General features: G+C 41.7%; 2 protein-coding genes and 1 long non-coding RNA gene across 12 annotated transcripts in view; 2 read left to right on the forward strand and 1 right to left on the reverse strand.

Moving 5' to 3' along the window:
- Positions 1–26,492: 26,492 nt before the first annotated feature.
- piwil1 (piwi-like RNA-mediated gene silencing 1) lies at positions 26,493–53,228 on the forward strand. Its single transcript, XM_059654872.1, has 19 exons — positions 26,493–26,709; positions 27,477–27,605; positions 30,024–30,238; positions 31,450–31,571; positions 32,350–32,430; positions 32,851–33,048; positions 34,305–34,416; positions 34,576–34,699; positions 35,784–35,901; positions 36,823–36,937; positions 37,728–37,915; positions 40,278–40,350; positions 41,043–41,243; positions 42,554–42,657; positions 46,676–46,746; positions 48,096–48,246; positions 48,326–48,451; positions 48,555–48,702; positions 49,857–53,228. Exons 2-19 carry the CDS (start codon positions 27,509–27,511, stop codon positions 49,971–49,973), a joined length of 2,361 nt encoding a protein of 786 aa, XP_059510855.1. The 5' UTR covers positions 26,493–26,709; positions 27,477–27,508; the 3' UTR covers positions 49,974–53,228.
- Positions 53,229–63,822: 10,594 nt separating this feature from the next.
- rimbp2b (RIMS binding protein 2b) overlaps positions 63,823–72,089 on the reverse strand; it is a 352,244-nt gene continuing 343,977 nt past the window's right edge. For 9 of the 10 annotated variants that reach the window (XM_059654875.1, XM_059654876.1, XM_059654877.1 and 6 more), the window contains one exon: positions 71,346–72,089. This exon is cut by the window's right edge and continues 528 nt beyond it. Coding sequence is in view for 1 of the 10 variants with exons in the window: in XM_059654874.1 (XP_059510857.1) it covers positions 70,133–70,150 (18 nt within the window). In the remaining 9 variants the exon portion in view is untranslated. Of the gene's footprint in view, positions 70,151–71,345 lie in introns of those variants that run through there. The other variant, XM_059654874.1, reaches the window with a different exon arrangement.
- LOC132210987 (uncharacterized) overlaps positions 66,301–72,089 on the forward strand; it is a 7,995-nt gene continuing 2,206 nt past the window's right edge. The window contains exon 1 of the long non-coding RNA XR_009447253.1: positions 66,301–66,458. This is a non-coding gene — a long non-coding RNA (uncharacterized LOC132210987). The remainder of the gene's footprint in view (positions 66,459–72,089) is intronic.

The raw sequence follows: 72,089 nt of genomic DNA on the forward strand, positions 1-72,089 counted from the left end.
GAATAGGGGAATGCTATTTCTAAAACACAAACTGCGTTGGCTATTGTGATTCAGCCTTATTTAAAAATGCAGCATATTTAACTAGAAGAATAGACTCCAATGCTAAATTAATGGTAGAAATAAAAAATGAAGTATAGATTAAAATAATGAGCACTGAAAATATGCACCTGTGTGTAGTATTTTTGCCTAGATTTTGTTACATATTTAATATGTAAGAATTTTTGAACTTGATCACAAATCATTTACACCAAAAGTTGTGCATTACAGCCTGCTCTTTTCCAGCACTACCTTGAATACTATGTTACTCAGGTTTACAACGCATTTTAATCCCATAATTAACTTCAATGCCAATAGGCTACATAGGAAAGAAAGGTCAGATTCCTCTGTTTCACTTAACTGAAAATCTATCTAGAAGTGAGCTGATGGAACAGCAGATCACAGAATCCCTACAGTATGGAAACAGGCCATTCAGCCCAACAAGTCCACACCAACTCTCCAAAGACCATCCTACCCAGACTCACCGTCCTACTCTATCCCCTGTTTCCCATGACTAATCCACCTAACCTACACATCTCTGCACACTATGGGCAATTTAGCATGGCCAATCCACCTAATCTGCACATCTTTGGGCTGTGGGAAGAAACTGGACCACCAGAAAGAAACACACACGGACACGGGGGTAATGTGCGAACTCCACAAAGACCGTCGCCCAAGGCTGGAATTGAACCCAAGTCCGGAATTGAACCCAAGTCCCTGGTGCTGTGAGGTAACTGTATTAACCACTGAGCCACCATGCTGCCTTAAGTAAACAAATACAGTGAAACATTGAAATCAGCATTAAAACTTTAAAAGAATCAACTGCTATCTAAATGCTTTCTTTCTTAAGCTTAATATTATTTCTATTGCTTAACATAACTGTGTTGAGTCATTGAATTTTGTTTTCCAGACATGATTCAAGGTCTCAAAGACATCAAGGAGCAGCCAAAAGGTAATGCATCAGCATTTAAACAGAGGAGGAAATTTTACTAAAAATTGCTGATGCGTCAATTTCAGGAGAGTTTCATGGAAGGTTGCTGGCTCTTCTCTCTCCCTCTCCCTCAATGTTGCACTGCTCACCTCTTTTGGATCATGGCTACTCCAACAACTTTCCATTTGTTTCAGGCAGGTGTTAAAGATTACATTTGAAATTGCTGACATGTCAATTTCAGGGGAACTACTCACTTATTTTGGACCATGCTCACACTATTAGATTAGATTCCCTGCAGTGTGGAAACAGGCCCTTTAGCCCAACAAGTCCACACCGCCTCTTGGAGCATCCCACCCACACCCATCCCCCTATAACCTACACACCCCTGAACACTATGGGCAATTTAGCACGGCCAATCCACCTAGCCTGCATGTCTTTGGGCTGTGGGAGGAAACCAGAGCACCCGGAGAAAACCCAAGCAGGCACAGGGAGAATATGCAAACTCCACACAGGCAGTTACCCGAGGCTGGAATCGGACCCGGGTGCCTGGCGCTGTGAGGTTGCAGTGCTAACCACTGAGCCACCATGACGCCACTATCATGCAGTACTCACCATTGCTGGGATTTCCAGTGGCAGAACTCTAATTAAAGACCAACTGTCACTTCATTGCAAACACAAGGTCAGATGCATAAATGTATTGCCTCTCTGCAGCATCACTTGTCGGACAAACTGTCATTATAACTGCAACTATGGGAATGAAGCTACACAGACGAGGAAGAATTTTGGAAAATATAATTGTTATGCGTCCTTTGTGTCCCTAATCCTGCTTTTTCTGTAGATCCGATTTTCTATAACATGTTGCTGCGCTGGAATGCAACTACCACATTACAGCAGAACCCTCTGTACTGAAAATCAAGATTCATTATCCCACAATATGAAAATGACCAGTTTAATTACCAGAGTGGGTATTTGCCTGATTTCATTATCTAAAAACAAAACCTCACATCAGGTTTCATTAATTAACAAGAAAACAAGAATGTATTTACTAGTAAAAAAAATACTGTGTCAAGTGGCAGAAGTGGATATTAACTTACTAACATGTGAACTAAAAATGCATCTCTAAGTCAAAACACACACATTCACACACAACGAAGCTGGTTGAGTACTGGTACTATTACTCGTCTAGTAATCCAGAACCCCAAGGCAAACAAATGTTCAAATCCTACCAGGGCAGATGGTGAAATTTCAATCAGGAAAAATGAGGCAGTATCTCAGCAGTAGACTAGGAAAGGTGGCAGTAATAGAGGTAATGGGAACTGCAGATGCTGGAGAATCCAAGATAACAAAGTGTGAAGCTGGATGAACACAGCAGGCCAAGCGGCATCTTAGGAGCACAAAAGCTGAAGTTTAGGGCCTAGACCCTTCATCAATAAAGGGGGATGGGGAAAGGATTCTGAAAAAAATAGGGAGAGAGGGGGAGATGGACCGAGGATGGTTAGAGGAGAAGATAGGTGGAGAGGAGAGTATAGGTGGGGAGGTAGGGAAGGGATAGGTCAGTCCGGGTAAGACGGACAGGTCAAGGGGGCGGGATGAGGTTAGTAGGTAGGAAATGGAGGTGCAGCTTGAGGTGGGAGGAGGGAATAGGTGAGAGGAAGAACAGGTTAGGGAGGCAGGGACAAGCTGGGCTGGTTTTGGGATGCAGTGGGGGGAGGGGAGATTTTGAAGCTTGTGAAATCCACATTGATAATATTGGGCTGTAGGGTTCCCAAGCGGAATATGAGTTGCTGTTCCTGCAACCTTCGGGTGTCATCATTATGGCACTGCAGGAGGCCCAGGATGGACATGTCATCTAAGGAATGGGAGGGGGAGTTAAAATGGCAGTAATGCTTCATTTAGTTCTAACCGCCCACTTTAATTGCAACTTCCCCTCCAGTGACAACCTGAAAATTGTGGCCACTTTTATTTTTAAATTTTGAAAAATCTTCAGAAGGTACCTCGATCTGGAGATATCATTTCATCCAATCTACTTCAACAGTGAGAGTGGATTACTAATCTTTCAGCCTGATTTTGGGCCTCCAATCTCAGGAGCCCATCTACCAGCCTTAACCATACTGGGGCCCTGGACAGGGTCACTTCATTTATTACTGCTTCTAAAATCTTTCTGTGGGTTCTTCTGCTGGCATTTCCTGGTTCTTGGCCCACTGAGAATGAAAATTTGGCTCAGCATCAACAAGACGCAAAATACTGGAAGCACACAGCAGCTCAGTCAGCACCCAAGTGTGGAAAAGACCATTAATGTTTTGGGATACAGCCTTAAATAAACATTTAGGATAACTTTATGATTTGCATTAATTTGAGAATCAGTAGACCTTCATCACCTTTTCCTCTCAGTCACAACATTTCCATTGATAAACAGGTCTGATTAATTTCATTCCGATGGCCACTTTAGTTTTCAAAACCCTGCCATTACAATAGAAGTAAACTGAACAAAGCTGACTATTAGCCATCCTGACATGGCATGGCAAGGCATTCAGTTGTAAAAATCCACCAAAATGCTTCATAAAAGCAATGGAACTATACAATTCACCTGGCATTCAACACGCACCAGAAATGACAACAACAAACTCAACCCTGTCAAACCTTCAAATTCCTGCTTACCAATATTAGAGCTAGTGTCACAAAGTCTCATCTTCACAAAGAGGATATATTTCAATCAGATCAAGCATCCCAAAAGTGGCCATTCATGAGGCGATGTGGACCAGCAGATACACCAAAAATTGTATTCAAACAAAATCAAAACATCATGGCCCTGCATTTCCCAACTCCACCAGTAGCACGAAACTCAGGATCAACCCTGATTCAATGAAAGGTGCAGCAGCAGCACCAGCATACCTAAAAAAGCATCTACACAGATTACTTACATGCCAAGCAGTAAGTGATAGATAGGGATGTGATTCCACAACCAATAGATCAGTCCTACCAGAGTTAGTTGCGAATGGTTTGGGACAATTAATTAACTCACTAGAGGGTGTGAAACCACAAACACCCTCATCGACAACGACAGGGAGGCCAGCACATTCTTGGAAGGCTCACGTATTTGCTACAACTTTCAGCCAAAGCTGAAATGGACATCCATTTCGCCCCAAGATCATATGCGCCAGTCTTCAGCTAATTCAATGCACTGCATGTGATATCAAGAAACAGCTGAAGGGTCTGGACACTGCATTAGTCTGAAGACTACTGAAAATGGCCAGTGGCTTTGACCTCCAGAATCATGAAATGCTTTAAAAGGTTAGTTAGAGCTCACATTAGCTCTAGCCGCCCAGCCCACCCTGATCCCTTGCAATTCGCCTACCACTGCAATAGGTCAATAGTAGACACCATCTTCCTGGCCCTACACTCATCCCTGGAACATGTGGATAACAAGAATATCTGTGTCAGGCTCCAACTTATTGACCACAGCTCTGCCCTCAAACCAAACTAATCTCCAAACTCTGAGACTTAGGGCATTGCTCCACCCTCTGCAACTGGATGCTCAACTTCCTGAGCAACAGACCACAGTGACAATAGGCAACAACACCTCTTCCATAATAATCCTCAACACGAGCACCCAGCAAGGCTGCATATTCAGCTCCTTATTATACTTCCCATACACATGACTGGGTGGCCAAATTTTAATCCAACTCCATCTACAAGTTGATTGATAATGTCACCTTTGTAGGCTGGATCTCAAACAACGAGCAGAAAGAATACAGGAAAGTAGATAGAGTGCTCTGTGGCATGGTGTACAGATAACAATCTCTTCCTCAACATCAGCAAAACAAAAAAGCTGGTCATTGATTTCAGGAAGCAAGATGGAGGGCATACACCTGTCTACCTCAATGGTGCTGAGGTAGAAATGGTCAACAGCATCACGTTCCTAGACATGATGATCACCAACAATCTGTCCTGATCCACCCATGTTGATGCTACAGTCAAGAAAGCACACCTCTACTTCCTCAGGAGGCTAAGGAAATTTGGCATGTCCATAAAGAGTCTTACCAATTTTTATAGTTGCACCACAGAAAGCATCCTATCCATGGCTTGGCATGGCAACTGCTCTGCTCAAAACCTTAAGAAACTACAGATATTGTGAGCATAGCCCAGTCCATCATGCTAGCCAACGTACCACGAGTGACTCCATCTATACTTATCGCTGCCTCAGGAAGGCAGCCAACACCATATCTCTGATGAAGGGTCTAGGCCCGAAACGTCAGCTTTTGTGCTCCTGAGATGCTGCTTGGCCTGCTGTGTTCATCCAGCCTCACATTTTATTACCATATCATTCCCACCCCAGTTATAATCTCTTCCAACTTCGTCTTTTCAGGCAGAAGATACAAAAGCTTAAAACGCATGTAGCAACAGATTCAAGAACAGCTTCTTGCCTGCTGTTATTAAACTTCTGAACAGATGTCTCAAATTTTAAATTTAATGTTGATCTCACCCTTTATGCACTTTCTCTGCTACTGTAGCACTGCATTCTTCGCTCTGTTCCATTACCCTAAAGTACTTTGCATGGTATGAACTGCCTGTACTGCATGCAAACAAAAACTTTTCATTGTACCTACATACATGTGATAATAATAAATCAAATCAATACACTTGTGCTCTAAAACTTGCCATTCCCTTAGAATAAACTATTCAAATGCAGCTATAACAGTGATGTTTATTCAATGTGGAAAAATTGCCTAGGAATATCCCTTACACAAAAAGCAGGACAAATTGAACCTGGTCAGTTACCACCCTGTCAGGCTATTAGTGATCATCAAGTGATGGAAGGTGTAATCAACAGTGTTATTAGTAACAGTTGCTCAGCAGTACATTGGTCCCTGATACCCAGCTAATTATTTCATTACAGGGTTGGGTTCATTCATGGACAAAAGAAAACTGAATTCCAGGTGTGAGGCGAGTCTGGCATCAAGGCTGCTTTTGACCAAGAGTGCTGTCAAGGAGCCCTAGCAAAACTAGATTTTGATGAAGAATAAGCATAAACACCTAATGCAGACATACTTTAATCAACTATCATTTCAACACAGTAAGGGAGCAACTAAGGAATTCTCTGAATGGACAATTAATAATTGGATTCATGTTTTGTGATTGATCAATATCAATGTGTACACTTTAAGAGTTTCATTTTACATATATGTGAGCTTAGAGCTATTTGCTTTTGAAATTTCCTTTGGAACTTTCATACACCTCAAATCTTGTCAGCCAGGATCATTAACATAAGCCTACAAGGCATTACTGGTGACGTGTGCAGATGAACACACACCTGTATTAGCCTTTAAATGGGCAACAGCTCTTAGACTGTGCCATGTGAATCTGCTAACTACCCTTGCTTGATTTTGCTGATAGTAATTTTCAGATTATAATTGTTTGAATCATAGAGATCTCCAACAGAGAAAAGGGCTTTTGGTCCTTTCAGCCTGAGCTGGTCAAAATTAAGCACCTGAATATTCTAACCCCATTTACCAGCATTGGGCTATAATATTGTCTCTTGTCAACAATGTCAGTTGTGATGCCAAGGCATACAATCTGATGAGAATGATGCCAAAGCAACCTTTACTGATTACAAAGTTTGACTCCCCACATCTATCCTAACTCTTCTAGTTTTGCTGATGAGCTTGTTTACATTGCACAGTGGGGAGGTGGTGGCATTGAGATAATGTCACTGAACTAAAAATCGAGAATTCCAGGCTAATGTTTTGGGGATGTGGATTTGAAGCCCACCACAAAAGATTGTGAAATTTAAATTCAATAAAAATATGGAATTAAATGCCGGTCTAATAATGACTACATTATCCTCATCAACAATAGTCCCACCATCATAAAATCAGATTGTATGCTGGTGTTTTCAAAATGTCGAGCACCGTCTGAGATGATTTACTGGAGCAGCTCAAGTCCATATACAGCAGGACCTGGAAAGCATCCAGGATTTGGCTGATAAGTAACATTCGTGCCACACAAGTATCTGGATGTTGGCCATTTGCAACTTCATGTTAGAACAGCACTGCCATTAACTTTATAAGTAGGGAAAGGCAAGAAAGAATGGGGACTTGGGAGTCCACGTCAATGAATCATTGAGTCACTCTCAATATCACAAGTATTCTGCCTCTTTTATCCCAGAAATCTCCATTTACTCTGTTTCCCATCAAAACTCACAGCACATTATCAGTGTTAACAAGGTGTAAGCTGGATGAACACAGCAGGCCAAGCAGCATCAGAGGAGCAGGAAAGCTGATGTTTCGAGCCTAGACCCTTCTTCAGAAATGGGGGAGGGGAAGAGGATTCTGAAATAAAGAGAGAGAGGGGGAGGCAGATAGAAGATGAATAGAGGAGAAGATGGGTGAAGAGGAGACAGACAGGTCAAAGGGGCAGGGGTGGAGCCAGTAAATGTGAGCGTTTCTGGGGAGGTAGGGAGGAGATAGGTAGGTTCAGGGAGGATGGACAGGTCAAGGGGGCGGGATGAGGTTAGTAGGTCGGTGATGGGGGTGGGGCTTGAGGTGGGAGGAAGGACAGGTTAGGGACGCGGGGACGAGCTGGGCTGGTTTTGGGATGCGGTAGGAGGAGGGGAGATTTTGAAGCTTGTGAAGTCCACATTGACACCATTGAACTGCAGGGTTCCCAAGCGGAAAATGAGTTGCTGTTCCTGCAACCTTTGGGTAGCATCGTTGTGGCATTGCAGGAGGCCCAGGATAGACGTGTCATCTGAGGATTAGCTGGCAGGCGGGTGGGGGAGGCGCTGTTGTTTAGTGCGAACCAAGCATAGGTGTTCTGCAGAGCAGTCCCCAAGCCTCAGCTTGGTTTCCCCAATGTGGAGGAGGCCACGACGGGAACAGCAAATGCAGTATATTCCATTGGCAGATGTGCAGGTGAACATCTGCTTGATGTGTAAAGTCGTCTTGGGGCCTGGGATGGGGGTGATGTAGCACAGGGAAAAGTGCCAGGTGTACTGGGGCTGAAGTGGAGTGTGGAGCAGACAAGGGAGTCACAGAGAGATGGTCCCTCTGGAAAGCAGATAAGGTTGGGGAGGGAAAGATGTCTTTGGTGGTGGGGTCGGATTGCAGATGGTGGAAGTGTCGGAGGATGATGTGTTAGATCCGGAGGTTGGTGGGGTGGTAAGAGGACGAGGGGGATTCTGTTTTGGTTGTTATTGCAGGGAGGGGGCATGAGAGATGAGTTGCGGGAAATGTGGGAGACACAGTCAAGGGCGTTCTTGACGGCGGTGGCGGGGTGGGGGTGGTGTTGCGGTCCTTGAAAATCAAGGACATCTGAGATGTATGGGAGTGGGATGTCTCATCCCGGGAGTAGATGCGGTGGAGACAAAGGAATTGGGAAGAGGGGATGGCATTTTTGCAGGAAGGTGGGTGGGAGGAGGTGTATTCTAGGTAGCTGTGAGAGTCTGTGTGCTTGAAATGGATATCAGTTTCCAGGTGGTGGCCAGAAATGGAGGCAGAGGGGTCCAGGAAGGAGAGAGGTATTAGAAATAGTTCAGGTGAACTTGAGGTTGGGGTGGAAGGTGTTGGTGAAGTGGATGAACTGTTCAAGCTCCTCGTGGGAGCATGAGGCAGCACCGATACAATCATCAGTGTAACCGACAAAGACGTAGGGTTTAGGCCTAGTGTAGGTATGGAAGAGAAATTGTTCCACATAACCTACAAAGAGGGCTCCACCCACACATCAAAGAATACAGGACATGGAGCAGTTTTCCCACCGCCTCTGCCTCCACGCTTACTTCTTCAACCGTGAGCCTAACCCTCTATCTACTGACACCTTCTCCTACCTCCAACACACCCCCTTCTCCTGGACACCACCCCAAAGCCTCCTACCCTCCCTCAACCTCTTCGTCTTCAACTGCTGTTGAGACACCAATCGCATCAACCTCTCCACCCCTCTCACCCACTCCAAACTCTTCCCCCATCGAACATGCAGGCCTCCGCTCCAATCCCAACCTCACTATAAAACTTGCAGACAAGGGAGGCGCAGTTGTAGTATGGCACGCTGACCTCTACATCGCCGAGGCCAGGCACCAACTCTCTGACACCACCTCCTACAGCTCCCTTGATCATGACCCCAGTTATCTCAAATTCTCCAGCATCTGCAGTTCCTACTATCTCTGAAACATTATCAGTTTCCCAGCTAATAATGGTACAGCACATACAGGATTCAAAGTAAAGCTTGCCTTAAACTGTCCTCATCTAAAACTCCCAGAGCAGGTCAAGAATAGAGTCAGATACTGAGGAATGCTCCCTCTGCAGTGTTTGTATCTCACACACCCAGGACACGGACAGCCGAGGGAATTCTCTCAATGATGTCGCTGTCAAATACTGGAAGGACAGGCATCATCCAAGTAGAAATGCAGAGTTAAATTCAGTCTAAACTGTCTTCCCCAAAACACAGACATATAAAGACACAATCCTGTACTCTTGACTGTGATACAACAGGGAGCATATTTCTAATATGGGAGTTGAAGGATTTAAGTGACGCAATTTTTTTTCAACAGTCTTGAGTGTGTGAAATCAACTGCCAGAGGAAGGAGTAGATGCAGGTACAGTTACATTTAAAATATGCTTGGATAAAAACATGAATGAGAAATGTTTGGAGAGAGATGGACCAACTGCAGGCAGGTGAGACTATTTCAGTTTAGGAAACTTGGTCAGCATGGGCGAGTTGGACTAAAGGGTCTGTTACTGTGCTGTATGACTCTATAAAAGAGAATTTAACAATTTCCCTTCGACATTGAATGGCATCACCGTCACTGAATTCCTCATGATCCAAATCCCAGGTGTTACATTGAAAGGAGGTTGGGAATTCTGCAAAAACAAACTCCCCTATTAACTGTACAAAACTTGTTTAGCATCTCCAAGGCACAAGTCAGGAATGTAATGGAATATTCCCTACAAGCTTGGATGGGTACAGTTCCAACACTCAAGCTTGACACCATCTAGTATAAAGCAACCTGCTTAATTAGCACCACATCCAACACCTTCAACATTCACCTTCTCCACAACTAACACTCAGGCCCAGCAGCAGTGCACACCATTGATGAGATGAGAAGTAACTTACCGAAGCTTCAACATATCCCTCCAAACATGCAATCCTTGGTACCCGGAAGGAAAAGGGCAGCAAATACATGGGAACACCAACCCCTGCAAGTTCCTCTCCAAACCACTCACCATCCTGACTTTAAACGGTGACCTATTTCATTCACTGTTGCTGGGTCAAATTCCTGGAACTCCCTCCTTTAGGATGTTACGGGTCAATCCACAACACACAGACTGCAGTGGTTCCGCGCCACCTCAAAGGGCAACTAAGGACAGGCAATAAAAGCTGGCCAGCTAGTGATGCCAAACGGCCCGTGAAAGAATTTTTAAAAATTGCCGTTATTATTTCGCCAAATAGATGGGAAACTGTTGATGTTTTAAAAAAATACACATTATTTAAAGGGCCTCACATGCAAATCTGGTTGGGCAATAGTTAGCCTCCGAGCAACAGACAGCTGAGGAAACCATTTCTTCTCAGAGAAATAAGACTGAGACAACACAAACAAGAAGTTATTTTAAAAAAAACTTCTCCCACTTAAATCTCCTCAATATCGTGACTTCTTACTTCCACGCGCTGAAACCTAAGCGCCTCTTCCCGCCTAATAATACGCACGCACGCGCACTACCCACGAAACCGCGCTCCTATGTCTCTACACCAAAATCCTTCCACTGATCACGTGTCAAATAGATCCAGATCGGAGTAGAATAGTTAATCAACTACTCATGCTTGGTGCTACCGGTGTGTGCAAAGGGAATGGATTTGGGCATGTGTTAAGACTACAGAAGTTATTTGAAGGGTTAGAGTTGAGAGCTGTGCGGAGTGATAGGGGTGAAGGGGCAGTGATGCGGTAGTAGCGCGTGCCTGTGTTGGATGGTTCACGGTGAAGGCGGTTAGTAGCCGCGCGGGGCGGTGTTATCGTTGCGGGTTCACGTTGATGTCGATGAACGGTATCTTGTTTTTCGTGGTAACTTCGCGGGAAAGGATTATTGGCTGTAATTTCTTGCAAGTTTAAGGTCTGCAGTCATGAAATTGTTGCGGCCGAGGAGTCCTCTAGGTTTCCATTGCAAGCAAGCCTCGTGTTTACCCATCTCCTTATAAACTGGACTTTGCTGTCTCCTTCCCCTCTTCCCCCACACAAGCTGACCCTTTGATTCTTCTTCCATTACGCCCAAAATCTTTTCCAAGTGCCTCCCCACCTTCCCAGATGGACCTCTGTTTGGCTTCTCTCTCTTTCTTCTCCCCCTCCCCAAGTGCCAGACCCTCTTGTCTGAATTTCCTTTCCTCAGTACCCCTGAGCTTAGTTTTGCTCCTTCCCCACCTCCAAAACATTAACTGGCCCCTTCTGAAAAAACAGCCTTCCTGGCCCCTTCTCCCCACAGTGTTACTTGATTTATTTATTGTGGAGTAAATACTAGAACTGGACATCTTGTGCCATGGATGCTGACCAGCCCATGTTTTCCAAGAAAATTGTGACTGCTGTTAATATGTATCTTGTGATCTTTGACACCTTAATGCTGATGTGAGGATTTTGTACATGATTATGGCCTGAGTTTGCATGACTCTTCACTCCTCAGACAGAAAAACCGGCGCATTGAATTTACAAAAATGAGTGGAAGAGCACGTTCTCGGGCCCGAGGGCGGGCCCGGGTCCCTGAAGCAAGTGCCCAGCCTGTTGCTCCGAGGCTAGTAAGTAAATTTTCTCTGCGTTTTACTTTTTGCATAACGGTTCTGTACTTTATATCACATGGGTTTTGCAAAACTGTTCATGGGAGGCTGTCATTTGTTTCTAGGAAAACTGATCTTTGAAAAATGTGAAGTTTTGAAACTCTCAGGCTTGGATTTTGCAGTCAGTAATAGTGTTAACACTCACCACAAACAGTTGATGAAAATTATGCACAAAAAGCCAATGACCGGGTATGAGGACTCCTCCTTTCCCAGTGTCAGGTTTTATTCTCCTGATGTGGAGGTGCCATGTTGGACGAGGGTGGACAAAGTCAGAAGTCGCACGATACCAGGTTTATTTGAAATTACAAGTTTTTGGACTGCTACTCTTCCTTCCTGATCTGACAACTATAACCTGGTGTTGTATGACTTGTAATTTTGTTCTAATGAAAGATCTCTGGCTTCCTGCAACATGCAGGCTAAATAGCTAATTACGTTGAAAAATTGTTACAGCAACACGGAAATGAGAAGTGTTGATTGTCCATGTTCATGTCACTATGTTTTAAGGGCATAAATATTGCAATTATGGAAGTCAAAAAAAAGTTCAACAAATGTCAGTATGTCATTTAAAAACTCAGTTGCATCTTATTCAACAAATTAACTTTAAAAAGTTTTCCAATGAGACTGATAGTGCTTCAGAACTTTATTTTGTAATAAAATAGCTTTCATCCCCCAGTAATTTGGTAAGAAGGTTGTCCCCATTTCACTGCTGTATTTTTTTGACTTAATGATTTGTCAGTTTTTTTAATATATAGTGAAAGTTTATTTTTATTCCCACTAGAATTGTATATTTGTGCTTTACCGTATAGTTTTCTTTTGCCCTCCTGGTGAATGGATGTGGCCTGATGGGTTCTGTTTCTCAACAGTTAGTCTTGGAGCTGTGATACCAGAAAGTCAAAAGTGAATGTAACTTTTTAGTCCTTTGTGATCAGTGTTAATGAACCTGAAGCCTTTGCTTGCGCTTTGTCCACTACAGCCTGGTCTGCTGAGTATTAAATAACTTATTTCAGATCTCCAACATCTGCAGTATTTTTCTTTTCCTGTCTTAGCATTTTTACGTCTAATTGCCAGACTTTTGTATTTGAGGTACTTGGGTTATATGCACATTTTACTATATTGTAAGGTTTTGTTAACAATAGAATTAAATGCCCTTTAGTTCAAGGAGCTATTGTTTAATTTTTGCCATTGTATTGCCTGTTAATTTAGTCGGCTTTACTAACATTACATTACCTACCTGATTTTGGTGAAGTTGCAGCTTGAAGGCAGCATATTGTCAAAAACAAAATACTGGGAGATGTAAATCTGAATTAAAACCAGAAAGTGCCCAGGCAACTCTGGCCTGGCAGAATCTGGAGAGTGAGAAAGTGTTTCAAAATCAGTGTGAACCCTCTTGGTGCGGAAGTACTTGGGGTTCTACAGGAACAAATTACTGCAGATGCTTTATTGTGCAGTGAAAACAAAAATCACTGGAAAACACAGCCGCCCAGGCATCTATAGAGAGACAGCATGCTAACGTTTCAAGTCTAGATGACTGATATGAAGTTTGGCGGGGGCAGCATTTATGCAGTAGTGCTGGGGAGGAAAGGATGTTAACAGTGCGTGTTAAGTGATCAGAATTTGAGAGTGGCAGAACAATGGGTCTAACTGCCAAACTGGTAAGAACAGATGGCCTCAGACATAGTAGGAACTGCAGATGCTGCAGAATCTGAGAAAGCAAGGTGTAGAGCTGGATTTTTCTATTTTTCTGAAGAAGGGTCTAGGCCCGAAACGTCAGCCTTCCTCCTGCTCCTCTGCTGCTAAGCCTGCTGTGTTCATCCAGCTCTATAGCTTGTTATCTCAGAACAGATGGTCTCACTGGAGTGCAGAGAGGGGACATGGTGACAGAGAATGAAACAAATAAATCTAAAAGAAAGGGAAGAAAAGGGAGTGAGTCCACAATCTGAACGTGTTGAACACAATAGTAAGCCCAGAAGGTTGTAAAGTACCTAGTCTAAAGACATGTTGCTCCTAGTTTGTGCTGTGATTTACTGGAGCATTGCAGCATGCTGAGGACAGACAAGTGAGTGTGCGACCAGGATGCCATGTTAAAATGAGCAGCTACAGGGAGGGTGGGGTTGTGCTTGCACACAGATCAGAGATGTTCTGCAAAGCACTCTTCCAGTCTGTGTTTGGTTCCTCCAACATAACTGATTTGGGGGAAAATGGAGCCGGTCTAATTAAGTTAGTGGACGATACAAAGATTTGTGGATTTGCAGATAATGAGGATACACTGGGAGGATACAGTTGGGGACATTGGCACAAAAATGGCAGATGGAGTTTAATCCAGACAAATATGTGGTGACGGGTTTTGGAAGGTCCATTTCAGGTGGAAATTTTAGTGAATCGCAGAGCCCTTAGAAGTATTGATATGTCACGAGATCTGGGCGTGTCGGTCCACCGATAACTGAAGGTGGCAGTGCAGGTAGATAAGTTAGTAAAAATGGCCTGTGGCATGCCTGCCTTCATTGGAAGGGGCATTGACTATAAAGATATGTTAGGCTGCAGCTTTGTGGAACTTAAGTTAGGCCACACTTGAAATATTGCATGCAGTTCTGATCACCACACTACCAGAAGGATGTGGATGCTTTGGAGAGAGTACAGAAAAAGTTTACGAGTATGTTGCCTGGTATAGGGAATTTTAGCTATGGGGAAACTTTGGATAGTCCGGGTTTGTTCTCACTGGAATCCAGGAGGTTGAGGGTGACCTAATAAAGTTTATAAGATTGCGAATGGCATGGGTAGAATGGAAAGCATGTGGTTTTTTTCCCCTGCCCACGGTAGAGGGGTCAATCACTAGGTCTAGGCCCGAAACGTCAGCTTTTGTGCTCCTGAGATGCTGCTTGGCCTGCTGTGTTCATCCAGCCTCACATTTTGTTGTCTTGGATTCTCCAGTATCTGCAGTTCCCATTATCTCTCAATCACTAGGGGACACAGGTTCAAAGTACAAGCGGGAAGAAGTTTGAGATGTGTGAAACACGTTTTTCATACAAATGGTGGTGGGTTCCTGGAATGCTTTGCTAGAGGAGGTGGTGGAAGCAGACAGGATAACGGCATTGTAGAAGCGCCTGGATGAATACAATAGGAAGGGACTAAAGGCTTACAGATCCTGTGAAGACAGTTTTAGTATGGAAGGACAGAATGTGTTGGTGCAGGCTTGGAAGGCCAAAGAGCCTGTTCCTGTGCTGTATTATTTTGTTATAACATAGAGTAGACTACATTGGGTGCAGTAGACTAGCTTGGAGGACTGTTTAGGCCCTTGGATGGTGGGCAGGGAAGAGATGAAAGGGCAGGTGTTGCCCTTGTGTGGCCATGTGGGAAAACAAGGGTGGTGTTGGTCATTGGGGAATGCAACCTTTCCTTGGCTAATCTTGCTCCAGTTGTAAGCCAGTGCACAAATCTGCACTTTCTCTCACATACGTGTGTGTGTCATTGGTAATTCATTATTAACAATACTGAGTTGCCTGATTTGTTTACTTTCCTAGGTTTTGGAATGGAATTTTTGACTTTTGGCCAAAGGGATTGGAATGCACTAATGAGATGATAATGCTTCAGTTAAACCAACCCTTGGTCAGATCCGAGCATGCGAACACTGTCCCTTGATTTGGTTGAGAGTTCCTGCAGTGGGACTGAACTGACAGGGCATCCCATGAAGCAGTGGAATGTACAGGAGTTCTGTCTGACTGCTTGTGGAAATGGCTTCAAGAAGGACACTAATTTGTTCGGTCCTTGTGTTGAATCCAGCGAATGAAGTGGAATCATTGGAATTTATCTAACGCATTAATGCTTTTGTGTATTACAAGTGAACAGTCAAGGTCTTGTTGCAGCACAAGTGTGATGATAACAGCTATTTGGTACACTAGGATATCTGCTCACTTATAAATGTATTTGTTATCAAATACTCCCGAAATTCCCTCCCATCGGTTTATAAATATTTTTCATCACGTTCGATCTGTCTTTAGCACGTGGACTGCCCCAGATCAAGAAGGCGTCCGCCGCCACCACCACCACCAAGGAGAACTAGGGATGAGCAATAAATGCCAATCCAGCAAGTTACTGTCTCATCCTATGAATTTAAAGAAATATTTGTGGTTGTCTGTGGAAAGCTGAGCTAGCACAGGTGATCTGCACTGTAGTCAGTTTTGGGAAAGGCCATGGAGAGTGGAAAGAGAGACCAGGATAATGAAACCGAGAACAAATTAAGTAAAATGATAATGCAGGTCGAAGGGATAATCACTCGAAGGAGTTTACTTTAATTATCATAACCCTGCCTATTTCTTCCCTTGCAGAATATCAGTACTTTTCTACACCACAGCATAAGAACGTGCCCTTCAGCTCACTGAGCCCGTGCCAATTCCTAACCTTGATTTAACCCCTTACTTATTGCCCACGTGGTTTTTATACCTCTAGTCGCCTACCATTCGTGTCTATCAAGATGCACCTTAAACGTTGTTAATGCATCTACTTCCACGACATCCACTGGCATTGCTCTCCAGTCACCCACCACCCTCTGGAAAAAAAATTTACTGCGCTACTCCTCTATGCTTCCCCTTTTATCTGGAATCTCTGCTCCCTTGTAGTTGACCTTTCCACCCTGGAGAAAGGGTGGATTGTCAGTATGCCACTCATAACTTCGTAGGCCTCCATCTGGTCGTCTCTCAGCCTCTACCTTTCCAATGAAAACAATCTGAGTTTATCTGTTCGCTCCTCATATCTAAAACCATCCACACCAGACAACATCCTGGTAAACCTTCTCTGCACCCTGTCCAAAGCTTCCACATCGTTCTGATAGTGTGGTGACTAGAACCATGCACCATATTATTTTGTGTCACTGTAATATAACATGCCGATGAAGACAAGTGTGCTGTATACCTTCTTGCTCACCTTATCCAACCATGTTGCCCCTTTTGGGGATCCGTGGACCTGTTTGCACAGATTCCTCTATGATTTTCTTGTCACTTATATTCTACAATGAGCAACTGAGTAAAATGTGGTGATAAGCTTCAACTGTTACTCTAATCAGCCTTATTTGAATCCTTCAAGAATAAAAAGACAAAGCTGGAAAAAAAAAGTCCACCTTCACTCTGCTACCTCTGTAATGAATCTTGACTCTTGAGCTGGCTGACCCACGATGCCCGTGCTGCCAGCTGCACTGGACTGCCCAATGTCAGGCACCCTGTCTTTGTCACTTGACCCACCCCGCCAATGAGTTGCTGATGTTAGGTTCTCTGCTGCACTCACATTTGCCTTCAACCAGGAGATCCAACTCTGGGCCTACCATAATTAGGAGTCCCTGGCTCTGCTGTCACCTTGCTGATGCCTGGAGTCCCTGCTTCAGGCCCACCACAACCAGGAGTCCTTGGCTTTGCTGAAGTTGCTACCTTACCAATACCTGGAGTCCCTGCTCTAGGCCCAGCAGGATTTCCTGGAGTCCAGGAACCCAAACGCTGCTGACCTTGCCACAACTCTCCGATACCACCTCCTACCGCCCCCTCAATCATGACCCCACCCCTGAGCACCAAACCATTCACAACCTTGTCACCTCAGGTGACCTCCCACCCACAGCCTCCAACCTTATTGTTCCCCAACCCCGCACTGCCTGTTTCTATCTCCAAAATCCACAAACCTGCCTGCCCTGGTCGACCCATTGTCTCTGCCTGCTCCTGCCCCATCAAACTCATCTCCACCTATCTGCACTCCATTTTCTCCCCCTTGGTTCAGGAACTTTCCACCTACGCCCTCCACCTCCTCCAGAACTTCCAATTCTGCGGTCCCCAACGCCTCAATTTCACCATGGACGTCCAGTCCCTATACACCTGCATTCCTCATGTAAATGCAGGTGTGCATGCTGGAATGGATAGAGATAGAGGAAGCTGATGTGCTGAAAATTTTGTCAAACATTGATTGACAAGTCGCCAGGCCCGGACCAGATTTGTCCTCGGCTGCTTTGGGAAGCGAGAAATGAAATTGCTATGCCACTTGCGAAGATCTTTGCATCCTCACTCTCCACTGGAGTCGTACCTGAGGACTGGAGAGAGGCAAATGTAATTCCTCTCTTCAAGAAAGGAAATAGGGAAATCCCCGGCAATTACAGACCAGTAAGTCTCACGTCTGTCGTCTGCAAGGTGTTAGAAAGGATTCTGAGGGATAGGATTTATGACCATCTGGAAGAGCATGGCTTGATCAAATACAGTCAACACGGCTTTGTGAGGGGTAGGTCACGCCTCACAAACCTTATCGAGTTTTTTGAGGATGTGACTAGAAAAGTTGATGAGGGTCGAGCTGTGGATGTGGTGTATATGGACTTCAGTAAGGCATTTGAAAAGGTTCGCCATGGTAAGCTCATTCAGAAGGTCAGGAGGAATGGGATACAGGGGAATTTAGCTGCTTGGATACAGAATTGGCTGGCCAACAGAAGACGGCGAGTGGTAGTAGAAGGAAAATATTCTGCCTGGAAGTCAGTGGTGAGTGGGGTTCCACAGGGCTCTGTCCTTGGGCCTCTACTGTTTGTAATTTTTATTAATGACTTGGATGAGGGGATTGAAGGATGGGTCAGCAAGTTTGCAGACGACACAAAGGTCGGAAGTGTCGTTGACAGTATAGAGGGCTGTTGTAGGCTGCAGCGGGACATTGACAGGATGCAGAGATGGGCTGAGAGGTGGCAGATGGAGTTCAACCTTAATAAATGCGAGGTGATGCATTTTGGAAGGTCGAAATTGAAAGCTGAGTGCAGGATTAAGGATAGGATTCTTGGCAGCGTGGAGGAACAGAGGGATCTTGGTGTGCAGATACATAGATCCCTTAAAATGGCCACCCAAGTGGACAGGATTGTTAAGAAAGCATATGGTGTTTTGGCTTTCATTAACAGGGGGATCGAGTTTAAGAGTCGTGAGATCTTGTTGCAGCTCTATAAAACTTTGGTTAGACCGCACTTGGAATACTGCGTCCAGTTCTGGTCGCCGTATTATAGGAAAGATGTGGATGCTTTGGAGAGGGTTCAGAGGAGGTTTACCAGGATGCTGCCTGGACTGGAGGGCTTATCTTATGACGAGAGGTTGACTGAGCTCGGTCTCTTTTCGTTGGAGAAAAGGAGGAGGAGAGGGGACCTAATTGAGGTATACAAGATAATGAGAGGCATAGATAGAGTTGATAGCCAGAGACTATTTCCCAGGGCAGGAATGGCTAACACGAGGGGTCATAGTTTTAAGCTGGTTGGTGGATGTCAGAGGCGGGTTCTTTACACGGAGAGTTGTGAGAGCATGAAATGCGTTGCCAGCAGCAGTTGTGGAAGCAAGGTCATTGGGGTCATTTAAGAGACTGCTGGACATGCATATGGTCACAGAAATTTGAGGGTGCATACATCAGGATCAATGGTCGGCACAACATTGTGGGCTGAAGGGCCTGTTCTGTGCTGTACTGTTCTATGTTCTAAATGGCCTCAAGGCCCTCCGCTTCTTCCTGTCCTGCAGGCCCGACCAGTCCCCCTCCACTGACACCCTCATCCACCTAGCCGAACTCGTCCTCACCCTCAACTTCTCTTTCGATTCCTCCCACTTCCTACAGACAAAGTGGGTGGCCATGGGTACCCGCATGGGCCCAAGCTATGCCTGCCTCTTTGTAGGTTATGTGGAACAGCCCCTCTTCCACCCCTACACAGGCCCCAAACCCCACCTCTTCCTCCGTTACATTGATGACTGTATCGGCACCGCCTCTTGCTCCCAAGAGGAGCTCGAACAGTTAATCCACTTCACCAACACCTTCCACCCCAACCTCAAGTTCAGCTGGACCATCTCCAACACATCCCTCACCTTCCTGGACCCCTCTGTCTCCATCTCAGGCAACTAGCTAGAAACTGATGTCCATTTCAAGCCCACCAACTCCCACAGCTACCTAGAATACACCACCCTCCCACCCATCCTCCTGCAAAAAAATTCCATCCCTTATTCCCAATTCCTTTGCCTTCGCTGCATCTGCTCCCGGGATGAGGCATTCCACATTCCACTCTCGCACATCCCAGATGTCCGCGTTCTTCAAGGACTGCAGCTCCTCCCCCCCCCCCCCCCCCCCCCAATAGTGGTCAAGAACGCCCTTGACCGTGTCTCCCGCAACTCATCCCTCACACCTCACCCCCGCAATAACCGCCCAAAGAGAATCCCCTAGTCCTCACATACCACACCATCATCCTCTAACACTTCCGCCATCTACAGTCCGACCCCACCACCCAAGACATTTTTCCATCCTCACCCTTGTCTGCTTTCCGGAGAGACCACTCTCTCTGTGACTGCCTTGTCCGCTCCACTCTCCCCTCCAGCCCCACCACACCCGGCACCTTCTGCAACTGCAGTAAGTGCTACACTTGCCACCACACCTCCCTAATCCAGGCCCCAAGGTGACTTTCCATATTAAGCAGAGGTTCACCTGCACATCTGGCAATGTGGTATACTGCATCCACAGTACCTGTTGGGGCTGCCTCTACATTGGGGAAACCAAGCGGAGGCTTGGGAACCGCTTTGCAGAACACCTCCACTTGATTCGCAGTAAACAACTGCACCTCCCAGTCATGAACCATTTTAACTTCCCCTCCCATTCCTTAGACGACATGTCCATTCCTGGGCCTCCTGCAGTGCCATAATGATGCCACCCAAAAGTTGCAGGACCAGCAACTCATATTCCGTTTGGGAACCCTGCAGCCCAATGGTATCAATGTGGACTTCACAAGCTTCAAAATCTCCCCTTCCCCCACTGCATCCCAAAACCGGCCTAGCTCGTCCCCCCCGCCACTGCATCCCAAAACCAGCCCAGCTTGTCCCCGCCTCCCTAACCTGATCTTCCTCTCACCTATCCCGTCCTCCCACCTCAAGCCGCACCTCCATTTCCCACTTATCAACCTCATCCCGCCTCCTTGACCTGTCCATCCTCCGCAGACTGACCTATCCCCTCCCTACCTGTCTTCTCCGCTATCCATCTTTGGTCTGCCTCACCCTCTCTCCCTATTTATTTCAGAACTGTCTCCCCATCCCCCTCTCTGATGAAGGGTCTAGACCCAAAACGTCAGCTTTTGTGCTCCTAAGATGCTGCTTGGCCTGCTGTTTTCATCCAGCTTCACACTTTGTTACCACTGTATTGTAAGTGTGAGTGCTCCTCAGTGTTCCTGTCTTTTGAGGCCAAAGATGATAAAATATCTGTTAAGGCCCCAGATATTTTGTTGCTTCCCACAGTACCCTGGAATCCTGTCTGGCCATGGGAAGTTGTATATTTTAATGTATTTCAAGACAACCCATACTTCATCCTCCATTATGTTGACGTGCTATCACACACCTTTTCCTAACCTCAACATCTTGCTCTTTGGTACATCTCAATGTGAAGTACTCCATTAAGGTTCATGCCTGTTTCCACACAACCGCCCACCCCGAATGGACCTACTCTTTCCGTAGCTACCCTCTTGCTCCCAATATATGTATGAAATGCCTTAGAATTCTTAACCCTGCTGGTTAAGGACCTTTCATAGCCCCTTTAATCCCTCCAACTCTGTTTGACCTCCATCCTGCTTTTGCTATTCTTCAAGGATTTCATCTATTTTAGTTGCCCAGACTTAGGTATGCTTCCTCCTTTTTCCTTTTGACTAAGCTGATAATTTCCCCTGCCATCCAATGTTCCTGAATCCTGCCATCCCTGTCCTTTATTTTAACAGGGACATGCCTGCCCTGCACTCTAATCAACCAGTCCTTAAAAGATGCCCATGTGTCAGATGTGGATTTATCCTCAAACAGCCACTCCACTCCACATTCTTCAATTCTTGCCCAATTCAAGGTTGGCCTTCTCGCAGTTTAACACCTTCCTCTGAGGTCTACTCTTGTCCTTATCTAGAAGTATCTAAAAAATTATGGAATTATGGTCATTTTTAATGAATGTGTTCAGACATATTGAGGTTGTCTGGAGCAGGTGGGACTTGCACCCTCTGGTCTCAGTGAGGACATTTCCACTCTGCCCAAGAGCCGTTTTATTTAAAACAGGACCACTAGTAGAGTGCTTTAGAAGTTTGTGCTAGGGCCACATTTAATTAAAACATTCAGTCAATCCTCTATGTCCACGGAATCTCAAATTTCGAATTGACCTATCCATGCCAAAAAATAATTAACAACAAAAAGGAAAATTTGCATGTCTGCAATGTGTTTAAACCATTTAAATCTGTTTTTAATGAGCTGCACGCTCCATGACATTCACCATTCATGGAGGCTCTCTGGAATTGAACTCTCGTGAGTACGGAGGAGTGACTATATAAATGACATACGTTAAAAAAGTGAATGTACTGAAGTCAAGTTTGCAATGATACAAGTAATTGTGACATGGTGAGGATGACACTGTCTGCAGAGTTATGCAAGTGGGCAAAAACTTCACAGATGAAATATAATGTGGGAAAATGTGAGGTCAATTAACTTTGACAGGAAGAATGAAAGAGCTGAATATTGTGTAAGTGAAGAAAGCAAAAGAACAGAGGGATTTAGGAGGCCATGTTCTTCAATCTCTCAATTAGCAACTTTGCTGTGTAATAGAGAATGCAAATGGATGTTGACCTTCCATTTCAAAGGGAATAGAGAAAATATAATGAGCTTTTACTAAACCCGAGAAAGCACTAATCAGGCCCCAGTTGGACTACAGTAAACAGTTTTGGGCACCTTCTGATGAAAGATATTTGGTGTTAGGGTAGAGGTAGTCCAGAGAGAAGGTTCACCAGTCTGATACCCAGGTATGGAGGAACTGTCTTACGAGAAGGGCTTGAGTACTATACTGGTTGGTACTAAAAAGAATGAAAGACACCCTTATTGTAGAGATTTTCTCAGGGTTGGAAAATTAAGGACTAGACGCCATCAGTTTAAGGTAAGAGGGAAAGAATAAATGTCAACCTAAGGGGCAACTTTTTTTATGCAGCAGATGGCACACGTATGAAATGAGCTGCCAACAGAAGTGATTCAGATGGGTAAATTAACAACATTTAAAAAGCATTTGGACAAATAGACAGATAGCAAAGGTTTAGAAAGATATGGGCCAAGTACAGGGAAATAGGGTTGGTGTGGTAGACTTTTTGGTCTGCCTGGCCCAGTTTAGGCCGAAGGGTCTGTCTCCATGCTGGAGGACTCTCTGACTCTATGAAACATACAAGATTCTTAGGAGATTTGACAGTTTGGATAAGGAAATGTTATTTCCTCTTGTTGGAGCATCTTGAAGTAACATAATCTCAGAATAAGGCATCACATTTTAAAAAAGATAAAAGAATTTCTTTGGAGGCTAGTGAACTTACCACACAGGGCAGTGGAGGCTGGGTTATTAAATATATTCAGGGCTGTGATGTACAGATTAAAAATCTGTCACGGAATTCAAGGTTGTGGTGCAAAGGTAGCAAAGTGGGGTTGTTATTAGATCAGCCATAGTTTCATTGAATTGCAGAGTATACATGATGGGCTGAGTGGCCAACTTCTACATCTTATGATACAGAACTGGAATGTAGAAAGGGCATATGGCACTGCAGTCAAGGCATCACTTCTGAAGTGTAGCGTGAAGCTGGATGAACACAGCAGGCCAAGCAGCATCTCAGGAGCACAAAAGCTGACATTTCGGGCCTAGACCCTTCATCGGTGAGGGTTCTGAAATAAATAGGCAGAGAGGGGGAGGCGGACCGAAGATGGAGAGAAAAGATAGGTGGGGAGGTAGGAAGGGGATAGGTCAGTCCAGAAAAGACGGACAGGTCAAGGAGGTGGGATGAGGTTAGTAGGTAGGAAATGGAGGTGCGGCTTGGGGTGAGAGGAAGAACAGGTTAGGGAGGCAGAGACAGGCTGGGCTGGTTTTGGGATGCAGTGGGTGGAGGGGAAGAGCTGGGCTGGTTTTGGGATGCAGTGGGGGGTGGGGACGAACTGGGCTGGTTTTGGGATGCGGTGGGGGAAGTGGAGATTTTGAAGCTGGTGAAGTCCACATTGATACCATTGGGCTGCAGGGTTCCCAGGCGGAATATGAGTTGCTGTTCCTGCAACCTTCGGGCGGTATCACTGTGGCACTGCAGGAGGCCCATGATGGACATGCCATCTAAAGAATGGGAGGGGGAGTGGAAATGGTTTGCGACTGGGAGGTGCAGTTGTTTGTTGCGAACCGAGCGGAGGTGTCCTGCAAAGCGGTCCCCAAGCCTCCGCTTGGTTTCCCCAAGGTAGAGGAAGCCACACCGGGTACAGTGGATGCAGTATACCACATTGGCAGATGTGCAGGTGAACCTCTGCTTAATATGGAAAGTCATCTTGGGGCCTGGGATAGGGGTGAGGGAGGAGGTGTGGGGACAGGTGTAGCATTTCCTGCGGTTGCAGGGGAAGGTGCTGGGTGTGGTGGGGTTGGAGGGCAGTGTGGAGCGAACAAGGGAGTCACGGAGAGAGTGGTCTCGCCAGAAAGCAGACAGGGGTGGGGATGGAAAAATGTCTTGGGTGGTGGGGTTGGATTGTAGATGGCGGAAGTGTCGCTATTGTTACAATGAGGTTAAAATAATCACCATTGATGCGTAGCCAAGTTCTGAGTCATAGTGAAGGTAAACGACCAGACTCTCTACTTTTATTGGTTGGGGGATAATCAGTTCCTAGGCTGGAGTGAATGGAATATAGCTATTTTAATCAACCTGGTCAAACAACAACATGCCTTCCAGGCAGGTGGGACTTAAACGCAGCCCTTCTGGTCCAGAGGCAGAGATACAAGTGTGCCAAAAGTCTCTTTGGAATTAGGTTTTGTTATGGCTGAGCAGGTTAATTAAAGTGTTGTAACACACCTCTGGAGCAAATGGGGCTTGTACCTGGGCTCAGAGGTAGGGTATGAACACTGCCATTGAGCCCTTGAAATTGGGTTTATTGTTAGAATTAGTGCTAGTTCAATTCGGAATGAAATCAAGAGGCACTGTCTCTTCCCACGTTATGTAGAAATTTGATCACTGATCTTCAGGTTCTGCTGGATCATTTGAAATTTCAACAGATTTTTGGCAGTGGAGCGAAGTAAATAACAGGACTGAAGTGAGGGTCAGTTTAAATGCCATTTTATAGCAACACAAGCTCAGTTGGGTGATTCCTGTTCAACTTCATGACTGCCATCTTTGTTCAGCTTTCTTTTGTCAAAACGCACATGTATAGAGAAATGGGCACAAAGGTTGATGGTTTGTTTGAGATGAAAGGATGATTGGATTTACAAATATAATTGAGCATGGCACTTAATTTGATATCAGTTCTACCTGTGTCTGAACCTTTAAAACCAATTCCAATCACAAGCAGCCATTGAAAGGCTAGTGGGTCTACAGTGACTTAAGAAAGCTGATTGCTTCAGAAATAAATGTAGGTCTATTTTGTACTTTTAACATGTAGGCAGCTGCTCCGGTACCAGCTCCAACAAGACCTGTCACTGCAGGGGAGCCTGAACTGCTTGGACGTGGTCGACAGAGGGGGCCCTCTGGAGCAGTGGGACGCAAAGATGGTGAGGCTTTGATAAAATGTATATCTTAATAGACTAAATTGCATAACTTCTATATGTAAATAATCTTTAACAGTACTTAATGCTTCTGAATGGAAAATGGGGAGTATTTGTGCTTGCAAAAATATTTGTTTAGAGGTCCTTCAAGTTTCTCTTTGTCAAGGCTGAAGCTGTGTAACATCGTAGATGCATAATTGTATGAGTGTTTTTCCTTACCTGGGACAAAGACTCAGGAGGCAGGCAGGATTCAGGCAAGTGGAAGATGTTTATTCAAACAGAAACTGGTTTATGCAGGGAGAGGGCCAAAGGATCTTCCCCCAAATCTGGCTTTGGAAGTTAGATCAATGACGCACACTCTGCTTTTACAAAGAAATACAGCATTTTATACATTTTGTGTTACCGTAATCAAATACAGCATAGTCACTGTCCTTCCCCTTAATCCAGACACCCAAACCTTTGGGACACCTAATCAACGATGAGCACTTACATGGGCAGCCCAAGTTCCTATGATCTTATGATATTAGCGCAACATTGTAGTCTGTAGACCTTGATTTTTCTATGCATTAGCATTCCAAACATTTATTGGCTGTACCCCTTCAGGTCTTTCTCAGGCTTGTTTATCTCTAAGAATAGCTCAAATTCTGTCACCCACTGAATTTTGGTGCTGTCCATTATCACATTCAGTCACTCCTTTTATTTTCCCACTGTCTTAATTGCATGACATAAAAATAAATCGGTTAGTTTTAACTCATTGCTATAAGGTTAGGTTCTGTTACAAAGTTAATTGTAAATGTGAAGTTATACAACTACTTCTGTTTAGAATTTTTAGAATTTCTAGACTGTGATCAATCTATCTTGTTCAGGGCATAAGAGAAGGTTTCTTCTAAGGCTAGTTAACCTTTACATCTAAGCTTAATTTTTTTGAGGCTTGTATTATAATCTGTTTATGTATTGAAACCAACTGCTATGATTAGAGCATTTTTAGCTAGAAACTATTTAACATTGCAGGTAGCTTCAAAGAGGCAACTTTTTACTACGAAATAACTTTAGTTGTTATTCTTGCAGCTGCTTGAGGACCTAATCTGCACCTGATGTTATTCATTTACTGGGATAATCATCCTTTTTTAAATAAAACTGGAATTGGTCATTTATCTGTCCTAAGGCATTCTTGTATCAGAACTGTCTCGAATGGGAACATACAACGTTCTTTTACTGACCACCTAGCAGTTCTGTTCAAAGTTACCATTTTGCTTAGCTTCTGTCTGCCATCTCGTAAGCAGGCATGGGCTGGTTAGTATGTTCAGGCACAAGTCACCTTACGTAGCCAGGTACAGGTCACACCTACAATGATGAATCTGCACTTTAGAAACTTTGGAGCTTTTTGGATGTGAGTTTGCTCGCTGAGCTGGAAGGTTAGTTTTCAGACATTTTCGTCACCATTCTAGGTAACATCAGTGAGCCTCCGCTGAAGCGCTGGTGTTATGTCCCGCTTTCTATCTTCTCAAAACTTTGGAGCTTTTTGGTTGATGTGAATCTCACTAACTGCCTTTTGGTGTTATTGCGTAACTTATTCCATTCTTGTCTCAACTAGAACGTTAGTGAAGCAATTGTATTCATTAAACATTTTTGTTCAACATATTAAATCTTGGTGACCTCAACATATTAAATCTTGGTGACCTCAACATATTAAATCTTGGTGACCTCAACATATTAAATCTTGGTGACCTCAACATTTGCACAGCATGCAAACCTGGTAGATTGCAGATTGCTTATTTTTGAACAAAAATCTTTCAAATGTTGTTTCATTAGTTTTCCTTTTTCAAGTAAAGTCAACCATTTGCTATCTATATTGTTAAATTCAAGGAATGCCTGCTGATAATTAGACATAATAACACATCACACTTGAAGTATTTCTTCTGTAAGAATTATTTTAGATGTCTTTCCTGTTTGTAGAATGCCTGAGTAGTTGACTCTAGAAATTTAATATTCTGTCGATTTTGTCTGTAGAGCAATGAGTTTTTACAACTGTAAATGTAGGTCATAAATATTTCTCTTTAGCATTCACTGCAAATGAAAAATAGACATGAAAGGGCTTTGTTGAAATTTCTCAAGCTTAGTAAAGTAATTCTTCTGGGCTTTTAATTCTTTGGCTTATTCTTGTTTCCTGCAAATATGGCAGTTGTTGAGGTGATATCTGCTGGATTTAAGGAGATGTCATTGGCAGAAAGAGGTGGACGTCGGCGAGACTTGCATGATCTTGGAGTGAACACAAGGAAGGCAATGGAGCATGTCAAGGAGTCCAAAACTGGTAAATGCTGGAGTAGAGCAGTTGTTTTAATTTGAGGTTGCTTATGTTGATTATCACTTTCATTAGCTAAATCTTTTATCACATGCTAAGTTTTCTTGTAGCCCATTTACTTCGATTGATTGGAAATTGATCACATTGCTGGTTTTAGATCAAAGGTAGAAATGAAGAAAATAGAAGCAGAAATAGGCTATCTGAGCCTGCTGAACTGTTCGATATGATTGTGGCTAACAAATCTATTACTGCTTTTCTCTTCTCCTCAACTCCCCCCCCCGCCCCGCCATACTCTTTGATTTTCTTTTAGCCCTAAAAACTATCAGTAACTACTTGTAGCAAAACATTGCGATGGCTTTTATACTTTACTTCTGTCTGTTAATTTCATCTAATTCACTTTTTCTGATTTTGTTGACTCCACAATTGTTTAAATTTTGACTTTGTCTACTTTTCCTAACCTTCCAACTTTTGAAGGCCATTTTAGAATTCATTCTAGTTTTGCAGGATTCAGCATTAACATCTTTTTTTGCATGTCTTTTGCAGTAGAACAAACAAATTGTCTTGCTATAATTGCCATGAGCAAACCAGATCAAGCAACCAGCACTGTACAAATGATACTATGTGCTCACTAGTGAAATAATGGCTCCAAAGTAACACTGGATCAGCATAGTAAATAGGAATCATTATGCATTGATGAAATCACAAGTGAAGTATAACTAGGTCAGTAAGCACAGGACTTTAGGCACTTGGTTTCTTCCAAATCTTAATATCTATTGCACTTACATTTGCACCTTTTACTTGGGTGGCACACCATTTTTGGGGGGAAATTGTGATTTAATCTTGCTAAACACTCAACATTGGCAGAATCACACTACAAGGTGGACACGGCCGATGTGCACATTCTCCCCGTGTCTGCGTGGGTTTCCTCCGGTTTCCTCCCACGGTCCAAAGATGTGCAGGCTAGGTGGATCAGCCATACTAAATTGCCTGTAGTGTTCAGGACTGTGTGGGTTATAGGGGGATGGGTCTGGGTGGGATGCTCCAAGGGGCAGTGTGGACTTGTTAGGCCGAACGGCCTGTTTCCACACTGTAGGGAATCTAATCTAATCTAGTCTAACTATTTGGAGTCGTAAAGGTCTAGTACTCGTTTGGGGAGTTTTGGAATCATAAACTGTCATAACACAGAATCTTATCTTTTGACACAATAAGTCTACTGATTTTTGTCCTGACTACCTAGTGAAATCCACTTTCAATCTTGCCTTGTCTTTCAAGCAACTATTGTTTAAGCACGTTTGGTGCAGAATATTCACAGTTGGTAACTGTTCTCAACATTAAGAATTTTTTTTGAATTTTTGAACCTCTTAAAATCTAATTTTAACAAGTAGTGACAATCAAAATATTTACCTTGTTTCAGAGATAGTAAGAACTGGAGATGCTGGAGAATCTGAGATAACAAGGTGTAGAGCTGGATGAACACAGCAGGCCAAGCAGCAGCATAACAGCAGGAAAGCTGATATTTCAGGCCTAGATCCTTCTTCAGAAATGGCATTTCTGAAGAAGGGTCTAGGCCTGAAACGTCAGCCTTCCTGCTCCTCTGATGCTGCTTGGCCTCCTGTGTTCATCCAGCTCTACACCTTGTTATCTCTATTTACCTTGTTTACAGCCTTTTGCTTTTCTGTTTGGGATGCCCAAAGTTGCAGAATATTTTGTTTATGATCCAAGTCGTCTTCTGTTGAAATGATCTGTCTTTGCTTTTTTTTGATCTATGTCTCTTAATACGTAACCTCGTATTTGTTTATAGTGTATTTGTGCCATCTTAAGCTCTAGGTTTCTATATCAGTCTTTTCTGTCTCTTTTGTAGTTTAAGGTTATTCTATCCTTGTTCCAAGAAATATTGCTTATTTACATCTCATCTAGTCTGTCCCGAAATTGTCTGTCATGCTATACATCAGCATTTTTGCCCTGTTTCTAAAATCAATACCTTCACTTGTAAATCCGAAATACCGCATTGCAGATCACTACAACTTTGTGTGTCGAATCCTTAAAAATATGTTTACCAATGTTTGAGTCCAGACAGCAAAATCTAATTCTTTGATTTTTTTTAAAGCATTTTCCCATTATTTCTCATATTTACTCTTTGCCCTTAATCTTTTATTTTAAGAGGGTGCACCATTTCATTTCCTTTAGTATTGAAACTGTTTTCTGTAGAATTCTGGAAAATAATAATCAGTTATTGCCTAGCTTTCCTTGGATTCTCTACTTTGCCATCTCTTTAACATCTTCTGCTGTTACATTGGTTTACTTCTGCCCCTATAACCTTTCTGTTACGTGATTTCAGGATGTCCCAGATTAGTTCAGGTTATGAAGTATTTCTGAAGCTTTATTACTGTTGTCGTACAGGGAGTCATTAATCTTTTATGTTTTCAGGTATTTCTGGAAGTATAATACGACTGATAACAAACTATATTCGCCTAAGCTCTCGCCCACAGTGGGCTCTATATCAGTACCATGTGGATTATAATCCTCAAATGGAATCAAGGCGTTTGCGAACAGTACTGTTGTTTATGCATGACAAAATACTTGGTACAACTCGTGTCTTTGATGGTTCGATCTTATTCCTGCCCAAAAAACTGGAAAAGAAAGTAAGTTTCAAGTTGAGATTTCATGATACTGTATTGGAAATGTAATTATTGTTGAAAAGAAGTAAAAGGAGCCTAGTTTTTAAGTGGAATGAAAAGAAAGACAATGGACTGATGTTTTTCTTGTGATCGACTGCCAGAGATTGAATTGCATTATAAGGAAACAAAGACAAATTACTGCAGAAACTCAGCAGGTCTGACAGTGTTTCAGGTCCAGTAACTTTTCTGCTTTCTCCCTACAGATGAGATAGATTGGTTGTTGGCCTTGGGAATTGAAGGCTATAGAGAACAGGTGGGAAAGTGGTTATGAAACCCAAGATTAACCATGATTTTGTTGACAGTTGTGGCAGTTTTGACTGACAGTCTATTTTTTCTCTTGTGTGAAGTACTTTTTGAAGTGTGGTCACTGTTTCCATGTAGGAAACACCAATGTTCAGTAGCAGCAGTGTGTAGCATCTACAGGATGCACTGCAGCAATTTATCAAGCCTCCTTTGTCATTTTCCAGTCCACGAGCTCTGCCATGTGGAGTGGCAACGGAAGCAGATGTATGAAAACACTACCAATTTGTTTCATCCAAGCCACTCACCATATGGTCTTGAAGTTTATCACCATTCCTTCACTGTCACTGGGTCAAAATCTTGGATGTTACTTCCTTAAGAGCGTTATGGGTGTGACTACACGAACAGCAACAGTTCCAGAAATCAGCCACCATTGCCTTCTCCAAAGCAATTGGGATGGACGATAAATGCTGACTTAACCAACAGCGTACTATTCTGCAAAATAATAAAAAGAAAGGCAGCTAATTTAGGTATAGCAAGCTTTTGCAAATAGCAATGAATTATTGAACAGACTTTTTATGATGATTGAGGGATAAATATTGGGTGGAACGGCTGGGGTGCCTGCCTTTGTTTTCAAAAAAGTGTCAGGAAATCTTGTTGCATCTGCTTGCAAGAGTGACTGTGATCTCCATTTGATGATCCTTCCAACAGTATAGGTCTTCCTCAGCTCTGATTGGATTATCATTGTGAGCTTGTTGACTAGGGCATTGAGACATTCCGAATGGAAGCCGCTGAGTCCCAGAACTTACGTTCGTTCGGAAGCCATTGGAAAGATGGTTCCTCAAACTTTCCCATAATCAGGATGAACTTGCTGTTAAACGCGCGCAAAAAGTTTGAATTTTAACAGAATTTGTCACCTGTTCTTCAATTGTAAGGTCACTGAACTGCTGAGCCAGACACGTGATGGCCAGAATGTGAAGGTAACAGTTACTTTGACAAATGAATTGCCTCCGACATCTCCAACATGCCTTCAGTTTTACAACATTGTGTTCAGACGGTAAGCAATTTAAAAGGTATCTTTGACCTGGAAACTATTGAGGACTGAGAGGTCTAAAATATCTTGCTCCAGTTGTACCAGTGCAGGCATTAGTAGGACAGCACCCATCATTGCAAAAAACTGAATATGGGACTTAATGACACTCCAAGTTGAATCAAGCCTCTTCCCTTTGGGATTTAAACATCTATCATTTTACATAGAACATTACAGCACAGTACGGCCCTCGATGTTGTGCCAACCTGTCATACCGATCTCAAGCCCATCTAACCTACACTATTCCATCTATGTCCATATGCTCATCCAATGACGACTTAAATGTACCTAAAGTTGGCGAATCTACAACTGTTGGCACATCAAGCTGTTTTCCAGGTGCTCAAGTAGGCCTGAAGAGTGACATCTTCCAAATACTAGAGAGGGTTAGGATCAAAAGTGAAATTAGCACTAATTATATGCAAAACAACCTCTTACTTGGAACAGTATTCCACTTGCGAGACGTTGGATATGGCATGGGTTCACTGCTTGTCAGGTAACTGACTGCCAAAAAAAAATCAAATGGGCTGAGTTGATCTTGTAATGTTTTATAACTGAGATTTAAATGATCGGAAATTTATCTAATCATGTAGGAAAGAAGTGTTGCCTCAGCAAGAAAACTGAAGTTGGAGTCTGAGAAATTTACATTTGATCTAATTTAACTGGCGTTCTTTTTGTACCTGCTGTGTTAAATGGACTCTAGTGAGTTGTCACCATTCCTTAACAGAATGTTAAAAATTTTTTGCAGGCTTTTAAAGATGATGTCCTTGCAGCAAATTGGCCGAAACTATTACAACCCTCAGGATCCCATTATGATTCCGCAGCACAGGTATGTGAGACCTAATTGCAAAAGTAACACTTAAATGTATTATGCTCATGAATCTTCTCTTTACTGGGTGAGTAGAGATTGTCTCACCCTCAGTTGTAGCAGTATTAGAAGTCAAAGATATTTTGAATGGTGGTGTTCAAACACTCAACTCCAAATACTGTTTGTTTTGTATAATCTGCTCATAAATCTATGTAACTTTTTTCTCAAACCAAACTGTAGTTAAAATCTTTCCACTAGTGGCTACATTGAAAGCAGGACAGAATTACAGATTAAAAGGCTGCCTGCCATAGTCATAGAAATTGAGAAAGGTGATGGGAATTGTATTCAGATGTAACTGAAACCAAACTAAATTTCACAAGGGGATACAGTACGGAAACTTTAAAACAGTGGCAAACGTAGCGATATTTTCCACTATTTCAGAATCATGGTTTGGCCAGGATACACCACGTCAATTCTGCAGTACGAGAACAGTGTCATGTTATGTGCAGATGTCAGTCACAAGATTCTGCGAAGCGAAACTGTACTTGATGTGATGTATCAGTTATATGAGCAGTTTGGTGAACACCAGTTTCAGGAAGCCTGCTCCAAGGAGCTAATTGGTGTCATAGTTCTTACCAGGTAAGACGAAATTCCTCTTAATGAGGATATCTGGGTGCTTTACTTCACATCAAAGTCTTGCAGCACTATAATTTGTTGCTTTGTGCCGCTCACTTTTATGGTCTTGTGAGGAATGGTGTATGTGTTTATTTTTCTAAATATGGGTTGGATTTCAAACTTGTGGCATACAGATGTATATCCCCCGCTTTTGGGGGGGAAAGGGAAAAACCAGAGTCCTTCTGTGACCTAATTCAGTGTGTGTTAGAGCCAATGGATTTCAAGCCCCTTGGATCCACACTGAGGTTTATGACTGGAAGTAAACCTTGTAAAGACAATAGCTTGCTTTTGGTTTAGATAATCAAGGATTGATTTTAGTTTGGAAACACCCAGGACTGGAAGCTTTTAGGACGGTTTTGAAGGAGATCTGTTTGGGTCAAAAGCACATAATGTTTTCTATTCTTTCAAAGGGTAAGCATGTGACTGGTGAGGCCAGCATGTGTTGCACATTCTTAATTGCCCAGAGAGCAGTTAAGAATCAATCACCTTGCTGTGGGTCTGGAGTCACTTGTAAGCTAGACCAGGTAAGGGTGGTAGTTTCATTCCCGAAAGGGACATTAGTGAACCAGATGGGTTTTTCCAACAATCGACAATGGTTTCTGGATTCTTATTTCCAGATATTTGTTGAATTCAGATCCCACCATGGAAGATGGTGGGATTCAGAACATTACTGATGGATTAGCAGTCCAGAGATAGTACCACTTGGCTATTCCATCCTTGCAAGAAACTGTAGAACTGTTCAGGAGAGCTTTTTACCTTGGTGTAAAAGTTTAAGTGCTGAAACTTCCAGAAATTGACATATTACACAACCTTTCAGTTTCATGAGTGTTTGTATAAGGAAGACCCAACAGACCTGGGAAAGAAGCATTTAAGTCAAACCTAAAGAGTCAGTAGAAGGTCTTTTCTCAAGATTTGAAATACTAGTGTGACAATTTTGGGGAATAGATGAAACTGACCGTAATTTTATGAACTTGCTTCTTTGTTTCTATATTTAAAAAGCTTATTTTTTTTCCCATCTGTGCAATAAATGTTTGAAGCTTTCCTTCAATGAAACAGTCTTGTGTACATGTCATGCAATGAATGACTATCATTTTAAATAAAATCAAAATCTATCAAGCCAGATTTTATTCTGGGGCTCTAACTTGGACTGTAGTAAAATCAGTTTGAATCATAGCAATGTACTTGTTCATCAATTCATTAGTCATCATGGTGACTCCTAGGTACAACAACAAGACTTACCGAATCGATGATATTGATTGGGTTCAGAACCCACGAAACACCTTTAAAAAGACAGATGGATCTCAAATCAGCTATGTTGATTATTACAAGAAGGTACAACCACGTTTCATTAATCTTCAGTAAAAAGAAAAAGTTCTGACATGTCAGTTTCTTCTGTAATTTATTGACCAGTATATTGATAGATTGGTTTTAGTAATTTGGGAATCTAGAAAAACTTGAGTTACACCTGTTTTTTTTTTAATTTTTGCATAGCAATATAGTACTGACATCACTGATCTGAACCAGCCAGTGCTCATCAGTCAACCCAAAAGGCAAGGACCTGGAGGTACTACTGTAGGACCCATCTGCCTCATTCCAGAGCTCTGTTATCTCACAGGTAATAGGATTTGGAAAGATGGACTAATTTGAAGCAACTTGTAATAGTTATTTCTGGTGCATAACAAAGTTTGAAAGCATGTTCCATGTCATAGGATGCACCTTGTTCATACTTTCACATTCTAATGGCATGGCCTTGAAATAATTCATTACCTTTAAGTCTCTGAAGCATGGTTTTTGAGATTGGCTAACTGTACTGAAGGGAAGTACAACTGTGACCTTTTAGTCTCTGTAGCTTGGTCCCATTTTTCATTCTGGGAGCTGCTAGGAGGAAATCTTAAAGTAGCAAACCAGAATTTTAAAGTTGTAACTTAGCATGTGCTGACAGTTATGGTTAAATGCTGTAAAATATCTCAGATTTGCATCAGTGGTTGTGAATTGAAGGATGATGATCCAAGGGACTTCTTGTTTGGGTGCTGAATATTTGATCTGTACTCAAGATAGGCCTAGGCATGAGACAATAATCTGCTGCATTAGCTGCACTTTCATTAATGAATAATAAGCTTCAGCGTGCAGCATGTGAATGCAGAACTCTGTGCCTGAATCAACATTAAAATTGGCTGCACCCCTCTCGTGCCCTTGTTTGGGTTCAGTTCTTATCTCATGAAGACGCAGCTGCAGTTGATTCAGCAAAGGCGTTCAGTGTAGATATTTTGGCTGGCTTATAGTGTTCCCGTCCATGGCAACACTTTTTTTGAGTAAACAAGTTTTTATTGCTCATCAGAGCTTAAATGCAAAAATCTTAAGTGAAACTGCTGTGCTGAGAGAATGCTGCAATACTGGAGGTGTAGTGCTTCAAAAAACTGTTTAGCCAAAGACCCAGCAGCCTCCTTGGGTTAATAATTTCATTGAAGAAGAGCAAGCAAATTATCCAATGTTTCTTTCAACATTTATCCATGAATCAACACAAACATATGATCTGGTCATAGACACTTTGCAGTTTTAGAGTTTCCCAAATGCAATTGGCTACTATTTCCTACATTACAACAGTAACTGCACTATAAACAAACACACAATAGGCTAAAAAATGCTTTGTGTGAAAGGCACCAATATACATTCACGTTTTCTTTCATTCTAATTTGTAGGAATGACTGACAAAATACGTTCAGATTTCAATGTTATGAGAGACCTGTCTGTACATACAAGATTAACACCAAAACAAAGAGAACAGCGGTTATGGCGTTTCATGGACTACATTCAAAAGTATGTTCTGAAATGAAATGAAAGTTTGGACAACAGATCTGGTGATCAGAAGTATGGAAATGAAAATTTTGAAATGTGGCCCATTGTCGTAAAATATTGAAACCATTTCTTTCAGTGGACTATGGTACAATTTTAAATTTGTCAGTTGTTTTTAACTGTCTTTTCTGATTCTATTGGTTACTTAGGTCAGCAGATTAAAGTGAACTCACTTTTCCCCCCCCCCCCTCCCAAGTAAAAACCAAAGGAACTGTGGATGCTGTAAAGTGGAGACAAAAGTAGAAATTGCTGAAAAAACACTGCAGATCTGGCAGCATCTGTGGAGAGAAACCGGAGTTAACATTTCAGGTCAAGTGACCCTTCCTCAGTCCTGCTAAATTTTTCCAGGAATTTCTATTTTTGTCTTTTTTTAAAAATTTTACCGTTTACTGCAATCAGTTCTACCATATTTTCCTTGCCCTTCATATTTTGAGCCAAGCCAACATTGGGACTGGAATCTGAACCTGCACTGCTTATTTTAAATTGTACTGTAGTTAAAACCCTAGTCTCTCGATCAGTCTAGAGTTGGAATACAATTATAGAACTAATTTGTGTAACTTATTCAATTTCCAAAGAATATATGACACCAAAATGGGCCATTTTGAAAATTATTCACCGCCATTGTTACACTCTGTTTCATTCTGCCTTCTGACTCTCTGTATCATCAGATTATTTTCTGTGTTCACCTGGTCTCCTTTCTAAACTCATGGGGTACTTGTGGCTCTCTTGATAGCAGCACATTTTAACAAAATAGCCACTTATGTCCTGAGCCCTGTGTTACACGTTGCAGAAAAGAAATTCAGAAATGACTAAAACTGAAGTGGACTTTACAGGCTTGCTGTTATCAGGTTGCAATGAATTTTTTATCCTTATTTTTAAAAACAGGGATGATAATGTACAGAAGGAGCTCTCTGATTGGGGTCTCCAATTTGATACCGAGTTACACTCACTGTCTGGCCGAGTTGTACCTTCAGAGAAGATTCACCAAGGTGGTAAAATGGTAATGTGCATTAGAAATCTCAGCCAAATTGCAGATGGTTATGAATTTATTTATGTCCAAGTCATAAGAAACTAAATTCAATCACCTAAATTCTTCTCTAGCCTATTTCATTGAGTTACTGAGTTGCTTCGGTGAGGAAAAACATAGCTAGTGGTTAAACCTAATGTGGTGATACCATCAGAGTAAACGCACGGAGTTGTCAACTGTTTTTAGCCATTGGTCATCGATGTATTGATTAAGGCTATATAGGGTCTAGGCCCGAAACTTCAGCACTTGTGCTCCTAAGATGCTGCTTAGCCCGCTGTGTTCACCCAGCTCCATGCTTTGCTTGCTCTTATTTAAGATAACAGTCTTGCTGGAAAAGTGGCTGGTTTTTAGAAATAGTTTTGTTAACATTACTTTAGTTCCTTTTTGTTCCCATGTTAGAGAAGGCCATTCAATTTCTTTGTGTTTTTTTTAATCATTCAACTAAATCGTGACAGTCCTTGACCTAAACCTAAGAGAGGGCAGCACGATGTGAGGTGGAGGATGAGGAAAGAGGGTGTTTTGCTGTCGGTGATTGTAACCCCATTAGCTTAAAGGTAGTTATGGATAAGGTTGGGTCTGAAGTCAAAATAATTGCATAATTTAAAATGTGTGAGGGATCATTCTCAAATTTCTTGGTTTATACTGAATGTTTCTTATGATGTATCAATTAGGTATGTGTTGTGGAAAACAATTTGTATATTGTTCAATTGCACTTTTTATGCTCTGATTATATTTACAATACATGGATTCCATTCCATTTCAGTTTGATTATAATCCTCAAGCAGCAGAGTGGTCCAGAGAAACCAGAGGCGCTTACCTGATTAATCCTATTCCACTGGAAAATTGGGTGTTGATTTTTACCCGAAGAAATGCTGATGTAGCTAGGAGCCTCTTCCAAACTCTAGGCAAAGTGGTAAATGCAATGGGCATTAGAATGGAAAAGCCATTAATGTAAGTACTCAACCATGTTCGTATGGACCACACTGAATGCACTTTATTCTTAATATTCCTGGCAACTTTCAGAGCATTGAAAGAAATAGACTATTTAACCCTTGATCCTGCTGCCTCACTCAAATTACAGCTGGTCTGTGATTTAACTTGAAATAGTTGCCTTAATAGATTTTGAGATGACAAATTCACAGCATATTTAGAATTAACTAACAATTTGCCTAATATCAGCCATTTTCTGGAGAATTCTAAACTTCTGGCATGGCATGGCAATACAGTGGCTCACTAGTTAGCACTGCTCCCTCTCAGTGCCAGGGACCTGGGTATGATTCCACCCTCTGGTGACTGTCTGTGTGAAGTTTGCACATTCTCCCCTTGCCTGTGTGGGTTTCCTCCTGCAATCCAAAGATGTGCAGATTAGGTGAATTGTCCTTGCTAAATTGCCCATGGTGTCTGGGAATGTGCAGGCTACCTGAATTAGCCGTGGTGAAGTGCAAGGTTTCAGGAAGAAGATGGGATGCTCTTTGGACGATTGGTATGGATTTGATGGACTGAATGGCCTGTTACCATACAAGAGAGATTCTATGATTTGATTAATAATTGCAATATCCATGACACATACCGTAATAGCCCATGTGCAAATGCAGCAAGACCTAGACAGCATTCCATTTACGTTAAGTGGCAAATGTTCACACCTTCCAGGACTGACAGCCCACTTGATCGGCATCACATCCACAAACATGTACTCCCTCATCCACCAGTGTTCTGTAGCAGCAGTGTACATTTTGCAAAATATATTGCAGAAATTCGGTTGACACAACATCTGGGCCATAGGGCCTGTGCTGTTCTATGTTCGCCAAGGCTCCTTAGACAGCATCTTCCAAATCTGTGACCACTTGCATCGAGAATGGCAACATCAAATGAACTGCTGCAGTTCAGGATTACAGCTCTAGAGGGCATTGCCTCAAAGAATGGCCAATAATTGCTGGCCTAGCCAGTGACACCCATGTTCCACGAATGAATAAATTTTAAAACCACATTCCTAAGAGATCAGACTCTTCAGTTTTATTTTACATTGGTCCTTTCCCTACTCAATCTCTCCCACTGGCTCAGGATCCTATGTCCAATCTGTTCCAGAAATAAATCCATACAAGCAAAAGCTCTTATTAGGTCCTTTTTCAATATCATCAGTTGTTCCACAAGTGTCTGTTCTGCATCATTGAATTCTTCTGCATGGGAGGAAATCCAGCACCAAAAAAAACCCAAGGAGAGGGTGACGAACTATGGAAGATTTGTCTCTCAGCATTTTGTCAATAGCACATCCTAGTGAACCAGTATAATTGATTTTGATTTTTGTATTTTAGATCTGCTCAGACATTCTGAAACTATGTATGTTGTGGCAGTGAGGGAGAAATCAAAACTTGAGGAAAACTTAAATAACACAGTTTTTAGTTTTGTGTCCAAGGCAACTCCAAGTTGTAAACATGATTGGTTTTAATTTATTGTTTCTCTGGAAAACCAAGTTCTCCTTCTTTATATTACTGATTTCTCAATCCCTTCATTCTCAGCAGTTGTTGTAATGAAGTGGTGTGAGTGCCTGACTCGAGCATTGAAAGAATAGCATGGAGTTAGACCCTGCATTGGGTTTAACATCAATTTCCTACTCCACTGAAGAAAATTTAACATCTTTTAGTGGTTGTCTGGAGCAGACCAATACGCAGAAAATTGATCTTGCACCAAAGTGGCTATACTCTAAGGAAGAAATTTGGGCAATGATGTCAGCTCCATTGGCACCTCCCAGATAACTGTCTCTGACCATGGGTAACCAGCCTTGTACAACATCCGGGCTTTAGTTGGCAAACAGCTTGTTGGGCAGAGGTTGTCTCCAACTGGAGAGAGTCTTATTTAAATAGCTCAACATTTTAATGATATTACTTCTCTCTAATTTCCTGCTGGCAAGATCCTGGGAATCAAACTCCATCTGAATCACTCCATAATTCTCCTGTTGTGTGACTAGAACAAAAATCGCATATTTTGTGGTGAATGGCTCACCTGACTTCCCACCTGCAAGTAAAGTACTTGAGAGAATATATTTCTCATTCACTTGTATGGGTGGTTGTCAGAGACACTGACCAGAAATTTTAACTGAGCATTTTCAGCAACTTATTTTTCTACTAGCTTAAGCCTGTGCTGATTGGCAATTTTGGCAAGGTTTTATAGGCATTATTGAAAGTGTTACGTGGGTAAGATCCAGTCATGACTTCTGTGCCTGTATTTTATGAAGTTTGCTATATGTTATCGATTTGATCTGGTCACTTCTATGTTTTTTTTAAAAAACTGACTTCAGAAATGATTTTTATTTTAGGATCGAGGTGGAAGATCGCAGTGAGGCATTTTTGAAGGCGTTGCAATCTAATGTTACTCAGTCTACAAGAATTGTGAGAGAATATTTAAAGATTTAATCCTGTATTACCTTTCTCTTTTTTAGATTTAAATTTAAATTTTCCGTGGTGTACACATGCGAGTTAATGACGGGAGGATTTATTCATTATGGAACTATGTAATCCTTTTGTAAAAGTGAAAAATCTGTAGAACTGGGGGTGTAAATGAATATATTGCAGAAGAGCTATGTCCCTATGACTCTGAAATGTGAATTAGTATCAAGAATACAATTACCAGCAATGCTAAAATTGCTCATTTCACTGGCTGAGCTGTAGTTAGAATATTCCAGTTTTGGGTCCTAAACTTCAAACGTTTCAGGAAAAGGGTACCAGAAAATTCACTGATTTTTATACCAAAGCTTTTGTTATCAGAACTCAGTATTGGATGCTCATGAGGATTGCGAAGTTTGTAGATTTCAAAATATTCAAGATTTTGAAGGGTTTTGATAACAAAGGATGGGCTGGTTGAGGAGTAGGTACAGGGAGCTCCCTGTTATTTTTCAGTAATGGCCTCCTGTATAAAACTTTTCCAAATACTTGATAAAGCTGTGACTTGGACAAATAACAAGGATGAAAACAGTAGCTATTTACACACCCTATCCATTGCAATGATAGTCTTGTATGAAGTACATTGAAGTGTTTTTAAACTGGTAGTTCTGCTTACAATTTAATGTTCTTTTGCTCACCAGGTTGTTTGTGTCCTTCCATCTAATCGTAAAGACAAATACGATACAATCAAGAAATACTTGTGTGTTGAATGCCCAACCCCAAGTCAGTGTGTAGTTGCTCGCACCTTAAGTAAGCCACAGGCATTGATGGCTATTGCAACAAAAATTGCATTGCAAATAAACTGTAAGATGGGTGGTGAACTGTGGAGTGTCGAGATACCAGTAAGTATCTGCACGTGAATAAAACTCCCCATGCTTTCTATATTGAGAAATAATGTATTTCTTTAGCAGTTTTTTTTTCCCTAATTAAGTCAGTCAGACTTTAGCCTTTGATACTAAAGACTGGTTTGCTCTATTAAAGAAAAAGAGACTGATACAATGTAGTTTCATATCTCCTGGATTGTGGATTCAAACAGCTATCAGCCAAGAAGTACAGTAACAAGTCATCAGTCCGTAGTCTTGCAAATCTAAATGGTTGCAATGAATTTGGAAGGCCTTGTGATTTTTGGTGCTAAGCTAGCTATTAGAGGTAGTCAATTCAAATCTGAATGTGACATTGTAAACTCATTCTAATTGAATATAATTTCCTGATTTTTGTTGGTTTAATATCTGGAAAAATGAGCTTGTAAGCTGGTTTATTGTAGAATCGCAGTTAGTTCACTGAAAGCCTCCAGCACAATGAATTTGTCTCCTTCACTGAGCTAGACCCACATGTAAGCTTAGTCCTACACTGGTTGATTTTAATGTTTTTCCTGTGTTGCGTGCATGCCAAAAAAATTACTTCCCTTTCCCAAACCAAATCTGTTGAATATTAGAAACATGGTAGACTGAGGCACTGGTATTTATGGGCACTCTATCCATTAAGAGGTTAGAGTACCATTCCTGTGTAAGTATCTGTTTGGCTATACTCTTAAATTCATGTGTCTATATTTTTCTCATTTTAAACTGGTGAGATTTAAATAAAGGGGAAGAAAATCAGCCCTTGAAATCAGGTAAAGTTTGGGTGAGTAATCATTGAAGAATTGGCTCCCAGCTTGTGCTTTTGAAAGATTTGAAAGCAGTTCAGAATTGCAGAAGTGTTCCATTGCAGGAGGAGTCTATTTGGCCCATCATGCCTCACCAGCTCACTTAATAAACATCATCACTTGTGACCAGTGGTGGATTTGACACCAGCCATCCTTGGTTGCAGATTTCAAGTTGTTTAAAGATCATTGAAACTTGGCAATTCAGTTGCTAGAAGCATACTTCATGCAAGTAAGCTGAAGGGTCTAGGCCCAAAATGTCAGCCTTGCTGCTGCTCTGATGCTGCTTGGCCTGCTGTGTTCATCCAACTTTACACCTTGTGATCTTAAATAAGATGGTCTGTTCACTTTTGTATATTGCTCTCTTTAAGAATAACTGCAAAATGGGAAAGTTTGTGAAGCAGCTGTAACCTTGCTTGTGGATTTTGGAAAATTCTGTGATATTAACTAATTTGGACTTTCTTGCATGCTAAAGTGTGGGTGACATTTAACATGGTGAATGTTTTACAGCTCAAACAGCTCATGGTGGTTGGTATAGATTGTTACCATGATAATGCTGCTGGGAGGAAGTCCATTGCAGGATTTGTAGCCAGTCTGAATCAGTCCATAACAAGGTAAGTTGCAAGTGAAAGGTGCCTTTGGGAAGCTGTAACTGATTAGCAAGTATTACAAACAATGAAAACATTATCCCTTCTCCATATAAAATTTGTATTTTTCCTTAATATTTACTTTTGAAATCAGTTTAAATATCCAGGGTTTTTGGAAATATGGTCATTGGTTAACATAGAATTGTAAAGAAGCGCAGCTCAGAAACAGACGCGTCGGTCCAACTCATCCAGCATTTGGCCCATATCCCCCTCAACCCCTCCTTTTCAGGTACCCGTGCAGATGCCTTCTAAATGTAATTGTGCTAGCCTCCACTACTTCCTCAGGTAGTTCATTCCATACATGCACCATCCTTTTTTTAAAAAAAATGTTGCTCCTCAGATCCCTTTTTAAATCTTTCCCCCTCCCATTAAACATAATGCTGTAGTTTTAGTCACTCCCTGACATGGGGTGGGGGGGCGGGGGACCTTGTCTATTTACCCAATCCATGCCACTCATGATTTTACAAACCTCTATCAGGTCGTCCCTCAGCCTGTCCTCCAGGAAAAAGTAGCCCCAGTCTATTTAGTCTGTCCCTATAAGCTCAAACCCTTCAACCCTAACAACATCCTTGTAATCTTTTTCTGAACCTTTCAAGTTTCACCAGAGATTACAAGGATATTGTTAGGGTTGAAAGGTTTGAGCTTGTAGGGAGAGACTAAATAGGCAGGGGCCACTCTTCCTGGAGGAGAGGTTGAGGGATGACCTTATAGAGGTTTGTGAACCCTTTCAGGTTTCACAACATCCTTCCTACAGTAGGGAGACCAGAATTTCATAGTATTCCAAAAGTGGCCTGACCAATTCAACTGCATCATGACCTCCCAACTCCTATACACAGTTGAGGGAAGCTGAAAATTACTAATATGCAGCATTAACTGTAGTTAATGACTTGGCACTTAGGCTGTAATTTATTCCATAAAGTTCTAACTGCACTTTTTTCTTATACATTTGTGGGATGTGAGTTTTACTGTCACTGGTTGGGCCAGCATTTATTGCCCATTCCTAGTTGCTTTTGAAGGTGATGGTGAGCTGCTGACTTCAACTGCTGCTGTGAGTTGACCCAAAGTGACCTTGAGGAAATGCCAGGACTTTGACCTAGTGATAATGAAGGAATGGTGATGTATTTCCAAGTCAAGATGGTGAGTGGCTTGCAGGGCAACTTGGAGGAGGTGGTATTCCCATGTATCTGCTGCCCTTGTCCTTCTAGATGGAAGTGGATTAGAAGGTGCTGTCAAAGGAGCCTTGGTGAACTAATGCAGTGCATCTTGTAGTCTGTATATGGTGCTACTACTGAGTGTCACTGAGGGAATGGATGCTTATGGATGTAGTACCGATCAAACAGGTTGCTTTGTGCGGGACAGTGTCATGCTTGAGCGTTGATGGAGCTGCACCCGTCCAGATAAATAGGCATATTCCATCACACTCCTGGCTTCTGCCTTGTTGATAGTGGACAGGCTTTGGGGAGTCAGGAGGTAAGTTATTCACTGTAGTGTTCTTAACCTCTGAACTGCTATTGTAGCTACTGTCTTTGTGGTGATTCCAGTTGAGTTTCTGATCACTGGTAACCTCCAGGATATTGATAGTGGAGTATTTGGCATCCATCTTCCTGTGTGCCAGCTATGACTCCAACCAGTGGAGAGTTTGTCTGTGACACCCATTGAGTCCAGTTTTGCTAGACCTCCTTGATGCCACACTCAGAAGTCAAGGTCTGTTACTCACTCCTCACCTCACCTCACCTCTGGAATACCGCTTTTTTGTTCATGTTTGAACCAAGACTGTAATGAGGTCAGGAGCTGAGTAGCCATGGCAGAGCTCAAACTGGGCACCATTGAGCAAGTTGTTGCTGAGGAAATGCTGCTTGATAACACTGACTCCTTCCATCACTTTACTGATGATCGAGAGTAGGGGTGGTAATTGGCCAAGTTGGATTTGTTGTGCTTTTTATGTATAGGATGTACCTGGGGTATTTTCCATGCTTTCGGGTAGATGCTAATTTTTTAACTGAACTAGAATGGCTTGGCTTGTGGAATTGGGCATTCTCGAGCAGCACTTGTCTGTACTAATTGTTGGAACGTTGTCAAGCCTCCCTTAGCATTTACAGCATCCAGTGTCTCCAACTGTTTCTTTATCCTGTGGAGTGAATCGAATTGGCTGAAGACTGGTATCTGTAATTCTGGGGACCACTGAATGGGACTGAGATGGACCACCCTCTTAGTTTCCAGGTTAGTACTCTAGTGGTAATACCAGTAGGCCATCACCTCCCGATCTGTCCTGATGCTTTCAGGTGAGAGCTTTCTTGTGTACTGCACATTTTTAAGCCAAGGAGTGGCAGATGGAATTTAATATGCATAAATGTGAGGTGCTGCATTTTCGAAAGGCCAATCAGGGCAGAACATATACACCTGGTGGTAAGGTTCTGGCGACTGTTATCAAACAAACAGACTTTGTAGTGCTGATTCATAGTTACTTGAAAGTGGAGTCACAGGTAGACTGGATAGCAAAGAGGGGCTTTGGTATGCATGCCTTTATTGGTCAGTGCATTCACTGTAGGAGTTTGGAGGTAGTGTTCCAGCTGTACAGGACAAGGGTCAGGCTGCTTTTGGAATACTGCATTGAATTTTGGTCTCCCAACTATAGAAAAAATGTTGATACTTGAAAAGGTTCACAAAAGATTTACAAGGATGCTGCCAGGGTTGGATGGTTTGGACTGTAGGGAGAGGCCGGATAAGCTGGGACTTTTTTCCCTGGAGCTTTGGAAGTTGATCGGTGACATTTGTAGAAGTTTATAAAATCATGAGGGGCATTGATATGGTGAACAGCCAAGGTCATTTTTTTCCCCCCAGGGTAGAGGAGTCCAAAACTAGAGGGCATAGGTTTAATGTGAGAGGAAAAAGATTTTAAAAGGAACCTGTTGTGAAGTTGGGTAGAGTACTTGTGGATTAGAAGGTGGTGTATTTTTTTTTTAAATGGTGATAGTTTTGTTTTTAAAATAGCTGGTGTTTGTAAATTTTAAAAAAAAAGCTATGGGGCAGGCAGTGTGTGGTCACTTTAAAAGATGTGCTTTTTCTATGCTTATGCACAGCACCTGAATTGAAGCATTTGATTCAAAAGGCTGTGCTGTGAGGAGGCAAAGCAGCATTTTTTTTAACCAAGACAGCAGGTTTTTAAGTTTAGCCAATAAATTTAAATCCGGCTGTTAGATACCAAAAAAAAAAATTTAAATCTAATAGTTTTGACAACATCTGAAAGGTTTCGAGGATATGGGGCTAGAGTAATTTAGGATATCTGGTCAGTATGGATGATTCGGACCGACAGGTTTGTTTCTGTGCTGCACATCTGCCTTTAAATCTTTTGCTAAATAAGCCAAGTTCTGAAGGCTGATTGTTTAAGTGCATAACTGCTTACATTATCAATCTTGTGCAGTTTTTTGTTGTTTCTAGTGTTTAGTACTGAGATCTTGATTACACACAAATGGTCTGGATTAAGTCAAAATAAATTCTTGACTATGACACATGATTTGTTCATTTCTGGGTCTTGGCAGTTTAGGATAAAAGTTTCTGTTGAGTTGGCCTAGCTACGAACAGCATTTTGGAGTGGCATAGCAATCAAAACCTGAAATGTTGTGAAGTTGCAAAAACACTGATGTAGCTTCGGTCTGTTCTCCTGTACTAAACAGGATTTTCTACGCTAGAATGAAATGATCTGTTGATTTGTCTGACTTGTCAGTAGTCAACATTTCTAAGCTAGAAGTTGGACTGAAAGAAAATCTTAACCTTTTCAGTAGGAAGTAAATCTGTTGAAGTGGCGAATGAATAAGATTTTGAAAAGATGCAGTGGCGTTTAATTGAAGTATTTGCTTTTTTTTTCCTCTTGCTTCATAATTTTGAGATTTTTAAACATCCACCCTTCTCATCATTAAGGATTGTATTATCAACTTTTCAAATAATAAAATTAAGAATAACAACTAACATGGTGATCCTTGACTAGGTGGTTTTCTCGCTGCATCTTGCAAGAGCGTGGACAAGAACTTGTAGATGGATTAAAAGTTTGCTTACAAGGTAGGTAGATGCCTGAATTGGATAAAGGATATTGTATGCTTAAAAGCATCAAGTGAGTAAGTGTATTACCACCTGATGGTGGTTTCGACTCTGGTAGTTATTAAAAATTTTTCCAAGAGATTAGCAATGTACTTTTAGCAAAAGAACATCAAAGGTTAGTACACTCAAGAAAAGCAAAACCGCAACAATTCTACAGGATATGAGCTGTTTGAAACAGCTTTTTTAGGCTCCAAAAAATAAGTATTCTGCCTTTTTTTTAATCCTCCACTTAACAGACACTCAGACCTCAATGAGGCATCACCCTGTTTCGTACTTTAAAGTTCCTTGTTCAGTGAGCACGACTATACTCGGCAAACATCGGCATTCGCTCTGTCTTTTATATAATTTAATGAAAGTGTTAACTTGAGTTACTTGCTCTCTTTTAACAAGATTTCTTTTAAGCTCATGCATTCAACAGCCTTCAAGAATATCTTAATTTCTGGCATCTTTTTAAAGCCTAGACATTGAGAGAATAATAGTGAAGCCTGGCATTCATTGTCTTTGCCCCTTGGAAGCCAGCAGCACCTGTGCGATCAAGTGTAGAAATTCAGATGTTGCTGCTGTTCTGTGATGCTTCAGAGGGTGCACAATTAAGGTTTCTCCAAACCTATTAGAGATGACTAATTTGGCATAAATTGCAAGACAGTGTGTTAGTGTTAAAATTCTGCAGTTACATTTTCTTGAATAAGATGTAACTGGGTTGTAGCACTACCTTAATTAATGTTAAGTTGCTTTATTAATGGTCTTGAAATAATTTAATGTTGGTTGAATATAAAAAATAACAATTCCACTTTGATATTTTGTAGTGAAAATTTAGTATTTTACCACCTGCCATAATCCTGATTTTTTTCTTTTTGAAAAATTACTGAATGGATTTGCTTATCTTCTACCACCCTCCTACTTTGCTATCTGAGAGTACTGTGACCGCAGACCCTACTTGATGACAGCACTTTAGACACTTGGGATCACTGGATCTTTTGTGGGCAATTTTCTCCTAGGCCAGCAGTCAATATTCTTGCTTCGCCATTTATGCTGAAATCTGCTAATATATTTTGCTTAGTAAATGATGAAACAAATTAAAAACCCTTTAACTTTGCATTAATAACTCAAGTCATTTGAATCAGACACTAGGCGAAACTTTGAATCACTTGAATGCATATTTTTGGATCCACAAGTAAAGTAGTGTGGAATCTTTCAGGTGATATTGTCATAAAAATAAGTTTGCTTATAAATTTAATTGTCTTAAAGAAATTCTTTTATCTGCAAGTTAATTAAACGTTACTTCATTTTTTGAATTTCAATTTCCTTAGCTGCCTTGAAAACATGGCATGCTCACAATAAGTGCCTGCCTGGTCGCATCATAGTGTACCGTGATGGAGTTGGTGATGGACAGTTGAACACTGTAGTCAATTATGAGGTTCCGCAGCTGCTAGATTGTTTGAAATACCTGACTGACTACAAGTGAGTTACCCAAAATCGAAAACTCCTCAATAGTATAATTTTCATCTTTCAGTACATCTAACCAATTTTTGTTTCTCAGGCCAAAGCTATCGGTGATTGTTGTGAAGAAGCGTGTTAATGCAAGGTTTTTTTCACAAGCTGGTGGAAGATTGCAGAACCCACCTCCTGGCACTGTCATTGATACAGATGTTACGAGACCAGAATGGTAAAGTATTGTGTTAAACATTTTGAGCATATTTTTTGAGTCACTTAATGGATTTTAAACACAAAAATTAGACTGTGTTAACAGTGTGCTTTTTTTGGGTCAGGTATGACTTCTATATCGTCAGTCAGTCAGTGAAGGTTGGTACTGTTACACCGACACACTACAATGTGGTGTATGACAGCAGCAACTTAAAACCAGATTACATGCAGCGACTAACCTACAAGCTGTGCCACATGTATTACAATTGGCCGGTGAGTGAGATAATGTCGTCTTTCACTTAATAAAACTGATCAGACTGCAGGCTCGACTCCTCCAATGTTTTCAAAGTAGCTGTACCTTAAATCTAAACTAAATGCTGCTTAATCTTCCAACTGCCAGATTTTTGAGGTTATCATTTACCGTTCACTAAAAGGGGAGTCGCTACAAACTGAGTTTGAAACTGGACTGTCTACTTGTATTTTGCAAAGCTTAACATCAATTTATCACGGATGATTTGAATTCTATTTCCTTGATAAACATTTAGCCATTTATTTTAGTTTTGAACCCTGTTGTTTATAATCATTCATTTTACCCCTCAAATGTCTTCAGTTGAGGTTGAGCATATGTATGTATTTGGAAGTTATTGGCAAAATCATAAAGTTTCTTTAGAAACTATAAAAGACAAGTATATATTCAAACCCAAACATTCTATATTAAATTATTCCAGAAAATTTGAACCAGAAAATGTAATTTGGAATTGAATTAAAAAGTAATTTTAAGGGTTCTCTTGACAATTATTTGTTTTATGTTTAAATAATATGCTTGGAAAGATTGAGGCCAAGCAATGATTGTTTCAAATACTATGACGGTTAAACATGTATACTCAAGTGAACTTTTCCTGAATGGATTTCTACATTGACTTTCTTAATATGGTCACTCAATTAGAAAAATCCTAATTAAAATTATAGAATCATATCTCAAGTTGTTTATTATATTTCTACTTAATTGATGTTCAGCACATTTAATACAGGGGTGATGAGGAAAATTTTTTCCTTATTTGAAATGGTCTTCCTCAAAAGCAGTCTGAGCAGAGTTCTTGAATTTTTTTAAGGTAGAAGTAGATTTTTGACAAGGAAGTGGCTAAAAGGTTTTGGAGGCAGGTCAGAATGCTGCGCAATCAGATGAGCTTGTGAAATCAAAAGGCAGTGCAGGTTTGAGGGGCTGAGTGGCTTGCTCCACCCAATTTGCATTAATTATTTTTAAACTCCTCTTTCGGTGGTTGTAATGGGCTGGATGGTAAATTTTTGCAATTCAGAAAGTAAATGGCTGCATTTCATCCAGAAAAATGCGTTGATATCTCAAATCTGAATGTAACTTGGAAATTTGAATTGTAAATAAACTGATTTTTTATTTTGTTTGTTTTTAGGGTGTTATTCGTGTGCCTGCCCCCTGCCAATATGCCCACAAGCTGGCATTCTTAGTGGGACAAAGTATTCATCGAGAGCCCAGTCTGGCATTGGCAGACCGACTTTATTACCTGTGAATATAAAAGCCATCATGTTTCCTGTCATGATTACTACTTAAAAAAGCAACTTTATAAAATGAACCATTTCCCAAGAATGTATATTCTAGACCAGGAAAACATTTGGATGTGTGGGCAGTTGTGTCAATGGGAAACCACACCTATTCTTGTAATCTGGATATTAACTTGTTTGCACGCAGTCTCTTTTAGTTTTCTAAATACCCCATCTTTAAAGCATCCACAAGCTGAGGCAAGAGTTCCTCGGATATCAAAAATTCATGACATGTCTTCTCCTTTTCCCCCCCTCCACCACGACCGCAATGCTTTGTCCCAAATCCTTGAACAATCTCTTTGCGTTCAATGAAAGTAGTTCTCTGAATTAAAGCAACCAACAGAATTACAAATGTTATTGAGCCCCAAGTTCATTGTGCATATGATACTAGCGTAAACTCAAATGACAACAGATGCTGGAGAAACTCCACAGGTCTGGCAGCATCTGTGGAGAGAATTGAAATTAATCTTTTGAGTCTGGTTTGACTTCTTCGGAATCCCTATCTATTTTATCCCATTTTTATTGTACTAGGGAAGTCATACTAGACTCAGCATTAACTCCTGTTTGATACTGTCAGATCATTTTTGTTTTTGTGCTTATGATACTAGTCTGACTTGAACTCTTTCCCCTAATCCCTTTTTCCCATTTCCCTTTTATGCACAACCCTGGTGTACCTTGTTTGACTAATCCTGAAAGATGCCAAACCCTTTCATATCAAAGGTAAAATCATCAAATTTTATAACATGGGAGGCAGTCATTTGGCCTGCCTTTATGCCTGTTGTCAGTACTTTGTATTTTAAAATTAATTTTTATAAAAGCAATGGATGCTAGAGATCTGAAATGAAAACAAGACGCTGGTGAAACGCAGCAGGTCTGGCGGTATCTGTGGAGAGAGAAACAGATTTAACTTTGAATTCAATTTGACCCTATCATTTTGACCCATTTCCTTGTCCTTCCCAGAACTTCTTTTTAAAGTTTTGTTCACTTTCCTTTTAAAAGCTATTATGGATTCTACTTGCATCACTCTTGGGTAAGAAATTTCAAACAGACAATAAGCCTTATTTTGTGGATCTTTTCATAATGATGATCCTGCAGTCTGTTTTTAGACGTTCGCTGGAAGTGGGAGTACCTGGTAAGCCACCTTGAACTGCTACAGTTTGTGATGCACAGAATTCTGCTCATCAGGAATTATAGGATTCTTATCTTCAGATGCTTCCTCCAGAATGGTGTTGAGTAGCTAAATGTGGCTTAACTAATTGGTAAAAATTCAATATTTAAAGCAAACCATATATTACTCCAATGTATAGGACTATAGAATCCTTATCTCTAATATCAGCATTCCAATTTAAAGATTTGTTCATCCACACATTTAGCTCACTACTGTTGACCATCTTGCTGCTTTTGGTAGACAGTTTCCCACAGTGTACAGTATGATCCTTCTGTGGTTATCCGTTGTCTGATCCTGAATGGTGAACATCTACGTAGTATTTGATCATGAAGCTTGTGCAGCTGAGCCTGATCCTGCCCTCCCCTGACTTCCGTATGTCAACAGCAGGAGTCACCAAATAATTTGAGAATCTAGGGAAAATGTCACCCCAGTAGAGGGCTTCTCTAGCTGGTTGTATGCCCTTGCTGAGATCAGTCACTTCAGCACCGACACTACAGAGTAGAGTCCAGATTAAACTGTAGTGTCTTTCCCTGATCAGCTACCTGTGGCAGTTTTGCAGTTCAGTTTCAGGGTTAATTTTGGATCAACTTTAAAGTTAATTTCCTTTTTTAAGCAATGTTGGAGTGGAGGTTCAAATATCATTCTCCCCCATCCTCCAGGTTATTTTCTTTGGGTGGGCGTATTACTAAACACTGTTTTTGTCAAGTTTGGGCTGTGTCAGGATTACTTTGACATTTTGCAAACCACTACAATCAGCTGAATTTACTATATTAACAAGCATCTTGTCCAAGTCAGCATCATTTATTTACTACAGGTAAATAATTCATGTTATCATTAGTACATTTCTGATCACTTTGAGCACCTATGACCTGCTGACCCTCTGACCTCTTTAGGATATTGAATGTGTTGACATGAATTCAATGATACAATTTCGTTATTTAAAATTGCAGTTTTGAAATGGTCCTTTTTTTGCTAATGGTCAGTATTAGACAATTAAATTTGTTGGGATGCTAATTGCTGTTGAAGGGCTTTTTTTTTTGACAAACTTCATTTGTGCTGTTAAACTCCTGGGTATGTGACACAAACAACCCAAAGATTGTGAACAAAATATTCACTTTTGGTTTTATTAACATTGCAAGAGTTTAACATGGGCAGGACTGCTAACTTGCATTGTAGTATTGCGTGTTTATCTTAACAGTGGCAAAATTAAGAGTTTCATATCATCAGACAAAATGGTTATTGGTTTTTAGTTGGCTCAATTTGTGGCAATTATTCAATTCTGGACAGGTAGAGTCAGCAGCCAAGACGTAGTTCGAGAAGGCAGGTTCTGCAAACACCATGCACAGTAATAAATGTGGTTTTGATATACAAGAAACTGCTGTGGCCTTATGCAGACTAAGGTAGACGCCAGTTTGCTAATACCTAAATGCTGATCTCTGGAATGATAAAAGACATTTCTCGACTATAATCATTTTTGTTATTGTGCAAAATGAGTTTGAAGTAATTTAGTCATTGTAAGTTTTGAACATTAGCCAATCAGCAGCATAAAGTCATGTCATGAATATTTACCAAATTCAGTGTTAAGAGTAGCTCTCTTTTTAAGAAAAAGGGTAAGTTCAAGTGTACCTGGAAAGAATTTACTGCCTCCTTTGGATTGTGTACGGTTTTATTTAGTTTGGTGAAAATATATTTGTGATGGATCTAGGGTGTAATCCCTCTTTGAGGCAGCTCTGATACAAGTACCGTTGCTATATGTACTTGTGTATACCAACATGTCAGGTCCTTTAGCACTGATAACTATTTGCACCTCTAACATGATGAGCTATGTTTTCTGTGGGTGTGAATTATGATATATGTCTAATGCTGAACTAAATCATAATTTTCTTTCAGGATGTGGGCAGCATGGGTTAGGCCAGCATTGTTTATCCAATCCTAACTGATCTGCAGATAATGAGCTGCCATCTGGAGCCATTGCATTCCATGCAATGTCGGTACACCCACATTGCTGTTAGGAAAAAAGTTCCAGGTTTCTAATCTTTTGCTGGGCTGTTGGTTTGTGCGGCTATAAACTTTTGTATCTTTTTTGTTTTTTTTCTGCATTGGATCATTTTATGGCCAATTCAAAATAAAGGTGTTTTGAGATTTATGAATTGTGTATTGTTTCTTCACGCATGCATATGCATTTATGCACCAGTCTAGCTTTGCTTGACATTAGGTCTCACTGCGTAAAGACCTGATGTTTTGCAGTTCAGACAGTCAGCTGGAGATTTGTGATCCGGTAATTATTTGATATCCACTAGGTTTCTCATAAACCTTATTTCTACCCTCTTTACACCCCATCTAATGCTCTGTTTTATTTATTAATGAATGTCATCTTTTGGTCCCTAGTTTTGGATTTCTCCACAAATGAAAGTGTTTCTACGCATTAAATCTTTCAAAGTGCTTCATCATTGAGACCACTATCTGATTCTCATTTGCCTGTTCAAGCTGCAGTTCCAGCCTGTTTGGTCTTTCGAGATTAGCTTTTTCTTTGTTTTAGTTAGCTAGGCCAACATCATCAGCTAGGCCAACATTTATTTACCACCCCTAATTGCCAGAGGGCAGTTAAGAGGCAACCACATTGCTAGGGGTCTGATATCACATACAGGCCAGACAGGAAGGATGGCAGTGTCCTTCCCTAAAGGACATTAATGAACCAGATGGGTTTTTCTGACAATTGACAATGGATTCACAGTCATCACTAGGCTCTTAATTCAGATTTTTAAAAAAACTGAATTCAGAGTCCACCATCTGCCATGGTCGGATTCGGATATCTGGGCCTTTAGATTAGATTCCCTAGAGTGTGGAAACAGGCCCTTCGGCCCAACAGGTCCACACCACCCCTTGCAGCATCCCACCAGACCCATCCCCCTATAACCCTCACACACCCCTGAACACTACGGGTAATTTAGCATGGCTGATCCACCTAGCCTGCACATCTTCGGACTGTGGGAGGAAACCCACACAGACACGGAGAACATGCAAACTCTGCACAGTTACCCGAGGCTGGAATTGAACCCAGGTCCCTGGTGCTGTGAGGCTGCAGTGCTAGCCACCGTGCTGCCTTGACTGACTTGTTAACCTTTAGGTTAACAATCCAGTGATTAATGCCACTAGGTTATCACCCCTTATTTGGAACTGAGCTGAAATTGAGAGTTGTATTTTGAACAGCAGCTTCTTTTTAAAAAGAGAACCAACTGGTATTGTTTGGCAACAGGCCTGCAAGGACAATTGTATGTAAATGATTGTTGCTCTAAGATACCGCAAATGTTTCAGCACCAGGATATGTTATGCTCGGACTGCAGCTGACTTATGTGGTATTGGCCAAACAGAGTCTAGTGCTGACCTTTCCACAATGTGGAAAAAAAAACAATGGATCAAGGAAAGCTGACATTTTGGATTAAGACCCTTCTTCAGAAGGGCCTCGACGTGAAACGTCAGCTTTCCTGCTCCTCTAGTGCTACTTGACCTGCTGTGTTCATCTAGCAATATACCCTGTTGCCTCAATCTCCAGCATTAGCAGTTCCTACTATCTCAGAAACAACGGATCAAACTGGTTCTTTGAGCAGAAGGCTATGTTCTCGAAGTTGCAGGACTTGACAGCTGTGTTTTATGTTTAGTTTAAAAATGTTGAATGTTCTGAGAGAGAATCCCAGTTTAAAAGAAATGTGAATATTCTTCAGACCTGCTGTAAAGATGCATTGGCTGGTGACTTTGGAATTCAGGCAAGATACAATCCCATATGCCTGAAATGGAATGCATTGTTAAAGGATTCCTTTAAAGAACTGGTATTTGTTGTTGAAATGGTTACTGAACTGGCAAATTAGACTTTAATTTATTCCATTGAACTGAGGGAGTTATGGTCTGAGGTGAATTTAAATCATGGGCATGAATTAGAATATCTTATTTTGCTTTTCTCTGCTAAAGTTACTATATTAATTAATTGTTAATTTTTTGTTTAACACCTATCAGATACCAAGGTTATAATTTTAAAGCTAGTTAAAAAACAGCTGAGTAATTTTTAAGGCCATCCAATGGATTTGTTTTAATTCTACTGTGATACAATATTAATGAATCTGCATTGGTCCAGCTTGCTTTAGTTGCTGTATCCTTTTAGTTCTTAATCCTAAATGGACACTTAGTGTCGGTATTCACCAAAGAGAAGGAATTGATGGAGATGATCTCAGGGAAGGGAGTGTTGAGTTTCTAAGCCACATTGCTATTTAAAAGGAAGAGTTGTGCATTTTCAAAAGTATTAAGTTAGATAAGTCCTGATGGGATCTATCCCAGATTATTAAAGGAGGCAAGAGAACAAATTGCTGGATCACTTTATATCCTCTTTGACAACAGGTGAGGTCCTAGAGCATTTTTAAGAAGGGTGTACAGGCCTGTGAGTCTCTCATCAGTGGTAGGAAAATTATTCACATTTTCAGGGACAAGATCTCTCTGCGTTTAGAAGCAAATCGGCTTATTGGTGATAGCTTGTTGGTTTTATTGGGGGATGGTGGGACATCATGCATCATCAACTTGATCGAGTCTTATGAGGTGGTGCCAAAGATTGAGGGAAAATCAGTTGATATTGTCTACATGGATTTCAGGAAGACCTTTTGACAAAATCCCTCATGGCAGACTGGCACAAAAGGTGAAATCACATATCAGTGCTGAGCTGCCAAGATGGATACAGAACTGGTTTAGTCATAGGAGACTGGGTGGCTGTGGGATGATGATTTTCAGAAAGGAGGGCTGTGACTGGCGGTGTTCCACACGGATCAATGCTGGGACCTCCTGTTTGTGGTCTCCATAAATGATTTGGAGGAAAATGTATCTGGTCTAATTAGTAAGTTTATGAATGACACAAAGATTGGAGGTGCAGATAGGATTGTCAGAGGAGACAGCAGGATATAGATCAGTTGGGGGCATGGGCAGAAAAATGGCAGATGATGTTTAATTTGGACAGATGTGAGGTGATGCATTTTGCAAGGTCAAGTACAGATGGAAATTATACAGTGAATGACAAAACCCCTTAGGAGTATTGATGTGCAGAGGGATTTGGGTGTGCAGGTCCGCAGATCAGGATAGCATATATAGATAAGATAGTAAAAATGGCATGCTTGCCTTCATTGGAAGGGTCATTGAGTATAAGGATAGGCAGGCTATGGTACAGCTTTATAGAACTTTAGTTAGCCCACACTTGGAACATGGCATACAGTTCTGGTCACCACACTACCAGAAGGATGTGGATGCTTTGGAGATGAACAGAAAAAGTTTACCGGGATGCCACCTGGGCATGGGGGATTTTAGCGATGAAGACAGGTTGGATAGACTAGGTTTGTTTTCACTGGAATGCAGGAGGTTGAGGGGATTGACCTAATAGAAGTTTAGAAAATTGCGAATGGTGTGGAAAGTATGAGGAAAATTAGGGATGGGCTATGAATGCTGCCTAGCCAGCAACTCCCTCATCCTGTAAATGAATTTTCTTAAAAATAAAGTTAGCGAGCTGCACCCTATCACCAGCTCCTCCCCACCCGTCAGTTCTGTGTTATGTTACTTGTTTATGGTGTGCTCCGGATGAAATTTTACTCATTAAATTTTGGCTGACTAATGACAGTGCTACAAACTTCACTCCTTTGGATCGAATTGTAATCTTGGCAGCTGAGCTGAACATCTGACCCTATTATACTGTCTCCTTTCACCAACCATTGCACTACCTATTTTAATCCCAGTTTGGATCATCTAGTGAATCTCCCATCTGCGCTGCTGCTACCTCTAGGTTCAACTATTTTACAGTCCACACTTTCAGCTTGCACCCTTTGTAACTTTGAGCACACCCAAAGATCTTGAGTTTTAATTCAAAATCTTGTTTTCCTTGTCAGTTTTGTATTCGCTAATGAAATTGACTGGGAAGCCTAATTTAAATTCTCTTTTTTTTAAAAAAAATGCTTTTGAGGGCCTTTTTCCTCCACATGGCTGAATCTGCCACAGCCTGTGCTCCACTCTGATCTTCTATCCATCTGCAGTTTCTATAATTTTACTTTGCTCTCAGAAAAGTGCAGTGGAAATTAGAACCAGTGTGTAGTAATGGTAAAACGTTACAGCTTAAGATTCTTTATCTGAACGTGTTAATTTTTCATGCAGGTGGCAGGGTGGCTCAGTGGTTAGCACTGCTACCTTACTGCAAGGGACCCAGGTTTGATTCCAACCTCAGATGACTGTCTATGTGGAGCTTGCATGTACTCTGTGTGGGTTTCCTCCCACATTTCAAAGATATGCACATTAGGTGAATTGGCCATACAAAATTGCTCATCGTGTCTAGGGATGTGCAGGTTAGATGAATTAGCTGTAAAGGTTGCAGGGAAAAGGGTAGGGTGGTATATCTGGGTGGGATGATCCTCAGAGTTGGTGTGGACCTGTTGGGCCGAATAGTCTGTTTCCACACCATAGGGGTTCTTAAAAGAAATCCCTATGGTACAGAAAGAGGCCATTTGGCCCAATGAATCCACATGGACCCTCTCAAATGCGCCCCACCTTTTAACCCTGCATTTACCACAGCTAATCTACCTAACCTGTAAGCTTTAACAAGATAGATGAGTTAATGGCATAAATAGTAATAAATGAATATAACTAGCTAGCTGTTAGAAATCTGGTTGGAGGAGATTTGGGCATTTTAATAAGGAGGTGGGACAGCATTGTTAATGAAGGATGTTTCAGTTTATGGGGAGTAGTGAGAGGTGCAATATCGAGCTTGCTCCACCATTTAATAGGATCATGGCTGATCTGGCATTCTTCACTTCTACTTTCCTGTTTTTCTCATGATCCTTGATACCCCTACTGATCAAGAATCTGTCTATCTCAGCATTAAATATACAGAAAGGTACTTTCACCCTCTGCCCCTGCAGCGAAGTGGCAAGAAGTTCCAAACACTTAACCTTCAGAAGAAATTGCTTCTCCTCTCACACCTTTATTATGACACTATGCCCTCTGGTCTTGGACACCTCCAAAAGGGGGAACATCCTCTCAGCTCTTACCCTGTTGAGCCTCTTAAGAATCTTTTGACTTTAATAAGATTGCCTCTTTTTTCAAAAATTCCAGTGAGTTAGAGTCCCAATCTGTTTAGCCTTTGCTCATAAGACAATCCTTCGATGTTGCGGAATTATCCCTGTGAACTTTCTCTGAACTTCCTCCAATGAAATGATATTGTGCCTTAAGGGGGGCCAAAACTGCTGATAGTACTCCAGGTGTGTTCTCCTTAACATCTTGAAAGGCTGCAGTATGGCTCCTTACATTTATACTCCCAACTGCCTTGAAATAAGGACTAACATTCTATCAGTTGTTTCCACACCATGGCCTCCCACCTATACTCTCCTCTCTACCTATCTTGTTTTCTCTCCATCTTCGTTCCGCCTCCCCCTCTCTCTCCCTATTTATTCCAGAACCCTTACCCCATCTCTTCTCTCTCTCTCTCTCTCTTCCCCCCCCCCCCCCCCCCCCCCCACCGGATGAAGGGTCTAGACCCGAAACGTCAGCTTTTGTGCTCCTGAGATGCTGCTTGGCCTGCTGTGTTCATCCAGCTCCACACTTTGTTATCCACACCGTAGCCTTCCTGATTACCTACTGTACCTGTGTGCTAGCTTTCTTTGATTTCTGCACAAGCATCTTCTTTCCTTCCCCCCCCCCCCCATTTTCTTTGTGTTGTAGCTTTTCTCTTACTCCAGTTCTTATTTATTGCTGTCTAATTGACCTGATGGCCTACATCCAAAACTTTTAAAGGAAATGGCTACAGAGGTAATGAAGGCCCTGGTCAAAATCGTCCAAAACTTTGGGAGGATTCCGGTGGATTAGAATGCTGCTAATGTGCTCAAGAAGTGAGATAGATAGCAGGAAGCTATAAACCAGTTAACCTAACATCTGTTAACGTAACAAAAAATGCCAGTGTCAAATACATAGAACATTACAGCATAGTACAGGCCCTTCGGCCCTCGATGTTGTGCCGACCTGTCATACCAACCTGAAGCCCATCTAACCTACACTATTCCATGTACGTCCATGTGCTCATCCAATGACAACTTAAATGTACCTCAAGTTGGCGAATCTACTACTGTTGCAGGCAAAGCGTTCCATTCCCTTACTACTCTCTAGGAGAAAGAAATAACAGGATGTCTGAAAAAGATTAATGCAATCTGAGTCAACATGGTTTTGTGAAAAGCAAATCATGTTTGACAAATTTACTAGAATTCGTTGAGGATATAACAAGTAGATTTGAGAAAGGCAAACGGGTAGATGTAGTGTGATTTCCAGAACAATTTTAATAAGGCATCGCACAAAAAGGAGTTTACAGTTTTGGGGGAAATGTGTTAGCATCGATTTAAGGATGGGTTAAGAGGAGGTGGAGTATCAGGGTGAATGGGTCTTTGGTTTTAGAACAAAGAACAGCACAGAAACAGATCCTTCAGCAAACGGTATTGTACCGAACATGACACCAAATTAAACTAATCCCTTCTGCTTGCCCTTGGTCTAAAATCCTCCATTCCTCGCATATTGATGTGTTTCTAAAAGTCCCTTAAATGCATCTATCATATCTGCCTCAGCCACCACACCCTGGCAATGCTTTCCAGACTCCTACCATTTTCTGTGTTTAGAAACAAAAAAAATGCCCTTTATGTCTGTTTTGAAGTTCCTCTTGCCTTAAATTAATGCTTCCTTGTATTAGACATTTTCAACTGGGGGGGGGGGGGGGGCAGGGAGAGTTTCTCACCCACAGCCCTATCTATGCATTGCATAATTTTCCTGACTTCTATCAAGCCTCCCCTCAGCTTCAACTGCTCAAGGGAAAACAACCTGAGTTTGCCTAGCCTCTCCTGAGAGCTTATACCCCTTTAATACAGGCAGCGTCCTGGTGAAGACCACTTGCCCCTCTCCAAAGCCTCTACATCCTTCCTGTAATTCCAGAATTGAACGCAGTACTCCAAGTGTGGCCTAACCAAAGTCTTCTAAAGCTGCAACATGACATCCTGATTCTTGTACTCCATTTCCTAACCTTCTGGTTGGAAAGGCATAAGTGCAGTGCCACTAAAATCAGTTCTCGGACATCAATTATTTACAATTTCCTATTACTTGCGAGAGGGTGCGGTATATAATGTCACCAAAATTGTTGACAGAGAGGTTGTGTTATGATGATAGCATGGAGAATCTGCAGGACAGGTTGAATAAATGGGTAGAAACTTGGCAAGTGTGTTACGATCTTGCACTTTCCTGCATAACACGTTGGTAAGAAGAATTGGAAAGCAGAATTGTCAATAGACCCGTAATGCCCTTAATGGGAATTCTGGGATTTTGACCCAGTGACCCTCAATCAATGGTTATATATAAAGTCAGGATAGTGAGTGGCTTGGAGGGGAGCTTGCATGGGGGTGGTGTCCCCACATACCGGCTGCCTTTTAGTAGAAAGTAATTGTGGGTTTGGAAGTTGTCTAAGGATCTTGGGTGAATTTCTTCAGTGCACTTTGCAAATAGTGCACACTGCTGCTACTGAACATTTGGTGATGGAGGGAGTGGGATGTTTGTGGATGTGCCAAACAAGTGGGTGCTGCTTTGTCCTGGATGGTGTTGAGCTTCTTGAGTGTTGTTGACGCTGCCCCCATCCAGGCAAGTGGGGAGTATTCCATCACACTCCTGACTTGCGCCTTGTAGATGGTGGGCAAGGTTTAGGGTGTCAGGGTGCGAGTTACTCCCTGCAGTCTTCCCAGCCTATGACCTGCTCTGGTAGCCACTGTGTTTATGTGGTGAGTGCACTTGAGTTTCTACTCATTTGGTAACCCCCAGGTCGATAATGGGGATTTCGTAATGGTTACACCATTGAATATCATGGTGTGCTGGTTAGATTGACTGCCTTCCTATTGGAGAGGGCTATCGCCTGTCATTTGTGTGGGATAAGTAATATTGCATGCCATTGTCAGCCCAAGGTGTTTCTTGATATCACATGAAGTGAATCACATTGGCTGAAGATCAGTGTCTATGATGCTGGGACCACTGGAGGAGGCAGAGATGGATCATCCACTCGGCTCTTCTGACTGAAGATTGCTGTGAATGCTTCAGCCTTATCTTTTGCCCTGATGTGCTGGGCTCTCCCATCATTGAGGTTGGGGATATTTGTGGAGCCTCCTCCTCCAGTGAATTGTTTAATTGTTCACCACCATTTACAACTGGATGTGTCAGGACTGTAGAGCTTGGATCTGATCCATTGGTTGTGGGATCACTTTGCTTTGTGTCTCACTTGCTGCTTTCGCTGTTTGGTGAGCAAGTAGTCCTGTTTGGTGGCTTCACCAGGTGGGCACCTCATCTTCAGATACAGTCTGGTGCTGCTCCTGGCATGCCCTCCTGCACTCTCCATTGAACCAGGGTTGACCCCCTGGCTTGATGGTGATGGTTGAGTGGGGTATGTGCCGGGCCATGAGGTTACAGATTGTGCTGGAGTACAATTCTGCTGTTGATGGCCCACAGTGTCTCATGGATGCCCAGCCTTGAGTTGCTAGATCTGTGTGAAGCCTGTCCCGTTTAGCACAGTGATAGTGTCTCACAAGACGATGGAGGTTATTCTCAATGTGAAGGCACAAGAACTGAGCAATGGGGGTCACTCTTACCAATGCTGACATGGACAGATACATCTGCAGCTGGCAGATTGGTAAGGATGAGGTCAGGTATGTTTATTCCCTCTTGTTGGTTCCCTCACCACCTGCCGCAGACCCAGTCTCGCAGCTCTGTCCTTTAGGACCTGACCAGCTCGATCAGTAGTACTGCTGCCGAGCCACTCTTGGTGGACGTTGCAATCCCTCACTCACAGTACACTGTGTCCTTGCCACCCTCAGTGCTTCCTCCAAGAGTTGCTCAACACGGAGGAGAGACTGATTCATCTCCTGAGGGAGGACGGTGTGTGGTAATCAGCAGGAGGTTTCCTTGCCCATGTTTAACCTGAAGCCATGACAATTCATGGGATCCAGAGACAATGTTGAGGGCTCCCAAAGCAACTCCCTCCCAACTGTATCCCACTGTGCCATCCCCTCTGCTAGGTCTGTCATGTCGGTGGGACAAGACATAATCAGGGATGATGATGATGGTGTCAGGAGCAGAGTCATACTCATAGAATGTTATGTCAGGCTGTTGCTTGACTAGCCTGAGGGTCAGATTTCCCAACTTTTGGCACTAGCCCCCAGATGTTAGTAAGGAGGACTTTGCAGGATTGACAGGACTTCAGTCTATGCCAGGTGGTCCATCTGGTTTCATTTCTTGGAGTATTTGTTAAACATGTATTTACACCAGCATCTCAGTACAAAGCAACAAGGAACTGAATTCTTGCTTTCGCATTTAAGCTTTATTTGTAGTGACACTGCACAACATTTAAATTACGGAAAATGGGAGCCTGAAATATCTCTTTTTATTGACTAGGGACATTTCATCTGTACCAAACATTTTGGAATGTCATTTATTTAAACAGACTGTATGAAAAATCAATTTTTAGCTTATAGTTACTGATGGCAATATACTTTTAACTTTTCCATTTGCCTTAAACATTGAGTTTTAAAGCCTTTTATATTCCTGTAAAAGAAACTGGTTTGAAATTGTTGGTAGTTAAGATGTTAATGAACTGGCTTTGTATTCTCACAGACTGCAAACAGTTGGCAATTTTTTATATCATAGTGATTGGCAAATGCTTCATACTCATTGTTTTGGATGTCTCTGTCTGTCTCTGTCTGTCTCTGTCTGTCTCTGTCTGTCTCTGTCTGTCTCTGTCTGTCTCTGTCTGTCTCTGTCTGTCTCTGTCTGTCTCTGTCTGTCTCTGTCTGTCTCTGTCACGTTAGGAAATAAGTGAATTACTGATGCATTAACTTTAAGGAACTGGAGGCAGTGAGGCTCTAAGTAAGTTAAGAGGGGAATTAGGAAATTGATTGAAATCAATTCAGATCCAGTGAAATGGTGTGATTATAGCATTTGTTTAAATTAGATTGTCACAGTAGAAATAAGTTGATCTGAGGAGGTCAAGCAGAAATAAAGCAGCTTGCATGTTTCTTTAAATTCATCTTCAGGATGGCAAAGTGGTATTTTCTGCATGTCCAAACTTACTCTAAGCTCCTAAGATCCATTTTGACCAGTTGTAATCCAAACAGTGATGTGGCTTCCCTGTGTACCTGCTGCCCTTGTCGTCAGTGGTAGTGTTTGAGCAGTGAATGTTTCACAGTGCGCTGCGTGACTACAGAATCTTTGTCAGTGAATGAGTGACAGTCAGTGGACTGCTTCAGGCTGGATCGTGTCCGGTTTGTTTGAGTGAAGAGGAACGTATCAGCCAGTCAAGTGAAGAGTATTCCATTATACTCCAGACTTGAGCCTTCGAGATGGAGGAGAGCGTTTGGGAAGGTAACATAAAGCACCACTAGGTCTCTTTCCTGCTTCACTAACTGTGGCATTTACATAATTTCAGCTAACAATCTGCCCAATGGAATTTTCTCTCTGCCTGTTTCTCTCTCTGCCTGTCCCCCCCCCCCCCTCTCTCTCTCTCTCTGCCTGTCCCCCCCTCTCTCTCTCTCTGCCTGTCCCCCTCTCTCTCTGTCTCTGCATGTGTGTGTGTGTGTGTGTCTCTCTCTCTCTTTCTGTCTCTCTTTTTCTCCACAATCCCCCCGAACCCCAGAATTTTAACATGGATTTGGTGTATGAATGTCAAAGGGATGAAGTTAGGCCTTTTACGAAGATGATCTTTTGGTTGTTTAGTAAGGCTGTCACTCAGAATTTATCAATGTGAATCCCATTTTGCTGCTTGTTGATGCGCACTTGCTCGTTATCTAAGGACTGAAAAGGAAACATGCAGTCACCAATGAATGTCCTCAATTGTGACCTATTTGGAACGCAGGGAAGGTAGTTACTGAAGCAGCATTACCAACCACACCCCTGTGCCCCGCAAACACTCCCCAAAGTTGGTTGGACTTGAGACACTGCCCTGAGGATCTCCTGGAGCTGAAATGGCTGCTTTCTTAAGGAAAACTGATAAATGAAATGGTTTAGGGCCTAAGCATTTTCCCTAATAGTGAGCTATCAGGAGGGAGTTGCACAAATGATTTAAATTTTGCAAGTGGATATAGTTTTGTAGCTGTACTGAACCATCTTGGCTGGAGGGGCACCTAGTTACCTAGGTGCTACAGCTGAGATGTTGTCAGAGCCTGCAGCCTACACTGTTTAGTTCATTTTGTGATTCTAAAGTCAATTAATTGAGGTCTAGCATGTCAGATGATGGGGACCTTCTGCGCAGAGATGACTCATCCTTTTGACAGGTTGGCTGCAGGAGGGCGTAAATGTTTCTGCTTTTTCTTTTGCACTGATGTGCTTGGCTGCACGATCATTAAAGATGAGGATGTTCCAAGAACTGCCTTCTCTCATCAGTTGAACTTTTCACTCTGTCTGGATGTGACACGACTGCAGAGATTTAATCTGATCCATTAGTTTTCTCATTGTGATTATTCTTTCTGCTATTAGAAAGATAAAACATGACGTGCACAGAAAGTACACTAACTATTCTTGCTTACAGAATATATAACCAAATGGTACAACACAACAGGTGGTCATTTTGTTCATTCTGCCTTTGTCAATCCTTGATAATGCGACCTAATATTCCCAATGCTGCTGTTTTCCCCTTCAACTAGCCCTGATCATCTTTATTCCCTTTGGAAAGTGAGTGAATTTGTTTCTAGCACGCACGTGCATTCAAGGTGATCACTCTTACTAAAAATAATGTACATTGATAAAAGAACAAAAGACAATGACTTTAAATTAATGTAACTTGTAAGAGCACACTGCCTGTGGATATTTCACCACCTGAATTTGTTCTGGCACTTTATAAAGATGTGTGCATGTGACACACTGCTATATCTGCTGTGCTATTTAGTTTGTGTTCCAAAATAAAGGATGAATCAATTGAGCGTGCTACATGCCCATCTTCAGGTTCGTTTGTTTTTTCCTGAAGTCTCACCACCATTGTGTTTACCGTTAACACACATTAATTTTGTGATGCCCTCAAACTTTGAAATGATGACTTGAATATCCAAGATTAGATTATAAATTAATGCCTAAAGAGCACCACATTCTGCATTTAGAGATTTGTTGCTGTGTGTGTATCTCACCAGTTTGTAAAGCAACTATTCTTCATTGCAGTTTCAGTCCCTGAGATGGTCTTGTTTCCATGGAGCTTCAGTTTCTGTTGACAGGTTTAATGTGATAATTTACCAAGTGACTTTGTCCTCTCCATATTTTATCGAAGATTTTAATTAGGTTCTTCAGACACCGTTGCCTCCCACAAATGTGTTGACTTATTTTCACCCGTGATGTTCCACAAGTTGACCTGGGTTGTTGACTCCTTCTTTAAAAATAAAAGCCTCCCCACCCAATGAAATTGAGCTGATGTGTACTTTTTGGGTTTATCCTCCCCCAGTTTCTGAGCAGGGTTCAGTGTTGGAAATCCTCCCGAGCTCTGGCACTTTGCCTTGGCCGAGGGAAACTCAATGACTGTGACCGTGGTCCTTGCAATCCCTGTTCCTGCTTTCCTCAGTAACCAAGGCGATGTAGCGCAGTCAGAACAAGACTTTACTGTGAACAGCAGCAGTAATTTTTATCCAGCTTCCTCACTGCTGCTCCTATATTCTGCAGAATTTCTGTGAAGATGTTTGCAGTGTGCATTGATTTACTGTCACAGAGTCCTCTCCTTTTTTGGACCCTTAGATCATACTTCTGACTTGAAAGCAGTAAATCTCTCTGCTGAAGGGTCTAGGCCCAAAACGTCAGCTTTTGTGCTCCTGAGATGCTGCTTGGCCTGCTGTGTTCATCCAGCCTCACATTTTATAATCTCTCTTATACCCTTGTTTCTCTTTTTTAAAAAAAATTTCATTTTTTTTCTGTGAATCTGATATTTACTCTTGTTTTCTGTTTATTTTTAACCTCTTGAGCTTTGTATGCCCTTGATTATACAACCTGTGGACTTTGTTTAAACTTTATCCAAATGATCGAAAACTTCCCATTGCTCATTTACTGCTTTACCTGCCAGTCTGTGATACCAATCCAACTGAACTGGATTCCATGTCTGTTCAGAAATCAGTCCTTTTGCAGAAGACTCTTCTGTAGTTTCTGCTGTTGAGATGCCATTGATTGGGAGGACTGATTCCTATGAAAGATGCTTATTCGGTCTAACAGTACTGGCTGCCGTTGAATGTCAGAGGTATCTACCGAATTTAAGTGATACTTGGATAAGTTTTAATGTTCTGAACCAATTGAATGTCGTATCCAGTCCAAAGTGAGAGTTTTGTAACTACTGACGACTTCTCCCACAATCTAGATTGGAGATGCCTCTAATATATCTGGTAAAGGTTAATTATTTTCAGCAACCTCTCATGTATGAAAAATTAACTGTCAGTTAATCCCAAATCCACAGGACAGGCCAGACAAGCATTCTTGAGGATATCCAGCTTCTGTAGCATTGTGTTGTCAAGGATGTTGGAGCAGTGCTCGATGTGAAGTGGTTTGAAGATTGATTGTGTATATTTGTGCTGTTTAAGGAGGTAATTTCCAACAAATCTCTAGTTGCAACATGGGAGCTGCTAGTGAGTTAGTGGAGTCCAGGTTAGTCTCCATGTAGCACTGCCGGGTCAGTATGGGTGTTGCCTTTCAAGGTGGAATCTTCCTGTTTTGGGTCTGTTGCATTACACGGGATAGGAGAGTTCTTCCAATGAGCTGGGCCCTTGTAACCTTCAACCAGTCCCATTCCAACTATTCAGCGGACCATTTACCTTGCTGCTTGAGGAAGTTACTGCATGTCTGTTGGCTGTTCTGCTTACCTTTCATAAGTGAAAATATATTTGACAGAATTTGTGTGTAAAGTGCACTGAGCTATTTTGAAAGCTGCCAGGGTGGCACAGTGGTTAGTACTGCTCCCACTTGGTGCCAGGGGCTTGGGTTGTGTTTGACTCTGGGGTGACTGTGTGGCGTTTGCACATTCTCCCTTATGTCTGCATGGGATTCCTCTGGGTGCTCTGGTTTCCAACCACAGTGCAAAGATGTGCAGGTTAGGGTGGATTGGCTGTTCTGAGATATGTGGGTTCGGTGTGGGTAATGTGGGGTTACAGGGATAGGGTAGGGGAGTGAGATGCTCTTCAGAGGATATGGACTCAATGGGCCAAATAGCTTGCTTCCACACACTAGGGATTCTATAATCATCTAAAAATAAATGCAAATGCAAATGTAATTATTGTTTCTGGGAGATACTGTCTTGTCACCATTCAGAGTCAGTGACCTTCAAGTTGGCAGATGGAATTTGTTGCAATCTACTCTGGTTTGTGAAAGATTCTTCTTCTGACTGGATGTATTTCTCCATGCCACAGCTGGCTTGTTCATCACGATAAAACGAGAGTCTCTCTCTGTCTCTCTCTCAAATGCAAAAGAGAGGAACATCCTGTGAATGGGGTAATCTGTTCAGACTCACCTCTAGCCTAGTGACTCCTGATATTGTCAGACCATATTCTCCTGACCGCCCCCCCCCCCTCCTTATTGCAGGGGATTTTGTTACCAACACAAGTTAATAGATCTGTTCTCTGGATAGTTAGTTGCTTTTGCATCGTTCTGATGTTCAGTAGTGACCAGCTCAGGGGCAGTCCTGCTACAAACAGCCTGTCCTGACGCAAAGTTAAATTCGCATCCATGACAACTGGAACTTTCCGGAATGGCACTTTGAAGAATGGGCTCAGTGTAGAAAGCACATTCTCTCTACTACAAAAACACAAGTTTCTGGAAAAGCTCAGCAGGTCTGGCAGCATCTGTGAAGGAAAAAGGTCAGAGTTAATGTTTCTTGTCCGGTGTCCCTTCCTCAGACCCTGATTTCTTTTATTCTTTTTCACAGATGCTGCCAGACCTGCTGAACTTTACCAGCAACTTCTGTTTTTTCCTGATTTACAGTATCTGCAGTTCTTTTATTTTCTTTCTCTCTTTAACACTACTTAATGAACATCTTTCAATCCAGGAACTGACTGTAAATTTTCAATAATATTTCTTATGGAATATTTTTTATTCCAAAAGCAAATTGCAAAGTTAGTTTTGTGGTATTGAGACTAATTTTCCTAATTTACAACATTTACAGCAATAACATGGTTTTATTTTACCTTTTATAAAATTGCTAAAAGGGTATTGCCATGTTTGCTATCCTTGATGCGGACAGACTTCAAATACCATTGCAGTGAGAGGTATTTGGAAATGCTGTCCAGGTTCAGAGTTTCTGCTTGGTGTTGCATTCTTCTGTTCTGCTCATCCTCCTCTCTTTAACATTAAAATAATTTAGCATACAGTGGAGTTTTTGGAAACGAATTGATAGCCAATGGAATCACTCAAGGAAACTCTTCAGACTTAATGTGCCTGAATATAAGGTAAGTTGTGAGAAAGCTCTGTTGGGTTTGGATCAGAATTGGGTGTGTTGGATGTTTACAGCACAGAGGAGGTAATCCATCCCATTATGACCCTGCTTGCATCAACAAGGACCTGACCCCATGCATCCTGAGGGCTATGGAAATTCAAGTGAATATCTAAATATTGTTTAAACATTACAAGAATTTCTGACTCAACCATCCTGTCAGGCAGTGAGTTCCAGACACACACTACCCTTTTGGGTGAAAGCAATTCTTTCAACTCTCCTCTGAGCCTTCTCCCCAGGACCTTAAATCTGTGGCACCTGATTATTGACCCCTGTACTAACAGGAATGTGCCTTCCTTTCCATGCGCCTCAATCTTGTACTCCTCTATTGGGGCTCCTCTCAACCTCCACTGCTTCAAGCAGAAAACCCCAATCCTTCCTCGGGGCAGCATCCTGGTAAATCTTGTCTCCAGTGCGCACAATCTTTTGTATGCAGAATGCCTTGTGTTGTGTTTTGGCTGAGAGGATTATTGGTGTCAATGCTGTTATGAAGAGGCCATTCAGTCCTTATTATTGTGAAGACTCTTTGAAAGGGTTATCCAGTTGAAGCATCTCCTCACTCCACAATCTCCAATCTGGTCCTTATTTAGTTTAGGGATCGTTGGGAGGGTGGGTGAGGTGCTGTTGTTTTAAGTTTTGTCTTTAAAGAGCATTTTAATCTACAAGAGATACCAAGCTTTTAAAATGGGGATGATAGCACCTGCCTTAGCCAAAGGTCTCCTTAAATTAGTACAGAGTAGCTTCATGCTGTGAGCAAAATCATTGAGGTGCCAAAGTCAGATTTTTAAAATTTTTCATTGTTTGAAGATACAGGTAATGTAATGTGAAGTTCCATCACTTGTCTGAGCAGGTGAAAAGGTAGCTGTTGCTGTGTGCTGGATATTTTTGTCCTTGCTTGAAAGAACGATGCTGGGTCAGGGAAGAGCAATTATTTAAACTGGGGGTTATTCCTTCTCTAAGCTACTTTGTAATTTGTCCGACTGTTAAATCTCTCACTACTTCCAAAAGGTGTCCTCCTTTTAAGGCATTAGTCAAAGAACACAATCGCACAGCAGTTACCCACACTTAAATCCTCCAGGCAGCAGGTTTGCAGCATCTTCCGTGTGGACAAGATGAGCAGGGTCTAGCCCCTGTTACTGACTGGCCTTCGAACGTTAGATTGTGATGATCCATTGCTCCAGTTGAATTGAAAACAATTGGGCTTGAAGGTTGCTGGAGAAATTTGTAACAAAAATATATATTTTAAAAAACTGCCTTTTTTAAAAAAAATAGCACCTTCCAGAGGGGATGAAGAAATCCTCGATGCAGACCCGATTTTTAATTTAATAAAAACCAAAAAAAAAGGCAGTTCCTTCATGTTTTGCAGAGGCACAGCAGATCAGAAGATATTTCAGTGTTGCTGTCCTGTGGACTATGTTCTAGTTGACTTCTGTCTATTAGACAGTCCCATCCACCTAAAGTGAAAGAATGTCAGGATTAGTACAACTGATTAAAAAGAGCACAAAAATGTTGACATTCTTAAAACGTTTTAATTTTTGATTTATAAAGTGTCACAGTTGGAAATCATTATTATGGGAAGCAGATGAAGGATTAGTTGTGTTGCATTGCTGAAGCGGACTATGCGATTTCACTGTCGTTTCTACATGTTCGTAAACTTTGAAATCTTTCTAAAAGTGGCAGAAATAACATTTACAAATATTTAAATCTTGATTTGTAACTGTCCACTGATCAATGTGTGAATGGTTGTCAGGGCAATTGGGATTGAGCTTCCAATGTGAGAGGTTCTGTAGCTCCCTCGGTCGGTCACAGAAATCCAAGTTGGCAGTATCCAGCCACTATTCCTCTTTGACCTGGGATTTTCCCTGTTACTAGCTTTGATCCTGGTGTGATGTTTGATGAATCAAGCAGTGACTTCACTAAGGGAAAATTGTCCTCCCCATTTCACTCATTCCTCATTAAATAAGGAACTTATTAACTATACATCTAATACCTAACACTAACACACACCTGATCACAAGCCTAACATCTTCTCCATCATAACTCTACCATCAGGTTTTTTTAATCTTGACTCTTTCTTAATTGATCATTGTATTTATAATTCTGAGCAAAGTCAGTTATGTACCTGGTTTGTGAGAAATTCTGACCTGTCGCTTTATTGTCTTGTTGGCTGTTATAAAATGACTGTTCAAATCTTTGCAATCATTGACAGGAAAATTATTCTTCTTTGGGAATAAAACAGTAAAATGCAGATGGGACAGCAAACATCAGCACAGATACAAAGGCCTGAATAGAGGAGCAAATTACTGCAGATGCTGGAATCTACTGAATAAAAATGCTGGAGATCTCGGCAGGTCAGGCAGCATCCATGGAGAGAGAGCAAGCCAATGTTTCAAGTCTAGATGACTCTTCAGAGCTGAAGTAAAGTGTGGTGGGGGCAGCGATTATGCTATAGTATGGGCGGGGGGAGCTGAATGTTTTCCTGTGCTCTAATTTTGATCAGTGAATCACAAGCATTACTTTGTAATTTGGAGTCAGTGTTGAGGGAAAAAATATCCTCTTAGGGAAATGTCTGAAGACATCAGTTTCTAACTTAGGAACTGCATTTGCCAGTAAGTGTTCAAGCCATAACATATACAATAGAGAAGAAAGTTATTCTACAAAAAATCAAATTATTTATTTATAAAAACTTTTTACACATGAATAAATTTACACATGCACGCACCCACAGCTGTTACCACAAACATTAAAGACTGGTTAGCTCTTCAGTAAGGATAGCATGTGAATACAGCAATAATTTACAATACTTTACACTACAGTCTGATTGTTGTAGTCACAACCTGGGGAGGGAGTAGCATCATTTCATTGGAAGGACATTTTACAAAAAGGAAGGCAATCTGTAAATAATGTATAAAAACAGTAAAATCAAGAATTTACAAATGATCCAATGTACAAAAGAGAAACATCAGTTAAATGTCATTATATTAAATTAAAGGCATGTATGAAATCTGTTTAATTGGCTGGTTAATGGTCATTTGCATACTTCCATAGCCACACCTAGTAAGGTGTAAAGCTCAGTACTGGCCAGCATGTGAAAACACATTAATCAGCCAACCAATTTTTTTTTTGTTGTAATACAAAACTGTGTTGCTTTTAAAACAACCCATCAACTGCAATTTCATGGGAGGAGGCAATAACTCCATCAGTGAACGCATTAAAGATATGGTTTCTTTCTTGCACTGGCTTTTTTTTTGCATGCCATTATTTTATCAAGAACATATACCAATTTTAACCAGTTTTGGACACAAAAACTGATATCAAGTATACATTTTGAGGGAAATGCATGCGTTTTCATGTATGTGGTAGCAGAGAGAGAGAGGGTGAGGGTGTTGGTGG

The sequence above is a fragment of the Stegostoma tigrinum genome, chromosome 26, assembly GCF_030684315.1.
Source record: "Stegostoma tigrinum isolate sSteTig4 chromosome 26, sSteTig4.hap1, whole genome shotgun sequence".
Lineage (NCBI taxonomy): Eukaryota > Metazoa > Chordata > Chondrichthyes > Orectolobiformes > Stegostomatidae > Stegostoma > Stegostoma tigrinum.

Excerpts from the sequence above, each read along its gene's own strand:
- piwil1 (XM_059654872.1), top strand. The coding sequence starts at position 27,509 with ATGTCATTGGCAGAAAGAGGTGGACGTCGGCGAGACTTGCATGATCTT. Across the intron at positions 37,916-40,277 it reads AGAATGGAAAAGCCATTAAT|GATCGAGGTGGAAGATCGCA; the intron begins GTAAGTACTCAA and ends TTTTTATTTTAG. Across the intron at positions 48,703-49,856 it reads ACATGTATTACAATTGGCCG|GGTGTTATTCGTGTGCCTGC; the intron begins GTGAGTGAGATA and ends GTTTGTTTTTAG.